Genomic DNA, 63,221 nt, shown 5'->3' on the forward strand with positions numbered 1-63,221 from the left:
CTTCACAGAGCATCCTTCAGAGCCCTGCTGGTACTGTCTTATGTCTCTTCCCTTGGAGCTTCGCCCCAAACCTTTCGAACAGGTTTTTTTCCTCCCCAAACCTGCATTTATAGCTTGTATAGCATTTTACACCAAATGTAAGGTGGAGCTCAGGTTCACATAAAAATGCCCACGGCGCAACTCATCAGAGGTCATTAAAAGTACCTCTTAGTAACAGGGCACCTTAACATGCTAATTCCATTCCATTGCACGCTATTGTGTTGCAGGAAGAGTCTGATCCTTTGTCACCACTGCCCTCTGGTGGCAAGAAAGTAAGCTACCAGACAGATCCTCGACCTCACTTTGGTGTCGCCTGCTCCTCCCGTTCCACCACACTCCCTCTGTGGGGCAGTGAGGGGCCAAACTGCAGGCTCCGGGACCAGGATGTGCCCGACCAGACACAATCTTGCCCTCACTGCCATCTTGACATGCCACCTGACACACTGCGCTGGCATGAGGTTGGCATACACAGACTGTCTCTCTCTCTTTCAGTATCTCTGTCACTGTTTATACACAGTCAGTGCTCTGTCATTATCTATGCCTCTCTTTCTTTCTGTCATATGCAAGCAGACATACAAACGTGCATGCACAGACACTGAAAACAAATAATACTATCATTCTGCATGCTCAAAAAAGGCCCTCCCTCCCATGCTGCATACTCATTGTTTTTCTTTTTCTACAGGCAAAATGTCTGCAGTTTGATCATTTGAAGAACACCGTGAACGAATGACTTAAGTTATCATGTGAGAAACATGCTGCTTCCACATTACATGCCTTTAGACTTTCTACGTTACTCAGGAAATGAATGCTCCTAACAGTGACAATGTGCAATAGCTGTTTGGGTTCATGGAGGATTCTTTCTTTGTGTACAAAGTTCAGCCATGATTATTTCTTTATCTTTTTGTGTTCATGTTTATCATTTATACAGGATATTTCCACAAATAAATATCAAAATATGTGTACAAAGTTTTTCTTCAAATATTCTCCTTCTTAACTTCTGCAACAAAGTGAGTGTGAAGAAATTATAGGCACATATGTTTGACCTGTGAGGCTGTAGAAAACTTTTTGCAGACATTGGATAGCCACAATAACTTCAAGTTGTGCACTTTTATGCTTACATTTTAGGCCGATTAGTAGTATCATGACTCACCTTACTGTGAATTAACATGTGTTACACCATGGTCAACTACTGACTGCTGTGATTCCAGAGATCACCGTTGCAATTTTGATACCCTTCCAACACAGTCACTGCAGCACCATGGTGATGAGCCTGATAGACACACAGGTGAGGAGGAACAGAAGAGACGAGCCGTTAAGGTGTTATTATAGCTGTCTAAACACAAAGGTGGATCAGGTGGGAGTGTGAGTACAATAAGAACCATGCTTACTGTCCTGCCAAGTGCAAATCAGCTTATTGTTTGCTGGGGCGATATAGGTATCCATGGCAGTTTCTTTGGAAAGAATGGACCAAATAGAACCAAATGCACCTGTAAGGGTCCATTTGGTTCCGTTTGTACACTCAGAGTTAGAGACCCGTAAGGGTCCATTTAGATCCCTGGTAGTCCCCGGACCTGATGTTGAGAACAAGTGCCTTTGATCAATGCTTGAGCACAGCAGGGCTGTTCTTTATGCCATCACACCCAGCAGGCCAGTAGCTGGATGGGAAAGACACATTCTGCATAGACATGTTCTATGTTCTGTGTAGAGTCACTGGGGCATAGGATTCAAACTAACCGCAACAGTGGGCCCCTGAGAACACTGGGCACAATTTTCTTTTAATATTTAAATATTAAAAGTTTTATATTTGATTTAATATTTAAATTCATTTGACAAATGAGGGGTCAAATACATATAATGTATATAATTTAAGGCACACCATTTCTACAAATGCTACAAATTGCTACGGAACCCAGAACTGGTGGCAAGAAAACTGACACTGTGGGAGTCAACCCAGGGCAAAGCCAGAAAAGGAAAGAGGGTAACCACCTACGAAGATACCTTGCGACAGTGGAGCTACCAACACTGCAGAGCTCAAGACCCTGATGCTAGACAGGAGGGTGCGGAGGGCAACGATTCAGGAGCCACGAGTTGGTGTTGCCCGTAATCTCGCATAGCTTCACTACAGAACCAGTGGTAGCCAGTCATTTTGGGGATAAACAAGAATTTGAAGAGTCAATTTAGGTCTGATAATGATATACTGTGCAGGTTAAAATCATGTTATTTTCAAAACATTTTCCCAAAGCATTCTTGTATTCTTTATTTTCTTACATTTAGGGGGAAAAAAATGCACATTTAACATTGAGGTGCTCACAAGGTTTAGGTGTCTACTGGACCTGTATCTGGAAGTATTGCCGTGCAGAGCAGTATGGTGGAAGTGCATAATGTAATTCAGATACAAAATGCATGAATGCACAAGCACATGCGCAATAATGATAACGATGATGATACTGTTACTAATGATGCTGCTCATGAAAAGGTTAACACAACAGTGATGCTAACACTGAAAATTATGTTTATAAAAATGTTCCAAATGATGACGATGACAAGAATGAAGATTATAACAATAACATGGACTCAGCTGACAGTATCTATTCTGTATTATAGGACACTGAAGAGGAGGAGGAATATCTGGAGGAAGAGCATGCTACAAACCTCTGCCCCCTGGCTGCAGCAGAACCTCTTTAATGTTATGTAGGCCAGTGGTTCTTGAACTTTTTCGTGCCAAGGACTCCCAAATTGATATGTATTTGGCCGTGGACCCACATCTGAAAATGTATTGTGCCAGGGACCCCCCAGAAAAGAAGATTTATGTTTAAAAACTGCAAAGATTATTCAAAATTAATTTCCAAAAATCTTCAAAAATAGCAGATTTAGCAGATAGGAGGATTTTTTAATAGCCAACCTATATATAAACGGATAAAGTGGTTAAAATGATTGTGATGCTGTGTTAACACATTTTTCTGCAGGGACCCCCTGGAACCCAGTCAAGGACCCCTGGGGGTCCTTGGACCACACTTTGAGAACCAATGATGTAGGCATCATTTGATGGCAAACACGTACACACACACATACACACACCTACACACAAAAATTAACTGACTGCAGAAATATAATAACTGTTTTGTGTATTGTTGTGTGTTTTGTTCACTCACTCTCTGACTGAACTGTTTCTCCTCCTGGGGGGCATGAAACACTGACCCACTTCCATTGTACAGGGCGAGGAGAGGAGGGGCTTAGTGTCTGTGTGTGTGTGTGTGTGTGTGTGTGTGTGTGAGTGTGTGTGTGTGTGTGTGTGTGTGTGTGTGTGTGTGTGTGTGTGTGTGTGTGTGTGTGCCTGTGTGTGCCTCTGTGTTGACAGTGGCATGAAATCTATTTAAAGAGACAGTGATTGACAGAGGCAACAGAGGTTCTCTTGTTTACAACAGAAAGACATAAATGAAATGAACCAATGCAATCGAAAAGGGTTCAGAATGCCAGCTTCGGTCGTGTATAAATATGACCATTTATGTTACACAACAAATTGATTCTAAATCAATGAGTCTATACCTGATTTCAGTTGATTTCTCGCGTGGTACAATCGACGTGACCTCATCATTGGTTTCACAACAAATGAGGGCTTCGAGGGCTTGGATCAATAACAGCATCGTCACCGCCATTGGACGCAGTGGGACGCTCACGTCACGTGTCTGGGGTTTGGCATCAGGGTGAACCAATGGCAGGGCGCATCGTCTGACCATAATTCTAATATTCATGATTCTCCCGCTGCCGCCACATTGGTACCAGTGTTGCCATGTCGGCTTATTATAAGCGACTTTTGGGCTTGTTTTCTGTAAAGTTGCTTGTAAATAGTTATAGTTGCGGGTTGCGTTTTTTTGGGCTTGTTTCTAAAGTGTAGTTGCTTATTTGGGCTTGTTTCCTAAAAAAAAATTATCCAGTGGTTTTCAAACATTTTCATGTCAAGGACCCCAAAATAATATGTATTAGAGACCCAACCTTCTGAAAATATTTTGTGCCAGAGACCCCCTACAAGATTTGTGTTGTTAAAATGTAAAAATTGTTTTCAAGATTTTTGGGGGGAAATAGCAGATCTACAAGCTCACACAACGCGTGTTCAAAGGGCGAAGGGCTCGCTTCTTTTGGGCTTTGTTTTCATATACCCGGTTGCTTGTTTCTCTCTCACAACATGGCAACACTGAATTGGTCCACCATCCTGTCCGTGTTGTGCTGCCGCTGGATCGTCTATCTGACAGACATTGTCCGGAGCTCAGGCTGAGCTGTGTGTGGCTGTTTATCCCTGCCGTCCGCCGTCGTTCCAGAGAGAGAGAGAGAGCGCTGACCGAGGATGTCCTCGCTGCTGGAGCCGTTTTCGGTGCGAGAAGGGCCGTGTGAGAGCTCTGCTGCAGCCAGGCGCGGTGGATGCTTGACCACGGCTACTACCCCGCAACCCCCACCCCAATGTTTGGGTCCGGGGCTGGGCGCCCTCCCAGCGAATAGCTACCAGGCATACGGGGCCAGGAGGACGCTGGCAGCTGCTGCGATCGGAGGGAGGAAAACAACACACCCTGGCAAGGCTATCCTTGCAGGTGAGGTTATAGTGGTGGACATTTGCATATTATGTAGACTCAAGGTTTCAGGGTTTCAATCCAGTCAGTCAAGTGGGGTGGCTAGACATGGCAGTGCCCTGCTGCTGCTCAGCCTCTTAGCAACCAGCGTAGTCTGATCTCCCCCGCTACGCTATCAACAATAACTGGGTCAAAACCGAGTTATCAAACGATGCATCATCCATCCTGCAACATGCCTAAACGTGTGTGTGTGTGTGTGTGTGTGTGTGTGTGTGTGTGTGTGTGTGTGTGTGTGTGTGTGTGTGTGTGTGTGTGTGTGTGTGTGTGTGTGTGTGTGTGTGTGTGTGTGTGTGTGTGTGTGTGTGTGTGTGTGTGGCAAGTCATGTAATGTTCTGTCAGATCATACAAAAACAAGTCATTTGTATAACTATTACTATTACTGTATGCTACTTATGTAGAATGTGTGTGCTGCTCCCATCCATCCATCCATCCATGCAGTATGTCTACCATTCATTCAGCCACTGGCTTACACTAAAGTCTAGCCACTGTGTGCATAGTGATCAGATCGCAGCCTGTGCTCTATGGAAAATTCAAGAACAAGCTCGTTTGAATAGTCTGCAGATATACTGCAGCCAGTGGTTAACCCCTATGTTTCTGCCTTGTCTTCCAGGAGGCATCGCAGGAGGCATAGAGATTTGCATCACCTTTCCTACAGAGTATGTGAAGACCCAGCTGCAACTCGATGGGAGAGCCAACCCACCACGATACAGAGGAATAGGTAGGCCACTGTGGCTGCGTAGCACACAGGCATTATTGTGTGCTGCTGCTGTGTGGTTCGTTGGCTGCTGTCTGAATTCCGATCTGTGTTGAAGCCAAGTGATGGGTGCTTCAAGACAGACAGTACGTGGTTCCCACTTGAAAATCTTGAAGGCGACCTAATGGCTGCCGTGTTAAGTGGTCAGATCAGATGGGTGGGCTGCATGCATTTTCAGAGCGTGTTTATTTTAATGATCAATCAATCGATTGTGTTCCCTGGCTTGGATCAATGGAACTAACGTAGTACACGTTAAGTTCCTATTTATCCTTATCACAATGACAACTCACATTTCAAGGTCTTGTTTTTACACGGAAGGGTATGCTGTATTTATTTGTGCATGCATCTCTGCAGGTGACTGTGTGAAGCTGACAGTGCAGGACCATGGCCTGAGAGGGCTGTATCGAGGTCTTAGCTCTATGATCTATGGATCTATCCCCAAGTCTGCAGTGAGGTAAGACATACTGTAACACTGGGGCTGCGGTGGCTCAGGAGGTAGACCGTCTTGGAACTGGAAGGTTCCTGGTTCGATCCCCTGCTCCTCCTGGCTTTGTTTCAAAGTGTACTTGAGCAAGTCGCTGTACCCCTACAGTACCTGCCAGCTAAGAGCAGGTTGGTGCCTTGCATGGTTGCCTGCACTGTCCGTGTATGAAATGGTGAAAGTAATTTCACCATTTTGGATTTTGGATAAAAGTCACTATATATATATGCAGACCATTTACTGTACATCCACACTACAGACATACTGTAATGTTTTATTATGCCACACATCGTGGTATGAGTTTATATATTCTTGCATTTCATTCCAAGCTGAACTGTTGGGTTGAGAGGCTGGCCTTCCACAGATAATGTTCATTCCCTAACACAGGCTCATTGTAAAATTTGCTAGATAATGTGTAATACTGTAAATCATTAGCAATGGATTTGGGTGTTACTGTAGTCAGCACTCCGCGACCCAACTCCGGATTAACGGATGAAGATGGATAGATGTAGTCAGCATTGCAAATCCTCCCCTCAGAGCCTTTCTTTTCTTTATTTTTTGCTGCACACACGCAAAGTTAAGGAATGTATTAAACAATCATTGATTTCTTAATCTATTCTATAGACCTGCTTTTAATTATAATTATTATATCAGCATCTACTATATCTATATCTTGTGTCCTCTTTCTCGCTGTTGCACACACACACACACACACACACACACACACACACACACACACACACACACACACACACACCTGCTCTTCCTCTCAGATTTGGGACGTTTGAGATCCTCAGCAACCCTATGCGGGATGCCAACGGTCGCCTAGACAACACGCGGAGTCTCCTGTGTGGTTTAGGAGCGGGGGTAACTGAGGCCATCATCGTAGTCTGTCCAATGGAGACACTAAAGGTTGGTTTTGGTGAACACACTGTTGTTAACAAGAGAGATGTACTAGTCAGTGCTTCTCACAAGTTTTTACTAGTTCAAAGACCCCCATAACTCAAAAAGAGTATACAAATGTAGCATGTCACATTTGTACACTCTTAGAGTTACAGAGCTGTAAGGGTCCATTTGGAACCCCCGCAAGGAACCCTGAGGGTCCCTGGACCCCACTTTGAGAACCACTGTACTAGGTGGATTGAGTTGAACATTACTTCACCACTTCACATTCAACCACACTGAATATGACTGAACGGGAGAGATTCTCTAGCACCTTTCTGTCCTATTCACCACTGTTGTGGTTGAATGTGACTACAGGTGAAATTGTTAATCGAATTATCGTTTGATCAATCGACAGAAAATGTATTGATGGTTTAGTGATGTATCATTGTTCATTTCTAATGCGCGCTACAGTATTTACAAATTTGCCAAAATGTGAATGCTTGTCTTAATGTCTTTGTTTGTTCCATATAATAAAATATAAAGTTATGTTATTGACTGCTGAGTAAACACATTCTCACATTCATTCACAATTCACAGTGTGATGAGCCTTTACCATAATGTTGTACTTTACCTAATTTCACTGCATAGATTCATGTTATAATCTATTAATGTTATAATTACAGATTAAGTTATTGTGAAAATAATTGTTAGTTGCACCAGCCCTAAATGTAACATTGTAAAACTTGTGGTCTCTATACCTTGCCTATGGAATGATGAAGCAATACAACTCCTCCGATTTGACTTCATTCTCACATATACCATCAGGTGAAGTTGATCCACGATCAGTGTTCTCTTCGGCCGCGTTATAGAGGTTTCTTCCATGGACTCAGTGAGATCATCAGAGAACAAGGTGAGATGGAGACACTGGCTCAGTGTGATATGGCCGGGCTCTCATTTCATTCTCTAGACCGTATCGTATCAGCAGTTTATTGTTGCCAGGATACATGAAAACCCATGTCAGCATCCTGTCAAGTGTTTACATCATTAGGAAGGAATAGGCGCAAAGCAAATGTTTATGTGACTGGACATTTTTTTGTAGGTTTGCTAGCTATAACGTCAGTTTCTGTGATCGTTTGTCATTTCTCAGGGCAAACAGGATGTTCACGAAGGTTGTAATGTTCAGAACAGGTGTTATCAGTTACATCCTGAAAACATCCATAGTTCTTCATTTTGCTTCAACATTCTAGGATGGGAGTGGGACACAAGAATATTGCTTATTGCTTCACAAACTACTGGTCTAGTCATGTATGTACCTACGCAATGGCATTTGTCCATCGTTATACTGTATGTCTCATGTATTTATTTTTAGGCGTGCGGGGGACTTACCAGGGTCTTACTGCAACTGTGCTAAAACAAGGAACAAATCAGGCCATCCGGTTCTATGTGATGAACACACTCCGTAATTGGTACAAAGGTGAGAGGGCCAACAGGTTGCACTGTTGGCATCATTTATAACTCCAAAAAGAGTATGTTGACTGTGGAATTTCTTTGGTTGCTTTATTAACTGGCGCACACGCATCAGTCTTATATTTAGGTTTTCCCTCCCTATCTGTGTATCTATCTTCATTTTGCTTTGATCTAAATGTTCAACCTCATGATTTGGTCTTCAAGGTGATGACGATAGGAAAGAGATGCACCCAATTGTCACAGCGATGTTCGGAGCAACGGCAGGAGCTGCCAGTGTTTTTGGAAATACTCCTCTAGATGTAGTAAAGACCAGAATGCAGGTGAGACTTGAGACTCACACACAACCACATAGACATTCACAGACACTCGGATACACAGTCACCATCATTTATAACTGTATTTTAATAAATAATTGTATTTTGTAGGGGTTGGAGGCCCACCGCTACAAAAACACAATGGACTGTGCCTTCCAGATCTTAAAGCATGAAGGACCGCAGGCGTAAGTAACCCTTTCCATCCTGATACCAACACTAGCTTGGGTCCCTCTTTTACTCATCTATTATCATATCTAGTATGTTACTGCATCAAAGAAATTATGGCTATAACAAATACACAAGCAAAGAAAATTCACCACGTTTTGCCCTATTTGTAGTTTCTATAAAGGTACAGTTCCCAGACTGGGCCGGGTGTGTTTGGATGTGGCCATCGTCTTTGTCATCTATGAAGAGGTTGTCAAACTACTGAACAACGCATGGAAGACTAACTAACCAGGGAGCGAAGGGAGAAGATGGAGAAAAACGTAGACCCGCTGCCTGATATCACAAGGTTCAAACCTCTATTCAGCTTGACCCTGTTACTTACCTTAACCTTATTTTTTCCTTTCCGACATACTAAAGTAGTGGCTTCTCCAACTGCTTTCGCACTGGGACCAGCATTTGTGCCTTGAGCAAAGTCAGGACCCAATATGTTGAAGCAGCACAATGTTGCTGTTTTAAAATGATCTGTGTCCCTGTCAGAACATTGATAACCTGCTTTTACATACCAACCAAACCAAAACACAGCAGGAAACAAAAGGGTGAAGTTAATATTCCATAAATTGTATGACACTGCCCTTACCGGGGACACATTACAAAATAATTAGGGGTTAGAAGTAAAATTAGCATTTGTTTGTGGGACAATCCTACCTTTCACTGTTGACTGTGTCTAAAATAATCAACTACTCCCGACAAAAGGTACTTCTATGTAGAGGATTCTATAGTGAGCTCATTGGTAAAATAATCATAAAATAAATCACACTTTCATAGTGGTCACCGTTAATTGTGTCATTGCTGTCACACAATTATAACGTGCTAAATCAACGTAGTAGGTAGAGCTTGATTGGTGATCATTAGTTGTGCCCTACTTTTCACAGTGCATTGTGCGATACAATCCACTGTAGTCCACTATATAGGATATACAGTAAGTCTCGCTATACATTTGGTTAGCACTACAAAATGGCAAACTCACTATATAGGGAGTAGTGAGTGATTTCGCACACAGTCCATGACGACTCCTGGCTAATGTATAATTCATCCCACAGCTGTTTAGACAGTTGTCACTTATAAGTATAAATTAGCCTTTACTCGCAACTCCCCCATACACACTTTTGGCTCATTTTCTGGCCATGTGTGAAACAACTAGAAACGGGCCCCAGAACAATAGCATTTCCCGTTAGCCCATAGCTTGTTTCCCATAATTATGACTGAATTAGGGCTAATCTGATATTTTAACTAACCCTAGGAGTAAAGAAGACTGACGCTTGATCTATAGAGCAGTTAATGTGTTCACTTGACGGCTGTGGCATCCTTGTGTAATTAGGTTATATCATAGGGACTATAACACAAGGAATCCTTAAACATTACAAGATTTAACCCAATGGGGCAGGAAATCACTAGAAACTGTTTTGACACAGAAGGGAATATATACCTGTACAGTATGTTACAACATTAGCTAGCTAGCTATGACCATTGTTACTGTACATGGCTGAACACGTATTTGTACTTTGATGAAGCCGTACATGTGTCTTTTGATTCACCAAGCACTTACTCTACTAAACTAGTGACAGAAATGTTAGCACACTCAACCAAAACAAGCACACCGCAGGACTGGAATTGTGACTTTCAAAACCCAGCTGCACAGCACTTAAACGCATATTAGTGTTGTTATTGCTTACGTTTCTGTCACTGTGCGAACAGTATACAGTAGGCCCTGGCTTTGTCTTTGTGGTGGACTGTTCATGTGTTTTGTGACTGTTGCTGAACAGAATATGGCTGCATGTAACCATATGCAGCTCACTATGTAGCATTTATTGTGGTATTCAATAATGCACCTCAAGGTCCTAGTGTGTTCAGATTTTCAATTCAACCCTACACCCGACAGAAAAGCATGCACTGACCTTTCTGGTACATAAATCTATACCACTGAATTCCATTTTGTTATTTATACATGTAACATGTTACCACCTGCCCTGAATAAGTATCATTGCTGAAGGGAGCCTGGTCCTTCAGTTTGCTGTTGTGCATATCAAAGGCAACTCTAAATCCAAATTCCATCCATAAGAATTTACATAGCACAGTGTTGCCACACAGGCGAGTTAGAGATGTGAGAACATTACAAAATGTCATACACACTTTGAACCTGTCTTATTTTCAAGACTATGAAAGGTGTAAAGCTTTATTGAGGTTTATACTTTGAATTTACAAAATTTAGTGTGGCCAAATGAATTCAAGGTTACTAACTATCCAGACTATCTGACAGTGTTTGTTGATGTCCTTTCATGCTTGCAGTATTTGAAGGGATGGCTGATATTACAAATTTAAAATGTGCATCTTATGTCTAAAAATAAGTATCTTTTTGGCTAACCTGCTGTTCTCAAGTGAATCAAAACTACTGTTGAGGCTCAATGCAGGGTTTAACTTGTAAAAAAAATGGCATTTTCTATCTTAACCATTTAAGCAAATAGGGAAAATAGATCTACAAGCTCACAATGCAAAGGAAATGCATGTAATTGACAAGACACAAATATATTGCCACGCAGCCATAAAAATGAATGGGAATGGGATATCAAAAGCAGAGGCATGGATTTCCCTCCATACCCCCCAAGCTAATCGAACCTTGACTATGTGCTCTGGCTAGTTGTCACTACTGTGGGCTTTTAACAGTGGAAAAAAAACGAAACCCACGTTCCATGTAGTGTTTATCGTTGAACGATGCCAGAACTATATAAGCAAATTCTTCGTCGCACATAGCAGGGGCTCAATAGCGTCTCAACAATCTGAAAAGCTATTGGCGTTGGGTCAGCCTGCTACATGCATTGCACAGCCTTGAACAGGAGTCCTTAACTTATCCATGTCAAACACCATTTCAAATCTATCATCCTTCATAGTTGTAAACATTTGTTATATTTATCCACCATGTTGTCTCTTCTGTATAAGCTAAATACATTGTTTTATATTGTTTTAATTTATTGTACTTATGCATTGCTTTTATAAAAAGGTTGACTGCATGTCTACATGGTCATGCCGTCAGGTATGGCGTGATTATACACGGGTCAGGAGATGCCAGTTTTTGCTGGCATTATCCACACAGTCTACAATCCATGTGCATCCATGTTTCAATTGAAAATAAAGTAACTTTTGCTGGCATGTTTAAAACAAAACCACACTTTAAACAAAACATACAAGTCAAACCAATCTCAGCTCAGTGCTCTACAGATTACTTTTTCTATGCGACCAGGTTTAGAAGCCTCTGTGAGCATATTTGCATATTTATGTAGCCATCAGTTTATTGACCTAATAAACATGTGGTTAGCAAGCCAAATCTGTGTCTGTGTTGTTTATGAATGACTCTGTGTGCTGTTAAATCCAAGACCCAGCACCTGTTTAGTAAAGGCTGCAGGCATGCGTGTGTGTATAGTGGTTGCCACATTTCAGGCTTGTGCAAAAGGGGTCAAGGTTAATCTCGTCACAGCCATAAAAAATATATACTCAAAAGGGTACCCGTTTTATGTGAATGAGCCTGAGATCATGGATCCAGGACCCAGAAGTATGAGCCGCATAGTGGTTACTTGTGGCCAAATGTAAACCACTATTATGGCTGTTATTTCACAACCAACATTACATTAACATGTGCATAACAAACAAAGTTGGTAGAAGAATGCTGAAAACAAGGAGGCGGTAAAACTTTATTGTATCTCAATGGAGGGAATTGCTACCAACAGTAGTCAGATCTAGTGTCCCCCTCCCTTGTCAGGAACAAAGCTGAACATGATTTATACTTTGTTGTACGCTGGTGCAATAAAAAAAACACCATCTGTATAAAATATTTTGAGCACCTCCGCCATACTACGATAAATGACACTCTAAGTGTGTGGGTAACGTGCAGAGAAAATATCCTCTCTACAAAAGGCTGGGGCTTCACTGACCGGTCGAACAGATTAGATGGGTTTGTCATCAGCATTAACATCACTGACCATGTATTTAACCTCTCCCACCTGTTGTCTGGCCTAGTTCTTCCTGTCACCTACATACAGTAGCACACCTGGTAAGACTTAACCACTTAAGCCCTATATACTTCGTCGCATGACGAATAGCAAAAACAGCCGATCTACAAACTTGCTAGACATCGCAATGCAATGCGTTGTGAGCTTGTAGATCTGGTATTTTCATTCTTTTTTTGGGGGCATTTGTCTATTACGACATGCCCAAAACAGTGACACCAGGTTGAAATTGGTTAACTAATTAGGTTAGTTTTCCACTCATCTGCTAGAATTTTATTTTATTGTTCAGGTCTCCTTTCAACTCTCTTAACACATTGGGTGCCAAAACCGTATATATACGGTTTTTTTTTTTCCTTCACAGCAACAGGAAATATCACTCCTACAAGATTTAGACTCCAATCCACCTCCTGGTTAACTTATGACTTCAAAAACCTGTATCTCGGCTCCTGTGCACTTTTTTTTTTTACAATGTTAATTTAACTATTTTCAACTGGCTGCAACTATGGAATGGATTTCCGAATGTTTTAAATTTTTTCCCCCCAATTGTACGAGACCTGTATGTGTGTAATGAGGGGATCACCGTGAGGACGGTGATCACTGAAAATATTTTGTGACTACTTGAAAAAGGTTCAAAATGTTTAAAAAGTCCTGGCACTCAAAGTATAATATTTTAATAAACCTCTGGCACCCAATGTGTTAAGACTTCCATCAATTTCCTCCTTTCCTTGATGTTTTCACATAAGCCAGATGTCAGTCAATATAGTAATGGTAATGACTAGGGGTGACGTCACTCAATCCCTCACACCACCCCTAGTCATTACCATTACTAGGGGTGGTGTGAGGGGTTGAGTGACGTCAGATTGAGTGACGTCATTGCGAGTGTTAATCCACTCACGCTAATGTTAATCTTATTAAATAGATAGATGCTCACCATCAAACTTGTTATGTTTTAACATTTGCATGTTTTAACATTTGCATTGCTATGAATGCAAAAACAGTCTTTTAACATTCCTGTTCAGCTCAGCCCCTTAGAGCATAAAGTTTGGCATTACTCCCATCTGGTCTTGGTCTATGGAAACCTGGAGCAGCCGTTTGCATCTGCACTCATTCCATGACTAGAGTCACTTTACAAAATACCCTTGTGGGGGAACTGAGCAATTAAGCCAAATGCGGCATTAGGTTTATCCTCGCCTCCTCTAGCTTCCTTTATAGGAGACAGCAGGGGGTTGAAAGAAACGCTTGTGATTGGATTCTGGGTGGTCAATCACTTGCTCGGCCACAATGAGAGATGGTGTGGCTACCTCCTCCATCTGGAAAGTACACAACACAGATTCAGTGTGACAGGCAAATACATAATTGTTTAAATGTAAATTAAATAAATGATACATGTGCAGACAAAAATAGCATGTGCTCAATTTACAAGCAACTGTCAAACATCGTTCAATAACAAAAAAAAATCAAGACAATTCAATTTCGTCATTAAATTACCCAGTATATTATACTCTCCCCTATGTAATTGTACTGCCTGATTCGGTAGCAGAGACATGCTGCAGACTCACATTCTTAGACACTTGTCTTTCCCTCCACTGGCAACTCTCTGCCCATCAGGACTCCAGTCCACAGCAAACACCTGGGAAACACACACGCACACTTGTATTAAAGTGCCAAATCACAACAAGTTGTCTCAGGATACTTTATATATAGAGCAGAGACACGACATTGTCCCACCCTGAGCAAGCATTTTGTTTTGCGACACGCGCAACCAAGGAAAAACAAAACACATTAAAAAAAACTCATCTTGACTGATCTACCTGAGCTTTTCAGGTCATTGAGCACTTTAAAAGGACAATACAGGACTGTTACGGACATACACACACACACACAAAAGAACATCATCCACAATACAGCAATAGTGACAGACTATCAAGCTAGTAGTGGTGATGTCACTGATGGGATTGGGATCCTCAGAGGCACATCAGAGTGTACAACACCCACACACACACCTGTCTCCCCTCACTGATATTCCATCCTACCAGATCTGACTAGTCCCTGATTAGGTACTGTATATAGAATTAAGAGTACACCAGGTGAATGCAATTAATGTCCAGCATTACCAGGGGTTCCAAGGACCAGGGGTTGGGAAGGAGTTCAAGGAGAGCTTCTTTAAAGGATCCCTAAAAACACTGCAAATATTTTAGAAATAGTTCATCTTTTACTCAAGGGGGACAACACCCGTTGCAGGTTGATGATGTAATTTGTGTCCATGTGTGGTCCAGCCTTATGGAATAAATGGAATGCATGTGCTAATACAAAACAACTTAATACTTCCTAAGGTATGAGCATCAAAACAATATAATACATTTTTATTAGCACATGCATTCAATACAGTCCATAGGGCTGGACCACACATGGACAAATTACATCCTCAACTTGCGATAGGCCTGGCGTTGTCCCCCTTGAGTAAATGATGAACTATTTCTAAAATAAATACAATATTTAAGGTGTTTTTAATATATGCTACAGAGGGCAATAATAATGTATTAGAGCATATAAGGCTTATTAGCCAAGGATTATTAGCCTTTTTAACATAAACCCTGACACTAATTCTGCTCTTCAGTGTTTAGAGCAATTACTGCTCATAACAGACTAATAACTGCTATCCAACCAGAAGTATTGATAGGGTGTAATTCGGTGGCTTTAGATTTTGTTGATGTGAAAAGGAAACATGGCCATGATCTTTGACATTTAAGATAATCCCTCCTTGACATACAAAACAGACCCCTGACATCTAGACAGCCTTTTTTGGCCACCAGCCACACCCAAGATCTGCATTGTGTTCTTGTAGTAAACAAGTGCTGTAGAAATTAAGCTCATTATCTGCACTACTGGTATTATTATTAATAACCTAATCATTATTAATATTTTACATTTTATTTAAGGCATAGTATGTAATTTTGCCCTGTGTTTACATAACAAAACAATATATAAATGTTTTACCCATGATTTCCCTCTATACCAGCCTGGTATAGAGGGGTTAACCTGCCCAGATAACTCCACTGTTCAGCATGCTGTGACAAGTTAGCTGTGCTAATTGGTCAGTTGCCATATAACCCCCCAGGGAATATACAGCAGGTGACCAATCCGTACAAACCTTTCATCCCTACCCTCACCCAGGGCAAATAAAGGCAGAGTACTGAATGTAAGATATGCTGGTATGATCCCCAGGCCTTTAAAAAGACCTGTGCAGAGGATGACACTTATACTTAGAGACAGTTGTTCCGATACCAGTATCAGAAAAGTTGCAGATACTGCCTAAAATACTGGTATCGGTATACCATGTCCAATACCATGTAATTTATCACATGATGTCATTTACAGTCATCAATTATTTTGTATTTTGAATGCTTCAGTTGATGTTGCACTACTGTTTTATACTCTTACTGTATTATTTACATTATTTTTACTAACTTGTAGCTGCACTTTAACCATTATTAATGGAATTCTTATTTATTCCTAGATCAGTGGTTCTCAAACTTTTTAATTTCAAGGACCCCCATTGTACAAATGGAACTAAATGGACGCCGTAAGGGTCTAATTGGTTCCATTTGTACACTATCTGAGTTACAGACCTGTAAGGGTACATTTGGAACCCCTTCAAGGAACTCAAGAGTCCCTGGATCCCACTTTGAGAGCCATTGTCCTAGATGTTTATTTTTATTACACACTGGTATAGGATCGGTTCTCGGTATGGACCGATATGCAAGTTGTGGGTATCGGAATCGGTATGGGGAAGGAAAAATATTATATTGGTACATCTCTACTCGTACTGCAGTATAATATGCAGGGTTTTGTTTATGGATAGTTCAGTATAATATAAAAGGGTCAGGGGATACACCAATAATATCCTTTCTATCCCAGCAGACCACTGCATAAAAGCTAAGAGATCGGAGTGGCTTTACACTGAACTGTGTACCTGTCAGGTGTGTCTTTACTCTTATATACTTTCATGCTTTGTCGTTTTCTTATGCCGAATCTGATACCACAAATGAAGGTGCTGTTCTATCCAGTCTAACAGCACACTATGATGCGACCCTCACCCAGTGTTACCAGATTCTGTGAGAGAAATAAGCAACCAGGTCTAGGAAAACAAGCCCAAAAGAAGCAACTTAGGCCACATGAGCACTTTAAACCTATACCGGCTATTTGAAAATAGCAGATCTACAAGCTCACAACGCGTTGCGATGCGACGCGTTGTAAGCTTTTTCAAACACTCTTGGAATATTTGGAATGTTTTAGAAACATTCTAACAACACAAATGCTCCCTGGCACAAAACATTTTCATGAAAATAGTTGAGAACCACTGGTTAAAATATATATATTTTTAAATGGAAGCAAGCCTAAATAAGCAAGTACACTTTAGAAACAAGCCCAAAAGAACGCAACCAATATTTACAAGCAACTTTTCAGAAAAACAAGCCCACAGTCGCTTATAACAAGCAGACATGGCAACACTGCCCTCACCTCATCAGCATGGCCTGGTAAATCCATGTTGAGCTTGCCAGTCTTGACGTCCCAAACCTTCAGTGTGCTGTCACTGCTGCCGCTGACCAGCAGCCGACTATCTGCCGCCCACGCCACCTGGTAAACAGCTGCCACATGACCTCGCAGGGATAACAGGTACCTGAAAGTATAATAATGACTGATGATTAAAATATGATGTCTGACGAGTTTAATGAATCAAATGAACTCAAACGTGCACTATGAAAAAAAAGGGTAAACACGCTTCACATAAAGTCAGTGTTCTATGATCGAACATATTTTGTAACAATCTTAGAAAAAGTCAGGCAAACACAACAAAAAAACTGACAAAATTAAGGATAGAGCACCATCATCAGGATAACAGCAATACTACACAACAAAAAATAAAATAAATCTATAGAATATATACAGTACATTTCTTTATATTATACTTAAATTTGTATAATGCTATTCTCAAGTTTTTGGGTTTAGTTTCACTAGCAATTCTTGTTTGTTTGTTGTAGTATTATGATGTTATATTACTTTCCGGTCCGTCCATCCCAGATCTTGATGGACTTGTCGAAGGAGGCAGAGGCTACAAGCCGGGTGTCTGGGGAGAAGAGCACTTCGTTGACCAGAGCCATGTGGCCGGTCATCCTGGCCAGCGGCTTCTTGTCCTCAGCAGGGTTCCACAGGAACATGGTGAAATCATCAGAGCCGGACACCAAACGCTCTGGGGCTGAACCCTGCCGACCGTAACAAACACACCCCTCTTTGTATTCCTTTTGTATCTTCAGTTTTAACATGAACGGAGCGCAAAATCATAGAAACACACGCACACAATGAGCAGAATAAACCACACTTACCCTAACTTTGTTGTATCTCTCTAAGGCTTTGTCCTTCACTTCTTCCACTGCAAGAAAGAAAAAGAAAAGGCTTGTAAACACAATACTCACAAAGAATATCTGAATCATTCTGTCACACTGAATGACAATTGTAACTTTATTCAAACTGAGACAATCCAAATATGGATTGTGTTCAAATTTATTATACAGTATCACTCACATGACCCAGTGACATCCTGGGGGTTGATAGTGGCTGTGGCCGGTTCGAAGGCTCCGGTGCGGAGGACATAGTCTGTGCTGAGAGCCAGGGTGTTGACCCAGTGAGCGTGTCCCTGAAGAGTCCTACACTGGACCCCCTACACACACACAAATAGAGAAATAAAGTGAGCATGAGGACTCTGTAGTAAGACGGATATCATAAGTGCGCATGCACGCAACACACACACTCTTACATCTTTGGCTCTCCACACTTTGATGGTCCGGTCCTGGGAGGCGGTGTAGAGGAGTCCATCGCCTCCCCACTTCACACAGGTGACAGACTGGGTGTGTCCCGTCAGGATCTTCTCATATCGGCCCAACACCGTGTCCCAAATACGGACAGATCCGTCCTTAGAGCTGCTGGCCAGGTAGCGGCACTCTGAGTTCCTGAGGGGAATGGTTCAGACAAACGCATGAATGTGTTACTACAATTTCTATTTTTAAACCTTAGTTTTTTTCAAAAATGGTAAAAAAAATAAGTCTCGGCTTCAGCCTACACCTTTTCGGTGCCACTAGCATTAGTGGACTTAACTGCATGTACATTATGTATATTTGCTCTTTTAAATGGACCGAAATAAAATTTACTACTACATTATATACAGTATATCCCTTTTTAGGGTGTCTTTCATTGTATGTCCTTTCACTGCATGCACGAGCACGCACTCTGTGGGCTGCGAGGATGAGGCAATAACAGGTCAGACAGACGTATAAATCACAGTTTGAGTTCAATATATGGATTTAAGATGGTCGCTTGCGTGTTATGAGATTGTAGATTGGCTATGTTCAGTGCGCAACACGACACCCAACCAAGTGTAATGCAGGTGTAAGGAGTAAGAGTCTTACAGATGTAGAGGTTCCCAGCTGAGCCAGGTGATCCATTTGGTGTGTCCTGTCAGAGTCTTCCCTATCTGCTGTCCTGTCACTGGATCCCACACACAGATCTACACACACAGCCACACATAACAGTATTACAGCAACACAGATGTAGACATTTTAAAGGTTTTTATTTAATGCATGATTTTGAACCTACTGCCTCACTAAGTTGGTTAAGGACCCTAATGGTCCTTAGACACCGGGGGCGATTTTTTTCATGCGAATAATATTTTTTTTTAAAAAAACCTTATAAAGTCAATGCAAGCTTCCACACCAGTTTCGCGGAGCGAAAAAAGCGTCTTTTAATTATTCGGAACGAGTCCGAATTTTGCGTATATTCGCATATTCGCCGGTGTGTAACCGCCTTAACAGTTTAGGTTTTAATTTGGCTAAACAGGATAAATATGAGAATAGAATCAGACAATAGAAGATTATAAAAATTGGTGTATGTGTGTTGCGTGTACAGTATGTGCAAAACACACCTGACTGTTCTTGCACCCTGAGGCCAGCTTCTTGCCGTCAGGTGACCAGGAAATGGACAGAACCCAGTGGGTGTGGCCTGAAGCAGAAGAACGTATAGCCACAATGGTAAGCGTTACACAAAATGTGCGCTGTTTCGCATTTTTCACACAAACGCTGCATTATCAGCTTGCCAGGGTTATTGAGCTGACAATTGAGCTGACAATGATCAGCATGTTCGGGTTTCAGCACCAGCCCCCCACCCCCCACTATAACTTGAACTTTATAGAATATATTTAGTAAATCACACTGGAATGTGGACGTTTCAGGTTAAAAAACAACAAAATAGAAATGTGTAGACCTCTAGCCGTGTGGTGAGGCGTCTCTGTCATCAAGTCCCAGAAACGCACAGTAGTGTCACCAGAACCACTGGCCAAGTACCTGAAACAAATGAGGACAATGACATCAGCGTGGTCACCTGTGATCAGAGAGACAGAATGCTATGTGCATGATGATAGGATGATGATGGGTGCATTTTCTGAGAGAAGCTTACTTTCCCGTCGGACTGAAGGCAGTTGATATGACAGCCTCTGTGTGGCCCTGTAGCGAGCTGGTACACCTCGCCACGGCCCGGACCCTGAACACCGCCTGGGGCTGGTACACCACTGGCAGCACCTGCTCCGTTTCAATCCCCAGAGCCTTCACACATGTCGCTAGATCGGACACAACCTCTGCCTCACCGCGGGCAAAGAACGCCAGAGGCACTGGCTCTTCCTGCAATAGATAAGGAAGTTGTTTAACCATTTGAGCCATTTGTTATGTCCTTTTTTGTTAATTATTATTTTCCACATATAATAGGGCCAAAACAGGGCATTCACAGTTCTAAGAGGGTGTGTTGGGAGTTTGGAGATCGGCTATTTTCGCTATGAAGGCACGTGTGCCTTGAGATTTGGACTTGCCCATTTGTGTGCCTTGGGCACAGAAAACCACTGGCACAAGACATTGTAGTATTCCTCTATTCAACTTATCCTATTATGTCCACAACCCTGTCTCAATATCTTACAAAACACTTATTGGCCATGACTTACTGCTTGAGAAACACTGGCATAAAACTTATTTCTGTACATTCTGCAGAATGACATTTTCAGTATTTTGATCATTCCTTCCCTTAAAAAGGTAGAGTTTATTTTAAACCACAGTGGAAACATTTATGTCCAGCCATAGTTACTGTACCTGTAGTAGTGTACAGGTAGAAACTTAATTTAAAGGGATTTAGAGTTTTTCGCGCCACGCATGCAAAAAAAAATGCAGCAATAGCTCATATGACGACCCTAGTACTTCTCTTACCTTCTGTAAAAGTGCATTGCAGACCAGCTGCAGTTTGTCAGGGGTGATGTCCAGGGGAACATCAAAAGGTGTGCCGAGCACCTCCCCACTTTCATCCTGGAACTGGATTAAGAGCCTCTCCACGTCCCCACTCGTCATCTTCTCTGTCAGAATCACAATCGGTTTTGTTCACCATGTACAGTCAGTCACATGAGCAAAATACTTTACTGAGTGTCATTTATGCTAAATCTACATCAGAAGTGTGTTTATTGCATTGATTTTGACCCTGGAAGTTTAATAAAATTGCTCAAGTCAAGTCAAAGTCGCCTAAGTAAGTGCATGTGACAAATGCCTCTCAAGGTACCAAAAACACACAATGCCCCTTTTTTTCTATCCTTGGATCAAGACAATCATAGATGAATTTTATGAGTCTGACATTTGCACATGTGTCAGACTCATAAAATACATCAATGATAGTTTTGATCCAAGGCTACCCCTTTGTTTCATAGAAGAAGTTTACAAAAATGCTAGTTAACGTTATAAGTTTTCCCCAAAATCCCAACCAAAAACTCCATCAACACATCTAGCCTTGGATCAAGACTATCATACAGTAGATGTATTTTATCGAGCCTGCATTTGCATATCTATGAAAAGTAAAAGTCAGACTCGATAAAATACATCTATGATAGTCTTGATCCAAGGCTACAGCACATCAATCTTAATGTTACAATAGGGTACCAATGCCCAAATGTAGAGAATACCATACTCCAGTGGTGTAAAGTAACTAAGTACATTTACTCAAGTACTGTACTTAAGTACAGTTTTGAGGTATTTTTTACTTTACAGGAGTATTTCCAATTTTCAGTACTTTTACTTCTACTCCACTACATTTCAGAGACAAATATTGTACTTTTACCAACAACAATTATTTGAAAACGTTAGTTTTTGATTTCAATACTTTTGTACTTTTACTCAAGTCAATTTTGATTATCGGACTTTTACTAGTAACAAAGAGTTTCTACATTGCAGTATTGATACTTTTATTTAAGTAAAGAAATTGAGTACTTTTTTCACCACTGACGTTTTTAAGGCAGAAAGACAGCTTTTCATGAAACCCCATAAAGCCCATGTAGCATCTCTGCTAGCCATCTGAACCAATGCGTTTCCTTTCCTCACGCCGTTAAACGTCACACGTTGACCTATTGAAGCGTAACTTAATCGTCCTTTATCCGATGTAATTATTTATGTGAATCCAACAAGTCAAAGCTTTGATTACCTTTAGGTTGTTTCAGCTGCTGTTAGTATGACAACTATAACGCTTCACACACGTGTGCAGCATCCACTGTCCAAGAGCCTTCAATTCTAAGAGAACCCAACATACAGCACGGAACTGCTATGATCGCGCAATGAATCATGGGAAAGTTGCCTGGCAAACTCCAGTGGATTTGTCAATTTTTTCCTGTTCATCTTCTCCTAAGAGGCTCTTTGCTCTGTGTGTAGTCTCTGCGCGAGATATATACGTCACCGTTTAGTTTGAACGTCACTAGAGTGAGACAATTTTTGGGGTGGATCCATAGAGTTAAAAATAAGGGTGGATCCCTTATTTTTAACTCTATGATGGATCCATCATCCTCATATATCTATGTGGATCGGATCCTCCTGGATATAACTCATATCATCCATATGACAGACAGACAGACAGACAGACAGACGGAGACAGACAGACAGACAGACAGACAGACAGACAGACACATTATAGGGTAGAAGGGCAATCAAATGAAAAGATTGTTTTAAGTCCACAGAAATAATGCATTCATATATATATTATATTTTTAAAAAGTTTTGTGTTTTTTTTCTTCAAACAACCAATATTTGTATAAAAGTCAACAGTTCATACATGCTCTGATCTGGACTAATCATAGTCACTGGACTCATTGATCTGGACTAATCATAGTCACTGGACTCAATTGATCTTGACTAATCATAGTCACTGTACTCATTGATCTGGACTAATCCTAGTCACTGGACTCATTGATCTGGACTAATCATAGTCACTGGACTCATTGATCTGGACTAATCATAGTCACTGGACTCATTGATCTGGACTAATCATAGTCACTGGACTCATTGTAAGACAGAGCTGAGGAGTCAGAAGGAGTTAAAGATTCATAATATCACAGGAAATTGAGTTTAAAAACTGTATTGACAGGAGAGAGGCAGAGCAGAAAACTGTACAATCAGCTGGCACTGTGTGTGGGGGGGGAGACTGCACAGGGCAGATCAGGGCAAATGAGGACAGATCATTCTTTGAAGGGCAGAAGGCCAATTTGAGGGGCTTTGAGGCAGGCTTGATGAAGACCATTCTATACTTGAGTTGATGCATAAGAAGAGTTTGAAAAGATCTGACACAGACTGACAGACATTAGTACAATTTTAAGTTGAACAAAATGCACTGTCAGGGACCGAGTTGGTCGGAAGGAGAGACACAGGGAAACTGGGTTGTTGGTTTAAAATAATTGTCATTTTTTTGTATTTATTTTTCTTTTTGTGTTTCATTTCAAAATAATGATTTAACAAATAACAATAAAGGTGCTCAAAATAAACAAATCAAAACTAAATAAATAAACAGGAAAAACAGGACTGAACAACACAACTGAAAACTGAACTAACCAAATTGACACAGGAGGTGGGTGAGACGGGTCAGACCACTGTTAACAAAAAAGGGGGAAAAGACAAAGACTACCATTGAAACACACACACTCAAAACCCCTGCCCCACCCCATGGTACAGAGGGACTGTGGTGTAGTCCAATTTCTCCAGATTAGCTGTAGATCTGGAGCAGCTGCCAGCCCATCATGTCCATGTATGTCCGTCAGCAACCTCCCACAGAACTGGTAACTCAAACAAAACTCAGTAAAATCAAATGCAAATAAACTCATAGAAAAACAATAAATTATGTCATTTCAACTTGTTAATAATGTCCAACTTAAAATAAACACACTAAATATATAAACCAAAAGGAAGAGTTACCATACATTATAGTCTCTATGTGTGGCTGCTGAGTCAGCCATCACATGCACCTTTTACATTGTCTGACATGCTTTGTTCTTAGATCTAAATGATAAATGCTGGACTTGACACAAACACATGTTGACAGAGAACACGTGCATGAAAATAAATGCATAAATATGTCTGTAGAATAAATATCATTCTATGTTTAAGTGATCATTTCATTTATCTGAACATCTAAGGCACACTCTAAACTCACACCAGAAAAACAACCTTGCCACTTTTTTTTAAATAACAACAGCTGATTACATCAAATATATTCACACTCGCTCTTTTGAGAGTCAGGACATTCCACGTTGGCAGCTCTTACCATGCCACATGTTGGAGTTCTCAGATGGTCCTTGACTTTATTTAGTGTCCAGTTTGTACCCTAACTTTCCACTGGGTACAATCACGTGTCCAGTGATCCTGTAGGAGGTGGGAGAGGATAAAAGGCGGCTGCGAGGGAGCCTTAGTGACTCGCTTTCAGGATGAAGGGTTGTGAGGCTTTGCTTGTTTTACTGTTCTGTCTGTCTGAGGCCGGGGCTCAGGGACAGAATGGACCGGTCAAAGAGAGAGAGAGCGGTGTTGAAGCAGGAACCCTCTCACGACCTGACCTCTGGGCAGCTCTGATGGCGGTGAGAGACATGGTGGTGGTACAGCAAGAGAAGATCAGGACCATGGAGACCAGGATGGCAGCCAGCGAGGAAGAATCCAATGAGCTGAAGATCTCAGTGGCAGGTTAGCAGGGCCGGATCTAGGCATGGGCAAGGGGGGGCAATGCCCCCCCAAATGCCCTGACTGCCCCCCCCCAATTTTTTTTGAAAGTTACATTTATGTCATGATATGAAATGTGAGCTTACCATAATCAAAATAATCCTTAATCATATTCCATCATGTATCATTGCACAATTCAAATAATCCTCTGCCCTGATTTTCCATGGGCAGTGTTGCCAGATATTGCGAGAGAAAGAAGTCTAGGAAAACAAGCCCAAAAGAACAATAGGAAGCAGTAATACACAAACAGCCGAAAAAACTGGAAAAAAATGTTTTATAGGTCTAACTGTGCCAAAATGCATATTTTCCTACGCATTTGGGGGGTTTGGGGCCCTCCCAAAAAAAAATCGCGCAGCGCCGAGGAAGCCGCACCCCCCCAGCATTTATTAATGCCCCCCCAGTTAATAATTTCTGTATCCGGCCCTGCAGGTTAGGATATTCTAAATCTGCTTTGAAGAAGTTGTAAAGGTACAGGATGAAATGTGTTTAAAATGTTTCATAGTTTAACTTGTGTTTCTCTGTGATATCTTTCAGTTATGGCTGCCCAATTGACTGCCTCCGAGACCCAGGTCAAACAGCTCCAGTCCAGACTCAGTACCAGTGAAGACCAGGTCCAGAGAATCCAGTCCAGACTCGGTACCAGTGAAGACCAGGTCCAGAGCATCCAGTCCAGACTCAGTACCAGTGAAGACCAGGTCCAGAGCATCCAGACCAGACTCAGTACCAGCGAAGACCAGGTCCAGAGCATCCAGTCCAGACTCAGTACCAGTGAAGACCAGGTCCAGAGCATCCAGTCCAGACTCAGTACCAGTGAAGACCAGGTCCAGAGCATCCAGTCCAGACTCGGTACCAGTGAAGACCAGGTCCAGAGCATCCAGTCCAGACTCGGTACCAGTGAAGACCAGGTCCAGAGCATCCAGTCCAGACTCGGTACCAGTGAAGACCAGGTCCAGAGCATCCAGTCCAGACTCGGTACCAGTGAAGACCAGGTCCAGAGCATCCAGACCAGACTCAGTACCAGTGAAGGCCAGATCCAAGACCACCAGACCAGACTCAGTACCAGTGAAGACCAGGTCCAGAGCATCCAGTCCAGACTCAGTACCAGTGAAGACCAGATCCAAGACCACCAGACCAGACTCAGTACCAGTGAAGGCCAGATCCAAGATTCAGTTATGGCTGCCCAATTGACTGCCTCCGAGACCCAGGTCAAACAGCTCCAGTCCAGACTCAGTACCAGTGAAGACCAGGTCCAGAGAATCCAGTCCAGACTCGGTACCAGTGAAGACCAGGTCCAGAGCATCCAGTCCAGACTCAGTACCAGTGAAGACCAGGTCCAGAGCATCCAGACCAGACTCAGTACCAGCGAAGACCAGGTCCAGAGCATCCAGTCCAGACTCAGTACCAGTGAAGACCAGGTCCAGAGCATCCAGTCCAGACTCAGTACCAGTGAAGACCAGGTCCAGAGCATCCAGTCCAGACTCGGTACCAGTGAAGACCAGGTCCAGAGCATCCAGTCCAGACTCGGTACCAGTGAAGACCAGGTCCAGAGCATCCAGTCCAGACTCGGTACCAGTGAAGACCAGGTCCAGAGCATCCAGTCCAGACTCGGTACCAGTGAAGACCAGGTCCAGAGCATCCAGACCAGACTCAGTACCAGTGAAGGCCAGATCCAAGACCACCAGACCAGACTCAGTACCAGTGAAGACCAGGTCCAGAGCATCCAGTCCAGACTCAGTACCAGTGAAGACCAGATCCAAGACCACCAGACCAGACTCAGTACCAGTGAAGGCCAGATCCAAGACCACCAGACCAGACTCAGTACCAGTGAAGGCCAGATCCAAGTCTTGAAGGAAGAAAGTGAAGGTAATTTGAACAGGAGATGTTCACTGAATGCAGCTAGGAGAGGATGGTGTTGAAAAACTATTTATTTTGGTGTTAAAGGTAGGGTTAGTGATTTACTTTTGTTAAAATAAGTGTTAAATAGCTCTATATTGTGATAGTACTCATTGCTATAGAGTGTTTGTTCAGTAAAAAGAGTCTCCATGTCTCTCCAGCTCTTAATTAAACAGAAAATGCATTTTCAGTGCTCTCTCCTGATTGGCTTAAATCGTGTCACCTACCTGAAAATGTACTGTATTCTGTTTACTAAAGAGCTGGAGAGACCCCTGTGACCATGAACGCTCTGTGGTAATGATTACCACAGAGCGTATATATATATATATATATATATATATATATATATATATATATATATATATATATATATATATATATATTAGGGCCGGGACTTTATCACGTTAATTTCGATCAATTAATTACAGAAAAATTATCGCGTTAAAAAAATTTACGCATTTTAATTGCACCTAATTTTGCACCGCGGAATGTTTCTCACTGGACGAGTTTCAGACCGACCGATCATACCAGCGGTGCGGGTCACATGCACGCGATTTTCATTAATAATTGATTAAACTACTATAAAACAACAGTAACAACAACACACTCTACCAGCCTCCAGTGGTGGAAAATAGCAGATCTACAAGCTCATAATGCCTTGCGCTTGTAGATCTGCTATTTTCACATGGTTACTGTATGTTTTATAATAATCGAAATCTACAAAGTAACTAGTAACTAAAGTTTTCAAATAATTGTAGTGGAGTAAAAGTACAATATTATAGTGGAGTTACTGGAGTAGAAGTAAAAGTATTAGAAATTGGAAATACTCGAGAGTCAAGTGCAAATACCTCAAAACTGTCCTTAAGTACAGTTCTTGAGTACATGTACTTAAAGACGTATGCCAAAATCCATTTGAAAGAATCGCTTTTCACTGTTCTCAGGTCAAATATTGATATGCGATTAAAATGCGATTAATTGCGATTAATTAATTACAAAGCCTCTATTTAATTAGATTACTTTTTTTTATCGAGTCCCAGCCCTAATATATATATATATATATATAATCACTTACCCTACCTTTAATTACTTAAGTTGAGCTCACAGAATAGATGCTGTTTAGATATAATTCACTGTATTTGTTGATGTGTTTTAAATGAAACAGCAGGAGTATTTGTGATGGATCAGACTTAATGCTAATGTTGTGGTTTCAGCCCACCATGCTCAGCTGTCCACCGTAGAAACCAGGCTGACTGCTGCTGAGGGTCAAGTTCAGGAACAGTTGAGTAAGTATGTTTAACACACATTAAGATTATAGATTCAGGAGGGTTGTATTAAAAAATAAATACATTCAAAGATCCTACTTGATTGAAGCTTTGAATGATCCAGCCCCACATCCAGTCCATATCAGAATGCCTGTCCCACTCTGAACTTAGTGCAGGGGTCTTCAACAGGGGGTACGGGACCCCTAGGGGGTCCTCAGAGTTACTACAGGGGGGAGGGGGAGGGGGGGGGGATCATTGTGTGATAGGAACATATTTTTTACATGAACCACTTGAACCCTAGCATCCCTTTTCTGAGGGGAACATTAGCAGAAAATAGCAGATCTACAAGCTCTCAATGCCTCGTGCTGCGAGGCGTTGAGAGCTTGTAGATCGGCTATTTTCGTTAAAGAGGTTTTGTGTAGGGGGAACACTTTGTATTGAGTGGCAGTGGTGTAAAGTAACTAAGTACATTTACTCAAGTAGTACTTTTGAGGATTTTTTTTACTCTACTGGAGTATTTCCCATTTTCAATACTTTTACCTCTAGGCTTACTCCATTACATCTCAGAGGCAAATATTGTGCTTTTATTCCACTACAATTATTTGACAGCTTTAGTTACTTTGCAGATTTAGATTATTATTACAAAACATGCATGAACCACTTCAGCCCTATATACATTTCGGCCATTTGAAAATAGCAGATCTACAAGCTCACAATGCGTTGCATTGTGAGCTTGTAGATCTGCTATTTTCAAAAGATTTGTATACATGTTGAACTTGTGAAATGGGACATTCTGCATGATGAGTACTTTTACTTTTGGTACTTTACGAATATTTTCATGCCAATACTTTTGTACTTTTACTCAAGTAAATTTTGATTGCCAGACTTTTACTTGTAACAGAGTATTTCTACACTGCAGTATTGATACTTTTACTGAAGTAAAACATGTATTAGTACTTTATCCACCACTGTTGAGTGGTTAACTATCTGAAAATACACATAACCATGAATCCAACAACATACACATTGAGTCTATGAAGCTATCTATGAAAACATTTAATCTGCAAACAGAATTTAATACAAGTAGTGGGGGTCCCTTCTTCATCTGTCTCTCAGCTAAGGGGTCCTTAGCCTGAAAATGTTGAGTAAAAGTACAAAAGTATTGGCATCGAAATATACTTAAAGTATCAAAAGTAAAAGTGCTCATTTTGCCTGTCTTTAACTGATACTAAATAATTGAACACATTTCTCTCCTCCTGGCATGACTACACTGTCTGTCTATCTCTTTTACAATGTATTTAAAATGTTACTCATCACATTGAGACTCTGGTCTATAGCTCTGACATACAGTTCAGTGGTTATCTAACTTTTTAATTTGAACGACTCGAGATTGGTGCAACAACTCATGACTCTTAGAGTGTCACTAACTTATAGCAGATGTGACTTATAGGGGCCGGAATAAGTACAAGCAGCAAAATGTAACCAAATGGATCCATACGGGTGCATTTGGTTACATTTTACACAGAGTTACAGACCTGTAAGGGTCCATTTGGTTACATTTGAACACTCTAAAACTCTTTTTTTAAATAGTTGGTGTGAACTCTGCCATCCACTTGACTTAGAACCACGTTTAAAACTATGTTTTATAGTTATAGTGTTCAGTGTGAACGGCCCTACAGAGTTACAGTAAGGGTCCATTTGGTTCCTAAGTATCGATCATTTTGCTGGGGTGTTTTTTTTCTTCTGTCTCCTATGCTGTTGTGTATAATAATAACAATAACAACAACAACAACATATTATTGTCTCCGCCGGAGGTGGAGAGTATGTTTTCGTTCTGTCCCGCTGTGTGTCCCCCCCCCTAGCCAAGCTAACATTGGTCAAACTTCACGTGACACGTGACAATATGTTGTCACCAATGCTTTTGATTGGCTAGCGAGACGCATGACGAAATAAAATCCTATAAATAGGTGTGTCACTTCAAAAAGCCATTTATGTTTTTTGAAGTGAGGTAAGACAGGATCAATCAGTCTTGATTGGAACAGTACCTTCCAGTACAAATCACCCGTCCGTGCGTGTGTGTGTCCCTCTGAGAACACCTAACATTGGTCAAGTTTCACGTGACATCACAATATGTAATATAAATATATAAATAGCTTAGACAGGAACAGTACTTTCCAGTACAAACAGAGATCACAGCTGAGATCACACAATGAAACTAACTCCCATTACGCAAACTGAAGAAGCAGCAAATCATCGTCTGAAACCTGATGAAGAAGCAAAGGCGCAGAAGGCCAAAGCTAAGAAAGCATACTCATCTACAACAGTAACACAGAAGAGGACTATAGAGTTTAATTGATCCCACAACAAGGCCGAAGTCTTACTTAATACTGTAACAATTGGCCACCTTGATCAAATACATTATGTAGCACTAGAGAAAACTGACATAGATCAAACACACCAATCAACTGCTGAAACTGTTCAAGACAATGAAGATGAAGAACAGACAAGACAGACAAGCATTTGAACAAACCAGTCAATTACAAGGACTCCCATATGACACATTGCTTCAAGAAGAACATTTTTTAGATGCAGACACTACATATTCAGTCGCCCCTGCAGAACACCAAAAACCACGCGCATTCTACCAAGACGACAAGTTTGAAGATGGCAAACCCATCAAAGTACCCTTATGGCCGCGGTGGTTTAAAAACAGAAAGAGCAAAAAACATCACACACAGAAAATATTTTAACCAACGCCTTTTGCATTGTGATGGCCGTTTTGCTAAGGACATAGACTATCTCCTGGCAGCTCAGTACATGGTGGAAGCACAACAAGTCAAAGATAAAATTCAGATATCCCTACGGCAAAGCCGCGGTCAAACATTCCAAAATCAAATCAAAAATCAAAGATATATCTTTTACCCTACTGTATCTCATTAGTTATTGCTATGATAATATAATTGCTATGATATAGTAACATGTTCTATTTTAATTAAGAATTAGAACATTCCCAGAAAACTATGGTTAAAGATAGGGTAAGTGATTTAATTTGATTAAAATAGCACGGGTCTGCTGGCGGAGACTTGTGCTCAGAGGAGCACATTTTCTAGTTATTATTATTATTATTATTATTATTATTATTATTATTATTATTATTATTTATTTGTCTAGATTGAATACAATTGATTGGTGTATTGGCTGAACCACATGAACCTAGCGTCTCTATTCTGGGGCAAACATTCTGAAAAATAGCAGATCTACAAGCTCACAGTACATTGTATTGTGACTCATTGTGAGCTTGTATTTAATATGTTCGGTGAAGAGATTTGGTGTTGAGGGGAAAGAGGAGCAGAGTATAATACAGTAGGGTTAATAGTATCTTATTATGTTTTTATAATATTATAAACAATATGATAATGCTCCTGTGTTGACAGACAAACCAAAGGTGGCCTTCTCTGTTGGTTTGGGTGATGGACAAGTTGGACCATATAGTTCTGAAACCACTCTGGTCTACAAGAGAGTTCACACTAACATCGGCAACGCATACGATCCATCTACAGGTAGGTGGAGATTACATTATATTAATTAACTTTACACAATCAATTACCACTAACTAAGTGCACAACTCATCTATCAGGCTATCAGACATAAATAAATTACAGTAATCTAAACACATTTTAAACTGTGTAATTCCCATTGACATTAATAGGCAGGATGAGAGAACTTTTATATAATTGTAAAAACAATGTTTAAAAAGTGTCATCATGACCAATGAATGAAATATTGGTTGAAACCACTGGCTTCTGTCAACAATATTGATTGATTGATTGATGTAATACTTTATTAGTCAGAAATGTAAACAGCACGTGGTGCAGTAACAAGCATTAAAGCTAAAACACAAAAAACTTTTGCGACCATTGTGGTCCTATATGATAGGAGGGTTTAGTAACACAATATTGTGTGTGTGTGTGTGTGTGTGTGTGTGTGTGTGTGTGTGTGTGTGTGTGTGTGTGTGTGTGTGTGTGTGTGTGTGTGTGTGTGTGTGTGTGTGTGTGTGTGTGTGTGTGTGTGTGTGTGTGTGTGTGTGTGTGTGTGTGTGTGTGTGTGTGTGTGTGCGTGCGTGCGTGCGTGCGTGCGTGTGTGTGTGTTGTCTCAGGTCTTTTTACAGCGCCATTGAAAGGAGTCTATCAGTTCAGATTTACTGCAGTTGGCTGGTTCAATTCAGAGTATGTGGTCATCTACATGTATAAAAATGAGCAGAACCTCATTGCTAACTCTTCAAAGAATAATGGTAACAGTAGGATATACATATCTAATGGAATGATCCTAGAGCTGGAGCAGGGAGACAGAGTTACCATGCGTTTACCTGGTGGTTCCTGGAGGCTCTATGATAACTCAAACCACGTCACATTCAGTGGTGTTCTGCTCTATTCTATGTAACACTGGGACTGATACCATTACTTTAAAGCGTTGGTTCTCAAAGTGGGGTCTGGGGACCCCCAGGGGTCCTTGGGGGCGGTTCCAGGGGGTCTCCAGCAAAATTAGTTAATATAGTGTCACAATCATTTTAATCCCTTTCTCCATATTTTATACGTAGGCTATTCAAAAATAGCAAATATACAAGCTTGTACATCTGCTATTTGTGAACATTTTGTAAAAATCTTGAAAGTATTGGAAACTTTTGAAAAAAAAATCATTTATTTTAAACACAAATCTTCTCTTCTGGGGTTCCTTGACACAACATATTTTCAGATGGGGGTCCACGACTAAATACATATTAATGTAAGGGTCCTTGACTTATAAAAGTGTGAGAACCACTGCTTTAAAGAGCTCCCATAATGTTCATATTCGGCCTCTCAATAAACTCATATTCAAAACTTAAACACTGTTGTCAGTGTCTATTTTATGTTTTTCTGATTATGTTTAATATAATACATCTAGAAGACCAATGATGATGTGTTTTTATCCATATATGGAACATGCAGTATTATGAGAAAAAAACATTCATGTGCATCACAGAATATTAATATGTGATTCATTGAATAATCATTTATGTAACGTTGACTCATTCAGTTGATGCATTTATTTTCACATGGACATAATGTCTGGGTTATTTATCTCATAGACATTTAAAAACAATAAAATACTAATAAGTAATATTATAACTTCATATGTAAAAATGGCCTCAAGCAGCAGGACAAGCAAGGGAATCTTTTAATGTGCATGAGTTTAGAGGCAAAGACAGAGGTCCCTCTTTAGTTGAAGTCTAGTGCCCCCTAGCGGTAATAACACTGCATTTAGGGCAGCACTGTTTCCAGAACATAATTATGTAGGCCTAAATATCACTTTTTAAAAAAATCAGAGTTACAGAACTGTAAGGGTCCATTTGGTTCCATTTGAACACTCTCAGAGTTACAGACCCTTAAGGGTCCATTTGGTTCCATTTGAACACTCTCAGACAGGGCCGGACTGGGACCAAAATTCAGCCCCCGAGCCAGGCAGTTGTCAATTAAGAATCCTGCAGCAGCCTGACATCATCAATAGGCAGGTTTAGTCAATGGTCATTTAGAAAAAAAGAGCCTAGCTATACAGCACTTATCATACAATGGCTGGTCCTACAAGCAGGCTGAGTCAAAACGTGAGATGTGTATTTTGTTACCTCAGTAAATTGTGCATTATTGTTCAAATTCATTACAACCAGGGTCAATAAACCACATAATTTTAACTAGATGTAATGACAATGCTTTACATATTATTCGATTTTTAGTTGGACGCATGCAGTGTTGTCTTATTTAAGCTGAAGAAATAATACAGTACCTCCGGTCTGTTCTATCACAGTAATATCACCGGTTATTTAACCTACAGTATTCTCAGGTGTTGCACTCACAGCAACAGAGGGAGAAGCTAACCTCTCCCTGGATCATCGCAGAGCACACTGGGAGGGTGCAGCTTCACACCAGTGACTGAGTCAAAGCGTGGTTACGTGAGTTGTGTATTTTAAATTGAGCATATTGTTCAAATTCATTAGAACCAGGGTCAATAAAACCCACAGCATTTTAGATATTTTTTAGATATGACAATGCTTTACATATTATTTGATTGAATAGGGCAATAGGACGCATGCATGTGTTATTTAAGCAGAAGATATAAAAGTTAAATGATACTGTTGTGTATTTTGCACAAGCGTGACAATATAGTTGAGAGGAAGTAGAAAGGTCCAGACCAGTAATGTTCCCCAAGTCGATTTATTGGACAAAAACAGAGTACAGAGCACAGAGCACAGGAGTCAGCCTTGCTGCTACATGGTGTGGCCGGATCAGAACAGAGCAGAACAGAAGAAGAAGGAGACACGGTTTCTTTGTCCTCACAGTATTTATATGCAGACTTCACATTTGTGTCTATGTACTTGCATACATTGGATGTGCACGGAGCTAGGTGTGTGTGCTACATCTCTTGCGTGTGTGTGTGTGTGTGTGTGTGTGTGTGTGTGTGTGTGTGTGTGTGTGTGTGTGTGTGTGTGTGTGTGTGTGTGTGTGTGTGTGTGTGTGTGTGTGTGTGTCCATTGTGCAGAAGAACAACACCCCAAGATCCTAGAGGTCAGCTAAGGTCAGATGCCCTCTGGGAAGCATCCTTTGAACTGGACATCTAGTGTTAGAGCAACCACTTTGGAATTTGCGCTGTAGACCACTCAGTATCAGCCTATGTCTCTGTGTGTGTGTGTGTGTGTGTGTGTGTGTGTGTGTGTGTGTGTGTGTGTGTGTGTGTGTGTGTGTGTGTGTGTGTGTGTGTGTGTGTGTGTGTGTGTGTGTGTGTGTGTGTGTGTGTGTGTGTGTGTGTGTGTGTGTGTGTGTGTGTTTTTTCAAATTGGGCTCTATAAGTCCATAAATGTGTATCAATATACCACAATACCCTACCGGTCTGTAATATTCCCTGTTTATTCTATTCTCAGGTGTTTTTGACCCATCTGCAAGTCATCACCCGAAACCCCTCCAAGGAGTCTAATCAAGAATAATACATATGACATGATATTTTCTAGCTTGTAGGAGCCAAGATGTCTCCGCTAGGCCTGATGGCTATTGTTTTGGTACAGCATGTCTTGTTATGGTTCAGCTTGTCCTTGTAGCAGCTAGAGTATAACTATGGTCTTGATCTCTGTGCTCGTCAGCAGAACTACCTTACCACCGATCTGTTCAGACTGTGTCTAACATACTTCGACAAGCTACGTTGACGAGCAATAAAATACCAAGCGGAGCTTTTTGCAACTTCACTAGTGTGCAGACTCTATTCTTTTTTAACGTACTTCTCCCCACGATATCATGTACATTAAGGCACAACCATCATTATATTGTCTCAATTCCTATTCATTGCTTCATCAATTACTGATTGATCCAGAATTCCATGACAGCTACCCTAGAACTTGCTTGTGCGCTCTTCCAATGCTTGAAAGAGTTCTCATATTTCTGAATTACAATTATTTAAACTACACTAAACCATATTTGGTGGAATATGCTGTGGATTTCCATGTTTTATATTCCATTCCACTCCCAATCACCGTCTTTGCTACACGAGAAAAGAAATGTGTCCCATGCACTTTTCTACAACAGACTGCATGGCTGGATATAGAAATAAATACTGTAGAACACCCATTGCAATTACCTTTATTCATCTCAAGTCAAAGTGCAAGTGTACACACAATCCATTCATTAGTAACCCAAATTTCAATATAGCATGAAACCAACACCTACTCTGATCAAATGGCTTGTGGGTACAGTCTTCCTAGGAAGCATCAGATATTTGCAGATTTGAGCTGCCAGCTTAAAGGAATTGGTCTTGGCAACTTGCACACGCATAAACGGGGAAAAAGTTGATAGTGAAAAACTTCTAAATAATAAAAATTAACTAAAATATGGACATTAAAGTACATTACAGGGTTCCTCCACATTATCCATTTCCAAAAATGTTTCCAAAATGTCCTACTTTTCCAGACTCACATTTTTCAGACTTCTCAGAAGATTTTTCAGACCATTTCTTTAATGCACAAAATTGCCAACCTTTATGATAGATTATGTAAATACAATAAAACAACTGCGATGGTTGTAGTTGGTGCTCTTATGTTGAGAAATGGATCCTGTGTTCTGGTAGGACCACTACTGGTTGACCAATACTGCCTGAAGGTCAAAATTCAATATCTCCCCTGAACAAGCAAGCATGCTCTATTGCTCAGTGGTAAACATTTCAGCACATTCAGCACAGGGAAACGCAAGTTACAGAGTGCAGCTTTTAATGTGTGTAACATTCTGACTGTAGCTCATACAAATCAATTGGCCGTGCGATGGTGTCACGTGGCGAAAATATATAATCAATCTATGCATCGCAACGAATGCATCGTGAACTTGTAGATCAGCTATTGAAACAATATATATATTTTAAAAAAAATAAGTATAAAAAAGTATAAAACAACAAACCCAAGAAATGTTAAAATAGTTTGTATGTAAATTTAAGTAACAATAAACCTTCAACCCCAACACTAACAAAAGATTATGTTCATGTACAATGACAGTCCTTGACCTTCATTATCGGCTGTTAGATGTAGTAAAACATACTTAGACACTGTTTAAGTCACTCCTACATTTTTTTACTTTGCAGCCTTGTTTATGGCTGGGTTCATCATCATTTCCATGGACACAGTGAATACAGGTATGGTTTCTTTATGCAGAGAATATAGTCAATTTACATGTCTGATGATTACAACACTGCATATAAACGTTCAAAGCTTAATATTTGATTATTTGTGATGCTATGTACTGTATATATGCAATTCGATAGATATTGCAAACTAATTTGGTCATCGATGTGAGGATTTGGTACAGTTCTAAGGCACTTGGGTAAGAGCTGTTTTGCACAGTGGTGTAAAGTAACTAAGTACATATACTCAAGTAGCCTACTGCACTTAAGTACAATTTTGTTAAATTTTTTACTTTACCTGAGTATTTCCAATTTACTCCACTACATCTCAGAGGCAAATATTGTACTTTTACTCCACTACTACAATTATTTGAAAACTTTAGTTACTATCTACTTTGTAGATTTTGATTATTATTACAAAACATACGTTAACCACTTCAGCCCTATATATATATATTTCGGCCATTTGAAAATAGCCGGGCGACGCACTGTGAGCTTGTCGATTCTTGAAAAACGTTTTGGATATATGAGGTTTCCACCCAATATGTAGATTGTAGAATACGGAACCCCGGCCTATAGAACCTATGTAGGGCTGAGCAGTGAGCACTGGAAATATTGTTTACGACCAAAACTGAAACAGAGCAGTGGGAAAGTAAGGAATGCGGTTGATTATACGGGGATCAATGTGAATGGTGACGACCATCATCACAATGTAAATAATGATGAGGAGAAAGAAGAGTCCGGTGAGGAAGCTGTTCATCCAACAGGCTCTGCGGCCCCATGAGCCGGCCCCTTGCACGTCCCCACGCTGCAGACGGTCTCTGGCCTGCAACACAACGCCCAAACAGTTGCTTTCTAACCTTTATATTCATGGAAATCCAAATGACCACTCACTCACACTGTGTGTTACACACAGTGGTGGAAAAAGTACTCAAATGTTTTCCTTAAGTAAAAGTATCAATACTGCAATGCCGAAATACTCTGTTACAAGTAAAAGTCTGGTAATCAAAATTTACTTAAGTAAAAGTACAAAAGTATTGGCATCAAAATATACTTAAAGTACCAAAAGTAAAAGTACTCATTGTGCAGGATGTCCCATTTCACAAGTTGTGATTATTATACAATGTATGCGTGCTGCCCTTTCCTCTACCTAACTTTTCTCTACCTAACTCCTCGTATGTAGTTTCACTGACATAATGAAAAAGTAATTGACTACACTGACATAATGAAAAAGTAATTGGCTTTCTTTATGTTAGGGGTGCAACCTGTCCTGGATGGAAGTGTCGAGGTGCAGTGCCTCTTAACCTTATTTCCTGTTCCTTTGACCAGCCGCGTAGCGTGGAATCTAATGTTGACCGGGCCAGGATCTGTATCCAATGGAGTTAGCTGGTTTTGTCAGAAGCGCGTTTTAATGCTTTTCATTGGTTCAATATTTTTTTTACCAACACACAGACGTAAAGGGTGTTCAATGGCCCTGATTTATGGGGGAAAAATTCAAAAGCGTCAAAATAGAGTTAGCTGGTTTCTGCCGGACAGCAACGATATGTGACTGCCTATCTTTCAATACATTAGATTTTAATTCATTGAAAGACAGGCAGTCACATACTATATACATTGACAGACATTGAGTCTCAAACAAGCGTCCAAGTCAACATGTTCTAATTATTATAACATGTTGACTTGGACGCTTGTTTGAGACTCAATGTGTTCCCGATGCATCGCTCTTCTTCTATGCTGCTATAACTGAGACATCACCTTGTGTTCTCCAATGAACTTCTCTCATCCACATCATCTGAGTAGACTTTGAAAGACTTATAGAATAAAAATCATTACAAAGTTGTAAGTATTTTTTTTAAATAGCAGATCTACAAGCTCACAATGTGTATATAAGTACAAGGATCAAGTTTTGTTTTCCGATCACTGTTCATCGCCTGTCATCAGAATTTCCTGGGTGGCATTCAGTGGGGGATGGGTGTTTTAAGACTTATTCTTTGGGTGGTTCAAATCAGGCTCTGTAAGTCCATATATGGGTGTATCAAGATACTACAGAAGCCTAATACGTAAATTGAATACCCGAGTGGGTAACTAGATGATAGGCATCCATAAGATTGTCACATGGATTTTCTAAACCTCATTATTTCACATGACTATATAGTAGCATCATGTCTTTGCTTTGTCTAAAACATTTTTTAGTTTTTGTCTTTTCTGCTCAGTATCAGTTTCTTCTTTTATATTTTTTGTTTGTCCTATTTTCTTTATCATATCTTTTTTGTTTTAGTTTTTTGTTAGTTTTTTGTTTTTAATATGAAATAAAAATTACAATGATTTAAATTATTACTTTTGATAATAATATTGATAATAATAGTAATAAACAAAATAAGTAGAGTTATGTGAAACACATTTAAAATAAATAAATAAATACTTGGGAATACAGGGGGAAAAAGAGACTTAAACTCACCTTGATGGAAAAAACAAGGGGTAGCAGGGCGCAACAGAAGGGGTTAAAGTGCACAAAGTTCACCAGGGACCAAATCACGTGATCTTTGTGTGTAGGCTCACTGGGGCTGGGGACCTCCACGACCACCACTGTATGTGGGACCCCGCTGTCCTACAAAACAGAGACAATGTACTAAATATTCGAATAACATGAAATAGCACTTCATGTCATCCTTGTACTGTAAGTAGTAGGGGCCATCAGACAGTGACATACAGTAAATTAGATGTGATGAAAAGAGAAGCAGAGTTGGGCACTTAAGTACAGTCATTTAAAAAACAGCCTAATGTCAAAGAAAAAGGGCCAGGAGGTGCTCAAACTGTCTTTGATTGAAATGCTATTTAAATAGTTATTATAAGTTTTACTGTAATAATTTTGTACGTTGTCAACGGTCATTACCATATATAACTGCTTGTAATAACTTTGTTTTCATAATTAAATAATAGTCTGCAGTCCTAAGAAATTGTCAAAAAAGTTTTTTAATCCGATCGCCAGCTATTTTCTAGGAATTTTCTCCGATGCTTTCAACTACGCGACCCTATCGGTTGGGAGGTGTATTGCACTCTAAAAAATGGCCACCGATCGGATTAAAATGCTTTCTATTGAACAATACGGAAGATACGGGTACTTAGACCCGTGCGCCTCAACTTGTTAATCCGTGGCTTGGGGGTCAGCACGTTATATTAGAAATCTGAACGTTTATGTAGATGTAGATGTTAAATGTAAAACAATCGCAAACCAGGCAGGAACAAGTTGTTCCATCCATGACTGTCATGGTACAATCTGGGAACCCATCGCCAAATGAAAAGGAAAAACAGCGCCCTCTGCTGCAGAGCAGAATCTGTTCTTGAGAGATTAGTCATAGAGAGAGAGAGAGAGAGAGAGAGAGAGAGAAGAGAGAGAGAGAGAGAGAGAGAGAGAGAGAGAGAGAGAGAGAGGAGAGAGAGAGAGAGAGAGAGAGAGAGAGAGAGAGAGAGAGAGAGAGAGAGAGAGAGAGAGAGAGAGAGAGAGAGAGAGAGAGAGAGAGAGAGAGAGAGACCCAAAACACACACACACACACACACACACACACACACACACACACACACACACACACACACACAAGCAAGGACTTTTTTGGTCGGACCTTTTAGACAAAAGTATTATAAATGTAACTGTGTTGTTTTACATTCTTTTGTCTAATACAAATTTCAATCAATCACACACACACACACACACACACACACACACACACACACACACACACACACACACACACACACACACACACATCAGCACCATGGACAGCGACACAGAGGGCACAGAGGGTCAGGCTACTGCTCGAAACTATAGGTAATTAATACATTGATAATATACAGAAGCATTCCAAGATTGTGGAATACCAGTAGTTGTCTGTCTGGCTTGAGCAGTGGTGGAAAAAGTACTAAAATGTTTTACTTAAGTAAAAGTACCAATATTGCAATGTAGAAATACTCTATTACGTAAAAGTCCGGAATTTAAAAAATATACCTCAGTTCTAGCTGTAGTATACAACCCTCGTAGACGTATTTATGATTCTGACGTCTTCAATCTACGAGAGTTGTAGGGTTCACGCCCCATGGAGACCTGGACTTTCTGCACTATGCCCCGTAGACACTCCAAACATGTACAGATGTGAAAATAAAGGTGCTTAACCCCAAGCCCCAAATGTTAACTGGCTCTACGGGGTAGTAGTTTAATGTAATAATCCATATCTTTCAATGAATAAGTGTTTTAATGCCGTCTGTGGCCGAACGCCATTTTTTCACCCTCGTTTACTTCCTGTTTACATTTAGTGTAATTCCGGGTTCCACCGGATGCGCCCCGTCACTACCCGTCACTACCGCCCATTGGGAACTTCCGACAGAATCGGCCACAGACGGCATTAAAACACTTCTTTATTGAAAGATATGGATTATTACATTAAACTACTACCCCGTAGAACCAGTTAACATTTGGGGCTTGGGGTTAAGCACCTTTATTTTCACATTTGTACATGTTTGGAGTGTCTACGGGGCATAGTGCAGAAAGTCCAGGTCTCCATGGGGCGTGAACCCTACAACTCATTGAAGACGTCAGAATCATAAATACGTCAACGAGGGTTGTATACTACAGCTACCTCAGTTCAGTACTTGAGTATTTTTGAGCAAAACGCGAAGGAAAGGAAAAGCCTGGAGATTGAGGCTACACTTACTTTTTACTGAGTAAGTGTAGTAGTTACGTTTCACCACTGAGCTTTGAGAGACAGGTGTGCGAGAGGACCGGGGGTGGAGTTATGAAACCAACAGACGACCGGAGCGAGAGACAATAGATGCGGAGCCGGAGGCATGGAGAGACACGCATGTAGTGGTGGGAAAAGTAGGCTACCCCAGTGGTTCTCAAACTTTTTCATGTCAAGGACCCCCAAATTGAGACTTATTAACCCGCGGACCCCCTATTTGAAAAGATATGCCAGGGACCCCCATAAGAGAAGGTTTTTTACGGCTCTAGCAGTGATTCTCAACCATTTAAATTTCAAGGACCCCGTTTGACATGCATTGGGCTACGGACCCCCCATTTAATGGCATTTCTATCACTTGGACCGCAATTTCTATTGTAAAATCTATGTTAATTTAACTCTGAGAGTGTACAAATGGAACCAAATGGACCCGTCAGGGTCCATTTGTACACTCTCAGAGTTACAGACCCATAAGGGTCCATTTGGTTCCTAATCTATCATTTATCACAATGGGGCTACGCTACTCGCTACTCACACGTTTTACTACTTGCTACTCACATGTTTTACTTAAGTAAAAGTATCAATACTGCTATATAGAAATACTCTGTTACAAGTAAAAGTCCGGAATTCAAAAATATACTTGAGTAAAAGTAAAAGTATATTGGAATCGAAATGTACTTAAAGTACCAAAAGTAGAAAGTTCTCATAAGGGCACGGTCCCTCCATGCTTTGTCAATGCAAATGCGTGGATTCATGCTCTTGCGATTTTTTCCCATGAATCCACGCATTTAGCATTGACAAAGCATTGGCAGATTCCGCCCCACTCAGAGGTAAAATTATGCAGTAGGCTATGTCCCATTTCACAAGTTTTCAAATGTATACAAATATTTTGAAATTTATTTCTGGAGGCCATAAAAGGAGGCATTACCAGTTTCCCGGTAGACAGACGACCCCCCCTCCCCTTTTTTTCCAACGAAATGTATAGGGGAATCCATGGCTTTTAATACGCTGTTATATCCTCATAATAATGACGTTGTTGTTGTTGTTGTTGTTGGTTTTACCTGTTGGCATGTAGTATTCAGGGGGATCTCCTCTGTCTTTGTCTGTCCGGTGGCATCCATGATAGATCTATGAGCTGGCTAAGATATGCAAGCACTTATTATAGGAGATCAGAATATCTCAAGTAACTGTTCTTGGCTATGTTATTACCCCAAGGAACACACCAGGAACTGTGAGTAATTCTCTATCCCCGAAATACCCCAAATGACCACGCCCTTTTAAAAATGACCACATCCTACCACCAGTGGTGTGTAACTAAGTACATTTACTCAAGTACTGTACTCAGGTACAATTTTGATGTATTTGTACTTAACTTGAGTATTTCCCATTTCCAATACTTTTACTTCTACTCAACTACATCTCAGAGGGAAATATTGTACTTTTACTCCTCTACAATTATTTGAAAACTTTAGTTACTAGTTACTTTGTAGATTTTGATTATTACTACAAAACATGCATTAACCACTTCAGCCCTATATGCATTTCGACCATTTCAAAATAGCCAATCTACAATCTCACAATGCCTGCATTGGGCATTGTGAGCTTGTAGATCTGCTATTTTCAAAAGATTTTTGTACATTTGAAAACTTGGAATGGGACATTCTGCATGAGTACTTTTACTTTTGGTTCTTTAAGTACATTTTTTATGTCATGATGCCAATACTTTTGTACTTTCATTCAAGTACATTTTGAATTCCGGACGGAATGAAGGATAGGATGGAAGGATATCACAATAATGCAATGGTTTCCTGTCCAGCAAAGACTGCAGTTCAATGTACTTTCAGTGAACTAGAAAGTCCACATAACTGATCTCTTACCTAGTCCTAAATGCACTTGACACAAAGCAGCTCACACCAAACCCCCATCAGGGCTTTCTCCTTTGCAGTCACTTACCCTTGGAAGTACACTGCTTTGCCTGCATTTCATAGTAAAGCTCAAGAGTAGGATGACTATACCGTTTTTAATGACTACAGTTCCCATGTTGTGATGACTGATGATAAGGCTAGATAAGAACAATATATATGCTTCAATGTTTTAAGAGAACAACTTCAGCACAACACATACAAATGCAGGATGTCTTATTATAACAGTAAGCAATGGTGTAAAGTTACTACTAGTACATTTACTCAAGTGCTGTACTTAAGTACAATTTTGAGGTATTTCTACTTTACTTGAGTATTTCCAATTTTCAGTACTTTTACTTTTACTGCACTACATCTTAGAGGCAAATATTGTACTTTTACTCCACTACTACAATTATTTGAAAACTTTTGTTACTAGTTACTTTGTAGATTTGTATTATTAGGCTATTTACAAAACATACATTAACCACTTCAGCCCTATACATTTCGGCCATTTTAAAAGGATATTTATACATTTGAAAACTTGAAATGGGACATTCTGATAATGAGTACTTTTACTTTTGGCTCTTTAAGTACATTATGATGCCAATACTTTTGTACTTTTATTCAAGTACATTTTGAATTCCTGACTTTTACTTGTAACAAAGTATTTCTATATTGCAGTATTGATACTTTTACTTAAGTTAAAACATTTGAGTACTTTCCCACCACTGCTCCCTTCTGCCTCAAATACTAAGATTTTCTGCTCTCCTGTGGATGGAGATAACTGAATCCCGGTGGAATGGAATCAAGAAGTATAGATCTAGGAATCAAGGGTCTGGGTTACGGTCACTCATGATTCATAAGATTATTCACAGAGAGGTCCCTAAAAATATCATTTTCTCTGGTCAGGGACGCACACAACATTTTTAATAGATCTAGTATTAGCAAAGGTTGCCTGTATAAATTCAGGACTCTGTTGGTATCGGGATATTTTACGTACATTGGTGCCACCCAATGGAACAGCCTGGATACTGCAATCAAACTGACTTCAAACTTGAGAACTTTTGTCATGGCTATTGGAAAAAGTTCCAGTTTGATGTAGGCAGTAGACTCTAAATTTGAGTAAGGGTTATTTTGTTTTTATTTATTTGATACGTCTTTTATTATGACAATTGGTTTTATGTATTGTAGGCCGACCTGAATCTGAATGGGACATTCTGCATAATGAGTACTTTTGGTTCTTTAAGTACATTTTGATGGCAATACTTTTGTGTGTACTTGTCATGTTTCTATGTTGAGGAAACTAGTCCTAGACTTTATTGTGTTTTATCCTTTAAATGTTTTAACCATTACGCTTGTTTGTATGGTTATTATTTATAATCAATCAAATCAAAATCCAGCTTATTTCGGTTTGTAAATTGATGTTGTCCCTGTCCAATAGTTGCACGGTTGTGAATGTGAAGGTTACTGAATGTCCTGTTTGTTATCTAACCTTTGATTAGTCCAATACACAGCACCATCCATGTTAATGCAGTCAATGTATTTACAGTGACCCAACAGAGATCACGGTCAGACATTTCTGTTTCAGGTTGAATTAGATTACTCATAACACATTTGCTTTGGGTTTAGTGTTATTTTAATTTTCAGGAAATTTTTACTTCTTCCAGGTTTGTTTGAAAATGTAAACATGGGTTTATTCAGCACCTACATGGATATGAAATTCCCCTATTGACAATGACAATGTCAAGGGTTCCCAAAACGTTTCAGACCACGAAAAAGTTGCCTATTTCTTATGTAATATTTGACAATTTGGTATTAAAAAGGTCTTAAAAGTCATTAAATTGTCACTTTAGAAATGTGCAGACACCCTGTATACACTTATACTGTATGTTGGTTTGTTTATTGTTGAGTGAGAAAACAATGTTGCACATTAATCTAATCATCTGGGGAAACCCCTTGGGGTCCTGACCCCCAGTTTGGGAACCACTGGACAATGTGGTCCCCATGTATGAAAATGTAAACGTGGGTTTATTCAGCACCTACATGGATATGGAATTCACCTCTGTTGACAGTGTGGTCCCCATGTAACATAGTCCAATATACCTGTACATTATTACAATACTAATTCTTAGCTGTCAATACACAGTAATATAATACATTACATCAACCATACATACCGTCTGTCTTCATCTCACTCACACACACAGATCATGACCATACCACAATCAACCAATAATATTCAGTTATTGCCTTATTACAGAAAAAAAGGGAAATCCTTCAATTAGGCCCTAATGATCAACAAGTAAATCCTGAAGTAAACAAGGCATTCTGGTATAAGGCTGATTTAGGAAACAACTAGATTAAAATAGTCTAAGGAAATAGCATGGGAATTCACAATAAATCTAAATGTTCTTATGATTTTGTTCACACCTGTAAAGCCATTTGTCAAACACATCAGATTTAAACAGCATTTTTAAGCAACATGACACAAGATCAAAGATTATACATTTCCTTCATGTAGTTTTTGAGTGAAATTGATTTGTCTGGAGAAAATCTCCACCTGTAAATTGATACAGTTCAAGTCACACACAGTAAAATCCTCAGTGTCAATTTAGCCATTTGTAACTCTGGGAGTGTACACATGCAATCCTCACGGGTATTTTTGATTTCATTTTTGCACTCACAGACTTAAAGTAACACTCTTTACTGTGTACACACTCAGAATCAGAATCCGTGCTCAATATTCCTACTTAAATAGAAGATGATTTCTTTTATTTGCAAAGCACTCTGACCCATCTGACAATACAACATACCAAATCACAATCACCTCCTCTCTTGTCAAACACAAATTCTAATGGTTTTTAATGACTTGAATCTCTTAAATCCTTGCACTGCAAACCTTCCATGACAGCAATGATCATGTGGTCTTTAGTAAGCAAAAAACAAACATGAATGAAATCTCCTAGAGGACACTGTTCCAGTATGAGCAGTGGAATCTCACTGCACTGTAAACTCCCAGAGTGTACAGTACAAATAGAACCAAATGGACCCTTACAAATCTATTTGGTTCCATTTGTACTCTCTTCTGAGTTAAATTATCACTAAGGATTATACTATTCACTGTATGTTTCTTTCTATGAAGGCAAACCAGAGGAGCAGTGTTCTCCAGTGAGTATGTGGTGGTAGAGTACAACATGATTGTCAACATTACTGATGTGATCAGGCCGATCCTGTTGATCAGTGCAGTCTTGTGGTTTGAATGTCAGTTGATGTTGAGTAAATCAGGTGTGGAAGCTGGGCGGTAAGGTACAGTGTATAACATACTGTGCTTCTGTTTGGTGGCATCTTATTTGTTCTTCATACCGTTGACATGGCCAGCACCTTTAGATTCCAGGATCTGCAGAATAAACACAACTTTTGATCTTTTTATCCCCCATAAATAAAACACACTTATACCATGAAGAGTTTTCATGTTTGATCCCATAGTGAGTGGATAGATCCATAGACTAAAGCCTGAGTTATACTTAGTTGAGCGCCGGTGTCACACACCAAAAATAGCAGATCTACAAGCTAAAAATAAAAGAGCATTCATCTATTCCGGCCATAACACGAAACCTGCCATAACACGAAATCTTTTCTACTCGCTACTGGAGTTTTTCAGATGGACTCGCCTCATTTGCATTTTACGCTTTATTTCAGATAGTCAGTGTAGAGATGTGGGAAACCAATGGCAGAGATAGAGTAGAGACATGTGAGACAGGGGTCAGATTTGAACCCAGGTCCTCGTGCTTACCAGTAGCATAATGGTCTGTGCACTGAACTGGCTGAGCCACCAGGCACCTTGAACTGCTAATATTGCTATCCAAGAACAGTTATAACAGACAGATTTTGCTGTGTGAAATCCACACAATGCATAGTTTGTAAAGCCTACGAGACTAGTTGCAACTGCAACCACTTGCAACTACTTGCAACCCTTATCCCCAAATTGCACGAGTCTGCAACTGGTCAGTCCAGACCGCTGCAATTTCTTGCGACTGGTTGCAAGTTGCCTAGGTGTGGACTGGGCTTAACATTGCACTCCTTATGTGAATAGACACATTTCTACACATTGCATAGAAAAGGGTTACACACACATGTGTGTGTGTGACAAGCACGATCACGTCAGTTTCAAGGGAAATCTGCCTATCAGATTGCCCGCGCCCCCCTACCCCAATGCTCGTCTCTCATTGAAAATGAATTACTAGGTGTGCACTGCGCAGTCGGTTTCCATGTGAATAGGCCGTAGCTCTGCTTTCATTGTCTCACCTTAAAGTTGCCACTGAGGCCAACGATGCTCTGCATGTTGTAACTGTAGTAACCCAAAATGTACTGCCCTCCCCGGAGAGGAATCCGATCTTTGTCCACCGAAATCTGCAGGTGTAAACACATTAATATCTCACGCACATACTGTAGTATATGCAGAAACAGGTACAAACTAATACATACAGATATGCAGTACTACTGATGCAGTAAACACTAGTGCTACAATTCAACAAATATAAATATACATATATATAAATATAAATATAAAAATCAAATAAAATGATATGCTACATTTCCAAAGAACCTGAGTCATTAGTTCTTACCTGTATGAGTTGATTAGTCTCAGGCAGATCCTGTGTCACCCACACAAAGGCCTCATAGCTTGACGCACTCTTAAAGCCTACCTGAAGACCCACAAAATCACATCATGTACTGTTAAAATCTTCCCACTATCTTATCTCATACAGTAGTGGCTCTCAACCTTTTCTGAATCAGGGCGCACTTGAGTTAATCTTTTTTTATATTCATGTTATATAAGCATTCAAATCGTAGTGTTTTGCCAATTATTTGGGGGCCCAATCGCAATACCGTCTTAGCCCACGGCCCACAGGTTGAGAATCACTGTCATACAGTATACCTTTGTGTTTCTCATCCAGTTTGTATTGTTGTTATATAGCTTATATGCACAGTTTAAATATAAGATAAGACAAAAGACGATGTAAGGTAAGGTAAGGTAAGATCAGTGGTGGGAAGTAACCATGTACATTTACTCAAGTGCTGTACTGTATTCTGATTCTATATTTTTCGATACTTTATACTATTACTCTTCTACATCTCAGAAGCAGACATTGTACTTTTTATTCCATTACAATTATTTTAAAACTTTAGTTACTAGTTACTTTGCAGATTTTTATAATTAATACAAAACCCCTATTCTTCTACTACACTATTTAGCTTTTTTCAAAATAATGTGACACATTCTCCCAACATATTTGTTTTGAGTTCTTTTAGTTTTGGTACTTTAAGTACATGTTGATGCCAATACCTTTGTGCTTCAACTCAAGTTACATTTTGAATTGAGAACATTTACTTGTAACAGAGTATTTCCACATTGTGGCATTGCTACTTTTACTTAAATAAAAACAATGTGAGTACTTCTTCCACCACTGGGTAAGATAAGTGGTGTACATGGTAGAGCAGCTGTATGTGTGTATGTGCTACTGACTGAGGCTATGGGGCATCACCTTGTAGAGGCCAATCCAGTCCCATGTGGAATACATAAAGTCCTCCTGAATGGTGTAGCTAAGGGCGGCGTTCTCGTCGGCGCTCCACACGCCTTCGGGAGACACGTCCACAGGTTGCATGTCAGAGCCTTTCTTCAGCTGTGGACAGATAGAAACAGGGAGAAACATCAGGAACACACTGATGTGTATGTGTATTGTATCAGAATTAATATACTGCCCATGCAGAAAGGTGAATGCATAAGTCCAAGTTTAAGTTGATCATCATGAAGCAAGCAGATCATGTCTTCCCCTAACCAACACCACCCTTCCAGCATGCAAGGTAATAGCTGCCCAACCATCTTGCCACTCAATATTTATACGTCTGTGTGTTGGTAAAAACAATATTGAACCAATGAAAAGTATTAAAAAGCTTCTGACAACTCCATTAGATCCTCAAACTTTCTGCTAAACCAGCTAACTGGTTAGCTGGTTTAGCTAACCATTCAGCTGTTTTTATCAATGATGAACAAAACCTCCTAACTCCACTTTTTGTTTTGTTTTTGTCATTTCCTGAAAAATGAACATTTTGGAGTTAGCTGGCTTCTGCCCGACAGCAGAGATATGTTGTTGTTTTGTTTTCATTACAACAAGTAAGACGCACGAACGCGGGAAGCGAACGCAGCCCTTTTTTTTTTTTGTCTTTTTAAAATTGTTATGTTGTGTATTTACGGACTTGTAATCCGTGTTATTTCACCGTGATGGGGAGAGCGTAGAGAGAAAGTCACGTGACTGCCTCCGCTTCGTATTGAAGTTAATGGGGGGGATATGGTTCTCCTATGCACGGAGTTTCGGAGTTCCTAGTCATCTATGCACGGAATTGCCGTTTGTCAATCCGTGCTATTTCACCGTGTTTGGGGGGGATCGGGTTGGTTTCATAGTAAGCTCCACTCTGAGATCTGTCAGCAGCCAATGAGAGCGTGAGTGACATGGGGGCGTGGCTGCACACAGGCAGCGCCACAGACACGCACACACACAACCCGAGCACGGTTTCATAGTAAGCTCCACTTGGGCGGAGGTTCGCGCGCCTCCTTCCGCGTTCGCAATAATTTAATAAAATCCGTTTCAGCCTTTAATCAGATCTACTGTATTTGTTTTTCAAATGCAACTTCTTTGTTTTACTTACCTCCAGGCTGAAGGTTGCTAGGACAGGCTTGTGGTCACTAACTCCATAGCTGGGGTCACAAGTATAGCTGTCCTGTATGACTTGGATTGCACTTGGATCTTCCTGTCCGTCATCAGTGCAGGTCGATGCACTCCCATCGTCGTCCTCTGCTGTTGTGGGTTTGATTCTCCAGAGGATACGATCCGTCCAGGCTGGCTTCCTCTTCTTACCACTGACAAATCAGGGACAAAGAAAACAGTACTGTATATTGTGTGTGTGTGTGTGTGTGTGTGTGTGTGTGTGTGTGTGTGTGTGTGTGTGTGTGTGTGTGTGTGTGTGTGTGTGTGTGTGTGTGTGTGTGTGTGTGTGTGTGTGTGTGTGTATATATATATATATATACTGTGTGTATATATATATATATATACTGTGTAATGTGTATATATATATTTATTTATTTTAGTTATGTAAGTGAATGTGAAGCCAATTGTGAGAGTATTTTCAGTGGGTGTGGGGTAACACGAATGAACAAATAAAATATGTTCATTGTCACATATCTGCTTACAAGCACACTCGCTTGTGCACACATGCACACAGATGCATGCAGAACTGTAGAACATGTGCTATGTAGAGAAGATGTACTGTAAATGAGAAACACTTGATGCATGCATGAATAGACAAATACCAGCTTACATGTGCTTACCATTCACAGACAATGCATACACACACTCACTATGTGAAAGGACGCATGCATTGTGCAGGAACACAGTTAGTATTTAGCAGCACTAGTGAAGTGCCAATTTAACCTGTGGAGACATGACCTGCTGTGTCTGATATTTGCTGTCTAACATCTCTCCGATCTAGTTGTGACTGTAATTGCATGAGATATTGTGATTTTAGCTTCTGGGATAGCTAATCAATTTCAAAGTTGGCAAGTATAATATATTGTAGGAGATTGTCATTGCGCCCCTTCTCTTTTCTGTCAATTTAGTCTTTATGTCAATTACCAATTCCTCCATATAGCCCGTCACTGCCAAACCACTACTGTTTGGTCTTGGGGAGGGTTTTGACAGCCACGTCTCATCCGAGACACACGACATCATGGTCAGACACTTCTTTTCACCCGACAGTGAGGAGATTCGCCAGGACAACCGCCCTGACCAACCTGCAGGAGTTGCTAGGCGACGAGTGAATGGCCTCCACGGCCGCCTTCCCACCCACAAACAAAAAAACGCCTTCTAAAGTTTTTTTTTTATCTTCTATTTTCTATTAAAAAAATTTACGATAATTCCTGTTGCTATATACATCTAAAATGACAGATGCTTTCCCGGTTTTAAAGGTATAACAACGTATAGGCGTTTCCCGGTCTTAATGGGTTAAGACAAATTATGCAATGTTTGGGTATGGGAGAGGGAGGTGGCGCATGCAACACACACACGAAAAGTACATCGTACGTAAAACCCAACCACGTCTTCGGGGTGCTGTGGGGATTTAAAAAGGAAAAAGGCCACAGATTAAGTCTATACTGTATAATACTGTATGTTGAAGGAATTAAAACATTAGATATCTAATGGCCTCTGTGTCCAAACATTAGTAAATTAATATGTGTAATTGTGTACAGTTTATGAATGAAAGTGCAGAAATCACAACATGGTGTCAAGTGGCGAAGTTGCACTATAATGCACAGACTGGCTGCATGTGGGTATGTCAACTAGTGTGGTGACAGTCTACGCCAAATAGAAATATTGAACTTTATAAATACTTCAATACTTAAGAACAAAAAGTGATGTACAAATGTGCTTCACAAGAACAATATTGGTGTGAAGAAGAGATTCACACACACGAGCCTCGACATGCATGCCTTTTTGACTATGATCCAACATTCATACTCTTGCAGTTTCACTTTCAATTAGCAGCATATTTTAAGCTGTGATCGATTCATCTATTTTTGAGAGGACATACCGTACATACAGTACATACATGTACCGTATACTCTAAAAAATATGCTGTACATAAATACAGACAAACACTTTTCTAGATAGCTTGGCCATTAGCCATGCCGTAAAAATATTAATATAAAACATTTTTCCTTTTCCTAGTTAGTTACAGTATATCTGATTGTAAACATTACCTGCTATCATAGGTGTCAGAGTTGCGGTCAAACTTATAGGTGGGCTTAAACCTCAGTGGCCCCTCTTCAAACTCCTGGAGGAAAGGTTCCTTTTTCTTCATCATAAGCAGCTGCAGGAACATAGAGTGGATTCATAAGTCAGCATGTACACATGCAGTCGTGTTTGTGTGTATGTGTGTATTTGTTTTACTATCACATGGGGACCAAAAACCCCACGAACAGGATTAGGGTTAGAGTGCATGTGTGTGTTCCCGTCTATTACCTGGTCTTTGCTCCAGAGCAGATGGAAGCGCTCACTGTTGATTGATGAACGGAGGAAGTGCAAGCCATAGTCCTCAATACGGAAGTTCAGGTCACCAAACCAGAACACAGCCCTGGGGGAGAATACCTCATTAACGTAATGCAAGTAGAGTTTATTAGCAATGCCTGTGTGTGTGTGTGTGTGTGTGTGTGTGTGTGTGTGTGTGTGTGTGTGTGTGTGTGTGTGTGTGTGTGTGTGTGTGTGTGTGTGTGTTTCAAGATTAAGCACTTTGATTGGCTGAGAGATAATCTAATATTCTCCTGATAACAGCACTCAGACCGCATCTGACAGCATAACTCTTATCGCCTTATTTACCTTATTATACTGTTGACCAGCATCACTTTCAGACTGTGCCAAAATGAACGACTTTGACATGATTTGTGTGTGCGTGTGCGCGTGTGTGTGTGTGTGTGTGTGTGTGTGTGTGTGTGTGTGTGTGTGTGTGTGTGTGTGTGTGTGTGTGTGTGTGTGTGTGTGTGTGTGTGTGTGTTTGTGTTTTAAATCAGCTTTTGCTGTTGGTCCTTATTGACTCCAGTCAATGAATGTTCCTGAGTGGAGACTGAAGACAAAGTGTGACCGTGCCTTTGCTGTCAGGGCTCCTCAGCTCTGGAATGACCTGAGGAGTTCAGGCTGGATGAATCAGTGTCTTCCTAAAACACACTTTTATGGAAAGGCCTTTCCATCATTTAAAATTGGAAATGCATGTGTGTGTGTACAGTGTGTGTTGTTTTTAAATAACAAAGTCTGTTAGTGCTTGTGTTGAGTGAATTGATAGCGTCGATTGACATAGTTCAGGCAATGTGTGTGTGTGTGTGTGCGTGTGTGTGTGTGTGTGTGTGTGTGTGTGTGTGTGTGTGTGTGTGTGTGTGTGTGTGTGTGTGTGTGTGTGTGTGTGTGTGTGTGTGTGTGTGTGTGTGTGTGTGTGTGTGTGTGTGTGTGTGTGTGTGTGTGTGTGTGTGTGTGTGTGTGTGTGTGTGTGTGTGTGTGCGTGTGTGTGTGTGCGTGTGCGTGTATTTGTGCCTGCATGTATGATAACTGACTTGTGATCCAGAACGTTGGGTGTGTTGTGCATATCAAACTCCTGCGTGTCCAGGATGTACTCAAACTCATCCACTCTGTACAGGGCGTAGTTCATGTGAGCAGCCAGGTGACAGTTCAGGAAACACACCATCTGACCGTAGAAGGAGAAACGCACTGACACGGCTCCTTTATTGCCCTGAGAAAAAAACACAGGCAGAAGAATATTCAACTCTTTCACCACTTCAAACCCAGCATCCCTATTCTGGGGTTGAACATTTGGTGAAAATACTTGCGACGCATTTGTGAGCTTGTAGATCTACTATTTTCAGTGAAGAGATTTGGTATAGAGGGGGGAAAGTAGGGGGCGTAGTACAGTCAGACAGACAGACAGACAGACAGACAGACAGACAGACAGACAGACAGACAGACAGACAGACAGACACTCACTCACAGGGCAGAAAGTTAAGTTCTTGTTTCTGTTTCCTTTGTTGCCCACTAGGTGTCCCTCTTGTTTCATGGCTATTTGCATTGTATTAGAACATTATAAGTTGCCTTTTGTTCACTTTACCAGCTCACTTTTTAGAGCTATTTTAGTTCACTCTTCAACCATTGTCTGCCTCTTGCATCCCTGTCTACCTGGATCCTCATTCTCTGCCTTTTATTAATGAATATTTAAAATTTTTACCAGGTAATCATTTTCTGACAAATGACAGTATTAAAACAAAAAAAAGCTGAATATACAAGACACAGAAGACAAGAACATAAAAAGGGAAATGATTGGGATGTGTGTAGATTGGAGGGTAGGGTGTTTGCAGGGGAGAAAATGTCACATTCATGAAATAAATACAACTTTACTATACAGTAAAGTCAAAATGTAATCCTTTAGCATGGCTATAACTTGAGCTTGAGTAATAAAAGCCTGCAGTTTCATAATTTTAAGCTCATTCCAGGCATTCCAAAAACTCTGGGTAATGAGGCATGTAATTATTCCTGTGAACTGCCTGCCCTGATACAAAACACAACATGAAAGTGAATTAAATCAGCCCACACAATATAAAGTGCAGTGACAGTGTGGCTACTATTACTGGGACAAACAGGAGTACACTACTGAAGAAAACATATTTTGGGGTAAAAAGAAACTCCACATACCATCTCATATAATTTGAACTAGATATATATTGTAATTAAGCATTTTTCCATCTTAACAAATGTAATTACTGTTTACATTACAAACTATACAAAAAGAAAAAAAGACAAATTAAGTGCTGAGAATTGATAAGTTAAAGAAAGGTTTTGGTTTGGTGTGACAGCACAGTGGTGACCCTAATTTATTTAGAGTGTATTTCTAAATCTCGTCTTTGTCACGGTTGACACGACTTGTTGCATCACTGACAGTTCACTATGAAGTGATTGCACTTTGTCAGAGCTGTTGCACACTTCACTAAACAAATACAATAGGGTCTTTCATAGGCGCTTTAATCTCTAGAGTGTCTAATCCAGAGCAGAATTCCCAGTGTTGGTTGTAATGTTCATTGTGCCGGTCTATAATAGCATTATGTATTCCCATACCCACAAAAGATATATCACCCATTTTTCAACATACATAAAATGATATAGATACAGTATGTCTCTCTCCGTCTCTTACCCAGTAGCCAAAGATGCCAGTGCGGGTGTAAGTGGTCTTGATATCTCTGATGAAGGGAAGGTGGACATGCTTGGCAAACAGCAACAACAGCAGACCCTGCATCCTCACAGACGTCACCTACAGAGAAACAGAGACGAGACAACCAGCCAGTCCGACAGACAGATAGACCGATGATAAACATGAAGTACTGTATAACAAGGAGGGTTCCAGACTCACATACCCCATATCCCTCTCTCTCTCACCTTGACATATCCCCTGGGTCCCAGAGTGTTCATAAAGAGAACACTCCATGAGTCCTCCGCCAGCAGGTCAGAGATGAACCTCAAAGGTCTAGCATTGACTTCCTGCAGACTTACGGATGCGCACGCACGCACGCACACACACACACACACACACACACACACACACACACACACACACACACACACACACACACACACACACACACACACACACACACACACACACACACACACACACACACACACACACACACACACACACACACACACACACACACACACACAGCAGCTATTAATGAGATGAAGGGATAGATGACAGATTTATCTTTTACCACAAAAATTTAAATGAAAGAATGTATACATTTTTGTACAGGTTTTTTTTTATCTTTACTGAACAAATTGCCAATCTGCCTGTCATTCATCCACCACTCCACTCCTCTTATCTCTGGACATTGGCAGCTCAACCAGTTGTCCACTTAATCTATTTATTTATTCAGCAGGGACAATGCATATTAATCAACATTCATTAACTAATGAGCCAATTGTCATCCAATCCACTGTGTCTTGAGTCATGATTTGTACATGCGTCTACCCTCCCCTTGCTGTCTCTCTGCGCTGTGTGTTCAAATCCATTCATAGCCACTTGGTTACTCTCTCACCCAATGGCATAGAGGTCTGTAGGGGGCTGGACATCCAGCTGCAGCAGGGAGGTTACATCTAAAGGAGGCTCCGCTGTCGCCACGTTCCATGTTACCATCTGCAACCTGGTATGACAGAGAGACGGGAATCTATCGTCACTGTCGGACGGAAAATGTGTTCCAATGGACCACAATGCGTCGCCGCATCATGAAGTGTGTGTTTGGTATGCAGCAGTTAAAGGATTGGTTGAAATACTGTAGTGAGAGAGAGCAGGGCATCTTCCTTGTATTTCCCTCAGTTTTAAAGAAATTTTGTCTTTGGATGCTTTTTAAACGTTTTTAGATGCTCCCTGATGTCTTTTAGATCTACAGCATGGCGAGCAAATCAGATCGCAAAGAATATCAACTAATACAGATAATTATTTATTCTAAATAACATTTATGATTGATCATTGTGATTCAACTCCCAGTTCTCACCTTGTTAAATCTGGTAAATGATACAGGTTAGGATTCAAATTATTGCTTCACAATGCATATGAGACAGTGTGAGTGATAGAGTGCATCTGCATGGTGAGTGATGTGTGCTGTCAACCTGAATGTGTCCTCGGGACGCATGCGTCCACAGAGATCGAAAGCCTCGTCCAGCGTACGGGACACTTCCTCGCCGGCTTCGTCATCAGAGCTCAGGTCCTCCACGCAGGTCAACAGCTGAGCCAGTTGGTGGCGCAGGTGAATCTTGGACCTGGAGCCCTGAGACACCGAGCTGCTCTGGCTTTCCGAACGCGCACGAGGGCCGTCTTCTAGCGCGCAAGACATTATAACCTTTGGTGCTTGCGTTTGTATCCAGTAATTCTCCTCCTCGAAATTATTGTCTGTGACCCGGGAGTGTATCGGTCGCTCGAAATAATAAATAAAGATGGCTTATCCGAATCTCTCTGTATGTGTTTCAAGCAGCTCCACTTTTAGATTTAGAGTCGGCCAGGATGAGAAGCTACAAAGCCGAGGGTAGAGTCCTCCTGACATCTGTCCTGGTACAGTCCATTCCCTATGCGCCCCGCTAGACCCCGTCCGCTATCGTTCGTGGGGAGACCACAAGTGACAGAGTGAGAGGGACAGAGCAGTGACGCATGACTCAGGAATGTGGAGCAGAATGAAACAGATTTGGTCTGTAATCGCAGGCAGGGAAGAAGCACGTGGACATACCTGTGCGGGTGTGTGTGTGGTCAGAGTGTAGTAAAGGGCATGGCTGACCCTCCTCCACTCCCATCATTGAGAGTATTGTTACAGGACTTGGGTAACTCTCTGGGGTCCTAAGAGGCTTAAAGGCTACAGCTCTCTCTAAGCGCGCTGAGCAATACATGCAACCATGCAATTACAGTTGTGCATTAATTAGGGGAGCCAAAGCACACAATTGTGTCCTTTTGGGCTGAATCCAGTCTCTGATCCAGCCATAATACAGTAGGTGAAAGATTATTTATGCAAACTGGGCATAGAGGGGAGGGGAGGAGAGCATAGAAGGAAATTCATATGGCCTGGTGAGCTCTGACATAGACACAGTCACACAGACCTTGGTACAATCAGTCTCTGTTTCGTCACAGTGAGTGTTATAGGAACAAACATTTGGATAATTTTCAATTAACCCAAGAAGCTGATCCGTATTAAACAGGTGAGATTAAATAGCAGATTTGGAAACACTCCCATGAGCAATCATCAACCCAAACACATAGTTATCCCTTCATAAACACATCCCATCATATCCCATCATTTTAAAGGTTTAACCAATTTCAACATTCAACATCTTTCAAAAATAGCAGATCTACAAGTTCACAACGCATTGCACCAAAATGCACTGTGAGCTTGTAGATCGGATATTTTTGAAATAATCTCCTACAAAATTTGGAAGGCAATTTTAGCCAATTGAATATGAAAAATCTGAATGACACATTTTTAACACATGACACATTTGTGTGATTTTTGGACAAAATCGGTAAGAGTAGTACCAAAAAGTGTGTTTTGAAGAAAATTGAATAAATGTTAGGCGGAAATGTTGCATTATAAATCCAAGTAATCCAGGCTAAAAAGGTTATTGTACCATCTACGGTTCAAGAGACATTATGTAAATTGGTCTGATATCATCACCATGAGGTAGCCCTGAAACATGATGTGAACCATGGCTACACCATGAGGCTGATTTGAAAAAATGGCCTACTGGCAGACAGTGTGCACAGAAAGTTGGACACAGACTGGCCCATTGGGTTCCGAGAATAGATACGCACACAGATGGACACACAGATACACAAACAGGGTAAAAACTAAATCTCAGACTCCCGGCCTTGCGGTCTGGCGGAGATAATTAATATTTATCAACGATAAATTCGTCCCAAAATGATTCCTCAAAATTGCTTATCATCTCAGCCCTATCTTGAATTATTAATAGGAGAACATGCATGAAAAAACATTAAGATAGGAAGTTATGTCAAGAGAGAGAGAGAGAGAGAGAGAGAGAGAGAGAGAGAGAGAGAGAGAGAGAGAGAGAGAGAGAACATGCCCTTTGCAAAGTAAAAGCTGTATTCTGCTAATCCCAAGTGAGCCAATTGCTTCATTTCATTCGTGTGTATGTAACTGTCACATGCAGACTCTTATGGAACAGTCTTTTGTAAGCAGCAATACATTTGGTGTGAACTGTGAACAGTTAAGTGGATAAATGCAGGGTTCACTTGGTTCGTGCGTTAAAGGGGGGGAATGGGGCAGGGCCACGCAATGTAATGTTCTTCTGCAAAACAGACCACCTCTTATCAATACAGCTCAATTCACCTCTAAGCCACTTATACTGGTTAGGTCCCTGCAATGAGGTCCCAGACATCCACGTTCTCCTTCACCTTTGGGAACTTTACTTATACCCCCCCCCTCTTTCTCTCTCTCTCTCTCTCTCCATTTCAGCTGGTTTGTTTCATGATATTGTCAATAATGTCTTTGTATTTTTCTGAGGATTTAAAAAATGATAAAAAAGTTAAACATTGGTCTTACCTGTACTTGGCTCTCCCATCGTTTCTATACCTTGCAGTACTCATAGTATCCTCTGTTGACACACACACACACACACACACACACACACACACACACACACACACACACACACACACACACACACACACACACACACACACACACTTTGTAATTCACCAGGAGTGAGATACAACGTAGGCCTAATATCTACTCCTACTCAACACTAAAGTCTCATCTCCATGATGAATGCCAGAGGCAGCACAGACCACTAACTGGGTCCTGACACGGGTCAGGGACTGACTGAAAGCCATCTCTGAAATGACTTTGTAATCTGAGATGCTGGACCATGATTAGACCTGCAGATCTAATCATGGTCCAACATCTGCAGGCTTTATCCTAGATCAAAATAGCACCCACATGTCAAATGGAACACAACATGAAAAATGGACAATACTTTATTTACCAAAATAACTCAGATTTGAGGAAGATCATAATAACATAATGACACTTTAACGGGAGTAATTGACTAAACAGAGGGCTCTGACAGAGTTGGGTGTGTTCTGGACTGGTGAACTAACATCACCCCGTCATAGACTGAAGCTGATCTGCTTGATGTATGCATGTTTTTAAAGTTGCAGATGATGCGATTCTCTTTACATGTTCTATAGAATGTGTCATTACAGCCCTGAATAGGCTCAGTCTGCATTTGCCTAACCCATGCTGGTACACAGTTAATCCAAAGTAGGCTATTAAAACACCACTCTATTTAAATATGTTTTGTCCATTTCTTTACTTTTAATACTTTACTTTACCAGTGATAGAGAGCTATAGAGTCTGGGCTGATGCACTCTTGTGACATGAGGCTCAAACATTGTGACCATTCACCAACAAAGCTCCTCCACAGTGAGTTGGACTCAACATTGGACTATATTTTCCTTTTCAGTTTCTAGGTAGGCCTACATAGGCTACCTGCTATAAAAGCATGGGTGGAAAACGAACAAGAACCATCCACCAGTGGTATAAAGTAACTAAGTACATTTACTGTGCTGTATACAGTAAGTACTTTTACTTCTACTCCACTACTACATCTCAGAGGCAAATATTGTACTTTTACTTATTATTGGACAACTTTAGTTACTAGTTGTAGATTTTAAATATTATTACAAAACATACATGCTGTGAGCTTGTAGATCTGCTATTTTCAAAAGATTTGTATACATTTTATACATTTGAAAACTTGTGAACTGAGACATTCTGCAAGAGTACTTTTACTTTTGGCACTCAAAGTACATTTTGATACCAATACTTTTGTACTTTTACTCAAGTACATTTTTAATTCCGGACTTTTACTCGCAACAAAAGTACTTCTATTCTATTTCTTTTACTTAAGTAAAAAAAAAGAAGAGTACTTTTTCCACCACTGCTGTTTACATACCTGTGTGTCCCTCGGCAGGTGCAGACAGACGATAGATCTCTCCGCTGCAGGGAGTCGAGAATGAGTTACTTTTCCTGTAATGTGACTCTCGTCCCGTTGTATCAGGCTGTTTATTATTTAGCTCTTTTTACTCTGCTCTCTCATTGGAACAGCTCCGGGGACTGAGCTACACCATCGGATCAACTTCAAGCTATTATTATCCTTGGCTCGGTAACAACTAACGACCGAGAGAAAACGCATTATCAAAAGCATGAATAGACATGCTTGTTTACGCTGTTGTTATCGCATATCACCGTGACGCACAGTATTTGGGGCTAAAGCCTGCTTTGGAGGCTGTAATCCTTCACTTTCTTAACGGTAGCTCTATGGAATGCATAAGATGCGGTACTAGGCCTATTATTGCTGTGATTTGATGTTAATGACACTTTACCCTTTGTGCCACAAGGTGTCCCAGGCGAGCTATGGGACAGTATTATAGAGATATACTCACATTCCTTACTCAAGTAAAAGTATCAATAATACTGCAATGTAGAAATAGGCTACTCTGTTACAAGTAAAGGTCCGGAATTCACAATTTAGGCCTACTTGAGTAAAAGTACAAAAGTATTGGTGTCAGACCTTGTATTGTGAATTTGTACTTCCATGTACTGTTATGTACTGTCGTACTATTCTCATGTCTTTCTAAATAAACTACATCAATCAATCAATCAAAATGTACTTAAAATGCCAAGAGTAGAAAGTACTCATTATGCAGAATATCCCCATTTCACAAGTTTTCAAATGTATAAACATTTATACAATTCTTTTGAAAATAGCAGATCTACAAGCTCACTTGCGAGTAAATGTATATACTGTAGGGCTGAAGTGGTTAATGTGTATATATATATATATATATATATATATATATATATATATATATATATATATATATATATATATGTGTGTGTATATGTATGTGTATATATGTATACACATAGGGGTGTGTGTGTGTGTGTGTGTGCGTGCGTGCGTGCGTGCGTGCGTGCGTGCGTGCGTGCTTACATTCCCTCTTGATGGCAGAGTGTTCTGAATTAAATTTCTGCATTGAACTGAAGAAAAAAAGAAATACAAATAAAACAGTATATAGTTGCTTTACTTATTTTTATTCATTTCTTTACTTCTCCAATGTACAGTAGTGTTATTGGAAGATAAGATGACAAAAAGGCACAAATTCACAATAAAAGAAAGAAAAAAAAGGAGACGGTCAACAGGAGTGAGACAGAGAGAAAAGGGTTTAAAAACAGCTTGTGGTTCTGGAATCATTTGGTTTCATATTCCGATTATAAATCGAGGAATCTAACAATGAGATTGTCTCTTTTAAACCATATATCTCTCACTAGGAATCAAAATGGACCTATTTTTAGTATATCTCTTAACAATCATATTCCTTTTCTTTTTTACAGTACTTTAAGCACAAACCCTCAAATACCAGACAAAAGGTGCACCCCCAAAGTACCTCCCCCCACCCCACCCCATTGCCTAATGAAACCAGAGGACAAAACAAAACACAGCAAACCAAGGTTCATTTCATGGTCAACAACTATCAGCTAACTACACTGACCCAGGGCTGCTGCCATGTTCGTGTTCAACGAGAGAAGTGTGTGGTACGGAGACCAACAACGAGGTACAACAACATTCAGAGAACAAAAATATATTTATACACTGTCCTGCCAAGGAGAGGTGGTCGCTGGGAGGGAAGGAAGAGAGCGAGAGAGAGGCAGAAGAGAGAGATTTAGGGGATCTTTCCTCGTCTTTCAAAATAGTGTTATTCATTATACTCCTTCACGCTGAGCAGGGGATGTCTAAACCTTAAAATCTACAAGCCGCGCGCAAACTCATCCTTTTGCTGTTTTCTGTCGGACTGGCCAAGTCTGAACAGAACATTGTGCATTTCACCGAACACACACACACACACACACACACACACACACACACACACAAATAAATACAAGACAGACACTGCTTTGCTGGAACATATCGTAGCCCTAAAATGGCCACCAAAATTACCTCTATAAAAATATAGAGTAATGCCCTGTTGTCCACGGAAACGCAAAGCTTTCAATATTTCTCAATATCCCTCCTTATAGGATGAAATGTTACCTACACAGCAACTAGCCAAGCCTTCTAGTCGGCACTCCTTACCCCACCGATAGCAAGCTATTGAATGTGGACACTACAGTGTAATGTCTTAAGTTACAGCTACAGGAGCAGAGCTTTGAGTATGAGAGAGTGTGCTGTTGTTTTGGCAGGACAGTCTGACTTATATATATATTTATATATATGTGTGTTCATCTACATTAATTTATATACTATTTACAATATCGATACATACAGTACATCCACAAATTTCCATGTTTCAGTTGGGAGCCCATGTCATCACAGACACTAAGAGTGAGAGAAGATTGATGGACGCACAGAGAGAGAGAGGGGGGGAGAGAGAGACAGAGAGAGGGAGATATGACAAAAAGGCATGGCTTGAGGGCTAAAATATTGTTTAAAGAGAAAGCAACAGAAAATTCTTCACAGTAATGAGTAATGACATATAAACAGAATCCTTTCATTTATGTGCAGAAGGTTTAGAGAGAGAGAGTCATTCTCATCTGTGTGAGCTACAGCAATCGATCGAAAGTTTAACTCACAGTTATACAATATGTGCAGCAGCTACAGTCACTATTCAGCAGTTTCCCCCCACATGCTACATCAGACTCGTGGTGAGT

The 63,221-nt window shown here is 40.5% G+C and overlaps 4 protein-coding genes across 6 annotated transcripts; 1 reads left to right on the plus strand and 3 right to left on the minus strand.

Moving 5' to 3' along the window:
* Window positions 1-4,296: 4,296 nt before the first annotated feature.
* Window positions 4,297-12,052, plus strand: slc25a1a (solute carrier family 25 member 1a). Its single transcript, XM_080435193.1, has 9 exons — window positions 4,297-4,622; window positions 5,272-5,379; window positions 5,770-5,869; window positions 6,670-6,808; window positions 7,607-7,691; window positions 8,151-8,255; window positions 8,453-8,568; window positions 8,674-8,747; window positions 8,901-12,052. Exons 1-9 carry the CDS (start codon window positions 4,382-4,384, stop codon window positions 9,013-9,015), a joined length of 1,083 nt encoding a protein of 360 aa, XP_080291319.1. The 5' UTR covers window positions 4,297-4,381; the 3' UTR covers window positions 9,016-12,052.
* Window positions 12,053-12,450: 398 nt separating this feature from the next.
* nle1 (notchless homolog 1) lies at window positions 12,451-22,463 on the minus strand. Of its 2 annotated transcripts, none has more exons than XM_080435203.1 (13): window positions 22,341-22,463; window positions 21,086-21,228; window positions 20,292-20,512; window positions 20,100-20,179; window positions 19,762-19,838; window positions 19,250-19,347; window positions 18,601-18,793; window positions 18,369-18,504; window positions 18,170-18,216; window positions 17,847-18,049; window positions 17,307-17,466; window positions 14,345-14,415; window positions 12,451-14,095 (listed from the first exon to the last, which is right to left on the minus strand). In XM_080435203.1, exons 2-13 carry the CDS (start codon window positions 21,221-21,223, stop codon window positions 14,083-14,085), a joined length of 1,437 nt encoding a protein of 478 aa, XP_080291329.1. In that variant the 5' UTR covers window positions 21,224-21,228; window positions 22,341-22,463; the 3' UTR covers window positions 12,451-14,082. The 2 variants fall into 2 exon arrangements, with proteins under 2 accessions (XP_080291329.1, XP_080291330.1); XM_080435204.1 differs by having other exon boundaries at window positions 21,086-21,223; window positions 22,341-22,429.
* A 13,223-nt stretch (window positions 22,464-35,686) lies between these two features.
* Window positions 35,687-42,703, minus strand: LOC308091222 (dispanin subfamily A member 2b-like). The gene is made up of 3 exons (XM_080436666.1): window positions 42,521-42,703; window positions 39,188-39,337; window positions 35,687-37,555 (listed from the first exon to the last, which is right to left on the minus strand). Exons 1-3 carry the CDS (start codon window positions 42,578-42,580, stop codon window positions 37,349-37,351), a joined length of 417 nt encoding a protein of 138 aa, XP_080292792.1. The 5' UTR covers window positions 42,581-42,703; the 3' UTR covers window positions 35,687-37,348.
* Window positions 42,704-46,522: 3,819 nt separating this feature from the next.
* inpp5kb (inositol polyphosphate-5-phosphatase Kb) lies at window positions 46,523-60,603 on the minus strand. 2 transcript variants are annotated; one of them, XM_080435453.1, is made up of 14 exons: window positions 60,466-60,603; window positions 59,052-59,103; window positions 56,046-56,150; window positions 55,387-55,495; window positions 55,145-55,261; window positions 53,520-53,695; window positions 52,441-52,552; window positions 52,179-52,288; window positions 51,502-51,528; window positions 50,072-50,282; window positions 48,910-49,047; window positions 47,989-48,069; window positions 47,669-47,773; window positions 46,523-46,760 (listed from the first exon to the last, which is right to left on the minus strand). In XM_080435453.1, exons 2-14 carry the CDS (start codon window positions 59,093-59,095, stop codon window positions 46,710-46,712), a joined length of 1,386 nt encoding a protein of 461 aa, XP_080291579.1. In that variant the 5' UTR covers window positions 59,096-59,103; window positions 60,466-60,603; the 3' UTR covers window positions 46,523-46,709. The 2 variants fall into 2 exon arrangements, with proteins under 2 accessions (XP_080291579.1, XP_080291580.1); XM_080435454.1 differs by lacking the exon at window positions 51,502-51,528.
* Between the last annotated feature and the right edge of the window lie 2,618 nt (window positions 60,604-63,221).

This window comes from Gymnoscopelus braueri (assembly GCF_963280865.1).
Source record: "Gymnoscopelus braueri genome assembly, chromosome: 8".
Classification (NCBI taxonomy): domain Eukaryota; kingdom Metazoa; phylum Chordata; class Actinopteri; order Myctophiformes; family Myctophidae; genus Gymnoscopelus; species Gymnoscopelus braueri.

Coding starts and splice junctions, on each gene's coding strand:
- slc25a1a (XM_080435193.1), top strand. CDS start 4,382: ATGTCCTCGCTGCTGGAGCCGTTTTCGGTGCGAGAAGGGCCGTGTGAG. Junction 5,380..5,769: donor ACCACGATACAGAGGAATAG/GTAGGCCACTGT, acceptor GCATCTCTGCAG/GTGACTGTGTGAAGCTGACA. Junction 5,870..6,669: donor ATCCCCAAGTCTGCAGTGAG/GTAAGACATACT, acceptor TCTTCCTCTCAG/ATTTGGGACGTTTGAGATCC.
- nle1 (XM_080435203.1), bottom strand. CDS start 21,223: ATGACGAGTGGGGACGTGGAGAGGCTCTTAATCCAGTTCCAGGATGAA. Junction 20,513..21,085: donor GCAATGCACTTTTACAGAAG/GTAAGAGAAGTA, acceptor TATCTATTGCAG/GAAGAGCCAGTGCCTCTGGC. Junction 18,794..19,249: donor AGCTGGGAACCTCTACATCT/GTAAGACTCTTA, acceptor CATTCCCCTCAG/GAACTCAGAGTGCCGCTACC.
- LOC308091222 (XM_080436666.1), bottom strand. CDS start 42,580: ATGGATGCCACCGGACAGACAAAGACAGAGGAGATCCCCCTGAATACT. Junction 39,338..42,520: donor TGAATACTACATGCCAACAG/GTAAAACCAACA, acceptor TCTGTTTTGTAG/GACAGCGGGGTCCCACATAC. Junction 37,556..39,187: donor CCCTTGTTTTTTCCATCAAG/GTGAGTTTAAGT, acceptor GTTGTGTTGCAG/GCCAGAGACCGTCTGCAGCG.
- inpp5kb (XM_080435453.1), bottom strand. CDS start 59,095: ATGAGTACTGCAAGGTATAGAAACGATGGGAGAGCCAAGTACAG. Junction 48,070..48,909: donor ACTGGATTGGCCTCTACAAG/GTGATGCCCCAT, acceptor GTGGGTCTTCAG/GTAGGCTTTAAGAGTGCGTC. Junction 46,761..47,668: donor GCCTCAGTGGCAACTTTAAG/GTGAGACAATGA, acceptor TTTATTCTGCAG/ATCCTGGAATCTAAAGGTGC.